The sequence below is a fragment of the Petromyzon marinus genome, unplaced genomic scaffold (assembly GCF_048934315.1).
Source record: "Petromyzon marinus isolate PM22_M1 ecotype Great Lakes invasive population unplaced genomic scaffold, UKy_Petmar_22M1.pri1.0 PM_G_Scaffold_20, whole genome shotgun sequence".
Taxonomy (NCBI): domain Eukaryota; kingdom Metazoa; phylum Chordata; class Hyperoartia; order Petromyzontiformes; family Petromyzontidae; genus Petromyzon; species Petromyzon marinus.
The window spans coordinates 1,233,539-1,294,486 of record NW_027422762.1 but is presented as its reverse complement, the minus strand read 5'-3'; the positions used below and the strand labels follow the sequence as shown (position 1 = coordinate 1,294,486).

Here is a 60,948-nt window from a genome sequence, read left to right as displayed (position 1 = left end):
GCAAACGCGGTCGACATCCCAGGCAGAGGTACAGGGGGGCGAGGCATTAGGGGTCGGTAGTCTGGACCTGACAGCAGCCGGGGGGGTAGCGGTGTGAGTGAAACGGGGGAGTCGGTGGGTAAAGCGGGGGACGGTAGCCCCCACAACACACACACACATAGTGTACACACACAGGTACACACACACAGGTACACACACACACAGGTACACACATACACAGGTACACACACAGGTACACACACACAGGTACACACACACAGGTACACACACACACAGGTACACACATACACAGGTACACACACAGGTACACACACAGGTACACACACACAGGTACACACACAGGTACACACACACACAGGCCCACACACAGGTAGACACACACACAGGTACACACACAGGTACACACACAGGCACACACACACAGGTACACACACAAACAGGTACACACACACAGGTACACACACACACACACGTACACATACAGGTGAGCATCACACCCACACACGATAGTCGATCATGTTCAATTCTCATGTAATACAAGTAGGAATCGATTCATTAAGATTCATTTTCGACCACTTAATTCTCATGTTATCCGAACAGAAATCGATTTAATTAGCTTAATCAACTGTATATCGATTCCCATGTTATCCCAATAAAAATCGACTCTATACATCCATTACTCTACAATAATCGATTCCTAATGTTATCCCATTAAGAATCGATGCGAGTATAGTTAATCGAACCGGGAATCGAATTTCTCTGCACGTGACTAAATATCGCTCCATGGCGATGCGTCAACTCGTCTCTAGACTTGGCCTACTCTTCCTCTTCCTTCTGCTCCTCCTCCACCTCGTCACGTGGTGCAGCAGCCACGGTGAGCCGGGCCGGTCGATACATCGGGTGCCAGGTTGTGGTGGACGTGGGGAGCGGTGGTGCAGTGGTTAGCGCACTGTGTGAGTGAGTGTGTGGGGAGCGGTGGTGCAGTGGTTAGCGCACTGTGTGAGTGAGTGGGAAGCGGTGGTGCAGTGGTTAGCGCACTGTGTGTGTGGGGAGCGGTGGTGCAGTGGTTAGTGCACTGTGTGTGTGTGGGGAGCGGTGGTGCAGTGGTTAGCGCACTGTGTGTGTGGGGAGCGGTGGTGCAGTGGTTAGCGCACTGTGTGAGTGAGTGTGGGGAGCGGTGGTGCAGTGGTTAGCGCACTGTGTGAGTGTGTGGGGAGCGGTGGTGCAGTGGTTAACGCGCTGTGTGTGTGTGGGGAGCGGTGGTGCAGTGGTTAGCGCACTGTGTGAGTGAGTGTGGGGAGCGGTGGTACAGTGGTTAGCGCACTGTGTGTGAGTGTGGGGAGCGGTGGTGCAGTGGTTAGCACACTGTGTTTGTGTGGGGAGCGGTGGTGCAGTGGTTAGCGCACTGTGTGTGAGTGTGGGGAGCGGTGGTGCAGTGGTTAGCGCACTGTGTTTGTGTGGGGAGCGGTGGTGCAGTGGTTAGCGCACTGTATGTGAGTGTGGGGAGCGGTGGTGCAGTGGTTAGCGCACTGTGAGTGTATGGGGAGCGGTGGTGCAGTGGTTAGCGCACTGTGTGTGAGTGTGGGGAGCGGTGGTGCAGTGGTTAGCGCACACTGAGTGCCGTTTGCCCATCTCCCCAGCCCCGGCTTCCCCACTGAATGTGCGCGTGGAGTCTCGAGACCTGCTGACACAACTCCGCTGGGAACCAGCTAACGTGAACCCCGCCACCAGCAGCGTCACCTACAGAGTGGAGAGCAAACGGTGAGATGCTCGCTCACTCACTCACCCACTCACTCACCCACTCACCCACTCACTCAGTCACTCACCCACTCACTCACTCACACACTCAACCACCCACTCACTCACTCACACACTCAACCACCCACTCACTCACTGACTCACCCACTCACTCACCCACCTACTCACTCACCCACTCACTCACTGACTCACTCACTCACCCAGCCACTCACTCACCAACTCACTCACTCATCCACCCACTCACTCACTGACTCACTCGCCCACTCACCCACTCACGCATCCACTTACTCACCCACTCTCTCACTCGCCCACTCTCTCACTCACTCACCCACCCACTCACTCACCCACTCCTCACTACCTCCTCCCCGTGTCTCTGTCTGTGCAGCTATGGACGAGCCCACTGGCGGACCGTCTGCGCTGCCACAACAGAGACTCGGTGCGATGTCTCCTCAGCTCTGCGGCATCCCGGTGACCGCTATCACCTGCGCGTCAGAGCCACCGTTTCATCGTCATCACCGGTGGCCTCACCAATCTCCTTGCCCTGGGTCATGGTTGAGGTCTTACCCTTGAAGACAAGTCAGTGGCTTTGTCTATGTGTGTGTGTGTGTGTCTGTGTGTGTGTGTCTGTGTGTTTGTGTGTGTCTGTGTGTCTGTCTCTGTCTGTGTGTATGTCTGTGTATTTGTCTGTGTGTCTGTCTCTGTATGTCTGTGTGTATGAGTCTCTCTGTGCGAGTGTCTCTGTGTGTATGTCTGTGTGTAAAGTGTCTGTATGTGAGTGTCTCTGTGTCTCTGTGTGTGTGTCTATGTCTCTGTGTGTGTCTGCCTGTGTGTATGTGTGTATGTGTCTGTGTGTGAGTGTCTCTGTGTGAGTGTGTCTCTGTGTGTGAGTGTCTCTGTGTGAGTGTCTCTGTGCGTGTCTCTGTGTGAGTGTCTCTGTGTGTGAATGTCTCTGTGTATTGTCTCTGTGGGAGAGTCTCTGTGTGTGTGTCTGTGTGTGTCTCTGTGTGTCTATGTGTGTCTCTATGTGTGAGTGTCTCTTTGTGTGTCTCTCTGTGTGTGTCTCTGTGTGTATGTGTCTGTGTGTGAGTGTCTCTGTGTGAGTGTGTCTCTGTGTGTCTGTGAGTGTCTCTGTGTGTGAGTGTCTCTTTGTGTGTCTCTATGTGTGTGTGTGTCTCTGTGTGAGTGTCTCTGTGTGAGTGTCTCTGTCTGTGTGTATGTGTGTCTGTGTGTGTGTGTCTCTGTGTGTGTCTGTGTGTGTGTCTGTGTGTATGTCTGTGTATTTGTCTGTGTGTCTGTCTCTGTATGTCTGTGTGTATGAGTCTCTCTGTGCGAGTGTCTCTGTGTGTGTCTGTCTGTGTGTCTGTGTGTGTGTGTCTGTGTGTGTGTGTCTGTGTGTGTGTGTCTGTGTGTGTGTCTGTGTGTCTGTCTCTGTATGTCTGTGTGTATGAGTCTCTCTGTGCGAGTGTCTCTGTGTGTGTATGTCTGTGTGTAGAGTGTCTGTATGTGAGTGTCTCTGTGTCTCTGTGTGTGTGTCTATGTCTCTGTGTGTGTCTGCCTGTGTGTATGTGTCTGTGTGTGAGTGTCTCTGTGTGAGTGTGTCTCTGTGTGTGAGTGTCTCTGTGTGAGTGTCTCTGTGCGTGTCTCTGTGTGAGTGTCTCTGTGTGTGAATGTCTCTGTGTATTGTCTCTGTGGGAGAGTCTCTTTGTGTGTATGTCTGTGTGTGTCTCTGTGTGTCTGTGTGTCTCTATGTGTGAGTGTCTCTTTGTGTGTCTCTCTGTGTGTGTCTCTGTGTGTATGTGTCTGTGTGTGAGTGTCTCTGTGTGAGTGTGTCTCTGTGTGTCTCTGTGTGTCTGTGAGTGTCTCTGTGTGTGAGTGTCTCTTTATGTGTCTCTATGTGTGTGTGTGTCTCTGTGTGAGTGTCTCTGTGTGAGTGTCTCTGTGTGTCTCTGTCTGTGTGTATGTGTGTCTGTGTGTGTGTGTCTGTGTGTGTGTGTCTGTGTGTGTGTCTGTGTGTCTCTGTCTCTGTGTGTGTATATGTCTGTGTGTAGAGTGTCTGTATGTGAGTGTCTCTGTGTCTCTGTGTGTGTGTCTATGTCTCTGTGTGTGTTTGCCTTTGTGTATGTGTGTCTGTGTGTGTCTCTGTGTGTCAGTGTCTCTGTGTGAGTGTCTCTGTGTGTGTGTGTCTCTGTCTGTGTGTGTCTCTGTGTGTCTCTGAGTGTCTCTGTGTGAGTGTCTCTGTGAGTGTCTCTGAGTGTCTCTGTGTGAGTGTCTCTCTGTGTGTCTCTGTGTGTCTCTGAGTGTCTCTGTGTGAGTGTCTCTGTGTGTCTCTGTGTGTCTCTGAGTGTCTCTGTGTGAGTGTCTCTGTGAGTGTCTCTGAGTGTCTCTGTGTGAGTGTCTCTCTGTGTGTCTCTGTGTGTCTCTGAGTGTCTCTGTGTGAGTGTCTCTGTGTGAGTGTCTCTGTGTGAGTGTCTCTGAGTGTCTCTGTGTGTCTCTGTGTGTGTCTCTGTGTGTCTCTGTGTGAGTGTCTCTGAATGTCTCTGAGTGTCTCTGTGTGTCTCTGAGTGTCTCTGTGTGAGTGAGACGTCATCTCCCCCCATCCCCCCCCGTGTCTCAGCTGTGCTCAGCGCTCCTACGGTCACCATGATGCTCCACAAGAACGCGACGGTGGAGGAGGAGGAGGGTGGTGATGGTGGTGAGGAGAAGGAGGAGTGTGGTAGTGAGGGTGAGGATGAGGTCTACAAAGATGACGACGATGGCTACGACGATGACGACTACGATGATGATGATGAGGGTGTTGGCGCCGACGGTGATGGGGCTGACGGCGATGGCGACGACGATGGGTACTATGACGACGATGACGACGAGGGAGAGCCGAAGGTGTGGGAGCTCTCCGTGGGGGTCTCCATGAGGAGTGGGTGGAGGAGGAGGATGGCGCAGTGTGACGTGCTGTACCACCTGCAGGCAGAGGTCTCCACACGGAGGGGCGTGACGAGCACGGTGAGAGTGGGTGGGTTGGTAGGTGAGTGGGTGGGTAGGTGAGTGAGTGGGTGGGTGGGTGGGTGAGTGGGTGATTGAGCTGCTGAGTGAGCGGGTGGGTGGGTGGGTGAGTGGGTGGGTGATTGAGCGGGTGAGCGGGTGGGTGGGTGAGTGGGTGAGTGGTTGAGTGGGTGAGTGGGTGGTTGAGTGGGTGAGTGGTGATGCTACTACTACTGATGATGATGATGATGCTCAGGTTAACACGTAGTTGGCGTACGCGACCAATATCCATAAGAGGTTTTTGGGTTAGGTCGCGTAAATATATAAATGTTGTGTCGTTAAAACCCGCCACCACCCGACACAGCCAACTAGTAAGGGTTGTCACGTAAACAGAACGTGCCAATTCGTCACTAGTGCAACACTAGTGTGTAGTGTATAGTGTAGTGTACTAGTACAGCACACCAGTTGTGTGTTGGAGAGCCAAGCCACAACATTTACAGTCTGAGTACGGTGACGTTTCGCCGGTAATTACAACAAGCTTCATCAGGCGACAGACAGATTTGTGAAGTCTTCCTGTTTCGTTCCTTATATAGAGGCCTAGATGTGGTGACCACCCTTCTGCGCTCTTGCACAATCATGGGTGGGGGGGGGGTGGAGTGATTACTGAGGCAAGGCACATGAGGCATGTGCATTATGCAAGCCCTTTGCACTTGTCTTTCCTGTCTATTGTGTTGAATAAAATAGCCCTACCAACAATAATCCCTGCTGAAGTACGCCGCCCTTTGTAGGCATGCATTTAACTAATGTATTATTTGATGATTCGCTTACACGCAGCACTAAGGCGGTAGCTATCCGAACGGTTAAAGTTATTTCGATTTGGTTCTATTGGGTAAAGTCACGTAGGTGAAAATAAAATAACAAAAAATCACAACGTTTCGGCCACAACACAAGCGGCCTTCAGCAGGTGAAAGGACGAGAGTATGGATCCTAGCAGTCACGAAAGCTTTAAATCTAGAATTATTTCGATTTCTTTCAATTTCGATAGATTCTCTAATTAGTCTTGGCCAGTAGGAGCTAGTTTTGCACAAAACTTCAACATCAATGGAGTGTGTCATTGTTGGCACGCGTGTTCTGCTACTGCTGACAGTTGTGTTTGGGAGAATTTAATGTTTCTCTGGTGTTCTTTTAGTCTCGTGCTGATCATTCGTCCTGTTTGCCCAACATAACATTTACCACACGTGCAGTTAATCCTGTACCACACCTTCTGTTGATAGCTTCGGTAATACATGTTTTGTAGCAGATATTAAATTCTGTATTTTATGTACCGTGCCAAATCTGACTCGGATGTTTTGTTTTCCCAAACATGTGGCGGGTTCATCAGCTACTCCCGCAATGTACGGTATTTTGATCGTTTTAATTACTTGGGCGGTTTCAATGCTCTTGTTATTTGATGTGGTTTTGGTATTCAATGCCCTCTTTATTTGTGCATCATCGTAACCGTTCATTTGCAGCGCTTCTTTAACATGTTCAATTTCACTTCTCAGACTGTCACCATCTGACACTTTCTTAGCTCGATGAATGAGCGACTTGACAAGAGCAGATTTCTGTTGCGGGGTGAAGGTTGTGACTCTGCATTCAGATAGGCGTCAGTACGAGTTTTATTTTGGTAAATACTGAGTGTTATTGTGTCACTTCTACCCCGTCTGAGCCGAATGTCCAGAAATGCCAACTCTTTGGTTGTTTGGGTAAAGAAATGTTGGAGTTCTGTCAGCCTCTGTCAGCTTCATGGTGAGACGATTTAGAAATGCGTTCAGTGTATCTTTGCTGTGTGCCCAGACCACCAATGTGTCATCCACATAACCAGGCACACTAAAGCCTTCTGCTTGCCACTGCCAGGAGCGCTTTGTTGGGTGCCGCTACCGCCACCCGGTGCCTCCGCCTGGCGGCAAGGATGAGTACTGCGTCCGCGTGAGAGTCGTAGCTCGCTACCCACGGTGGAAGACAGGGGAGTGGTCTCCACCGTCGTGTGTCTCCGTCCCTCCACCGCACAGCGCCGTAGGTGAGTGGGTGGGTGGGTGGGTGAGTGGCTGAGTGAGTGGGTGGATGAGTGGGTGGGTGGGTGGGTGAGTGGCTGAGTGAGTGGGCGAGTAAGTGAGTGAGTGGGTGGGTGAGTGGGTGGGTGAGTGGGTGGGTGAGTGATTGGGTGAGTAGTTGAGTGGGTCAGTGGGTGAGTGGGTGGGTAAGTGGTTGAGTGAGTGGGTGCGTGAGTGGTTGAGTGAGTGGGTGGGTGAGTGATTGGGTGGGCGAGTGATTGGGTGGGTGAGTGAGTGGGTGGGTGAGTGATTGGGTGAGTAGTTGAGTGAGTTGGTGCGTTAGTGGGTGGGTGAGTAGTTGACTGAGTGGGTGGGTAAGTGGTTGAGTGAGTGGGTGCGTGAGTGGTTGAGTGGGTAGGTGGGTGAGTGAGTGGGTGGGTGAGTCGGTGGGTGAGTGGGTGGGTTAGTGGTTGAGTGAGTGGGTGCGTGAGTGGTTGAGTGGGTAGGAGGGTGAGTGAGTGGGTGGGCGAGTGCCGCACCCGTTTAGCCCCCTCTATCCGGCCTAACAAAAGCTGTTTAGGCATGCGGTGGCTGGGCATGCGGGCTACATGACCCAGCCAACACAGCCTTGCCTGCCGGAGGAGCTCACCGATGGGACTTTGTCCAGATTTTTCTGGGATTTGTGAGCTCACACAATCCAGCCTGGTTAAACCCAGGATGGATTGTAGGCAGGCCAGCGTAAATGTTTCCAACCGGCGAAGATGTTCCATTAGGGGAGTCCACTTTTCGCAAGCGTAGAGAAGGGAGGGAATGACTGTGGCCGAGAAGACCTGAAGATTCGTGCAGAGTGACAGACCAGGTAGCTTCCACACAGCGTTACGCAACCGATGAATAGATAATGCCGCTCGACTGATTCAGAGTGAGACCTTTGCTGTCCAACCGGAGCCAGTCATGAGCACACTGCCCAGGTATGGGAAACTCTCCACTCTCTCCACAACTCAATCACCGATTGGGAGTTGTGGGAGTGGATTGTCCAATGGTACAAAATACCCAGGCAGGTGCTTAGTTTTGGTGGAACTGATGGTTAAGGCCCCACCTCTCAGTGGCAAGCTCCAGGTTTAGCAGCAGCGCCTCCAACTCCTCCTCTGAATGAGCAGCTATTACCAGATCATCGGCATACGCAACGTGGTTGAGCAATAGAGAGCCATCCCTCAACCCCACCTGGGCATCGATCAGCCTCCCATTTTATCTGTGTAATGGGTTCCGGAGACACTTCGGATAGGAAACTCCTTTATTACAACACAGCACTCCCACAGTCCTCCTGATACACTGCTACAGCCTAGGCACACGGCCTGCTCCTAGCGTGCCGTGACACTGCCTACGCCGTGGGCTCCTCCGCTGTGACCACCCTAGGGGAGGCTACCCTGACCCCACCCAGCCAAGGTGACCACCCTAGGGGAGGCGACCCCTGACCCCAGCCAGCCAAGGTGACCACCCTAAGGGAGGCGACCCCTGACCCCACCCAGCCAAGGTGCGGGTCCAGACTCTGGCTGCCTCGGACCTCACCCTTACAAGGGCGTGGGGCCGGGAGTCCCAGAGTCACACCACCGGCCCAGAGTCCCACCACTGGCCCAGAGTCCCACCACTGGCCCAGAGTCCCACCACCGGCCCAGAGTCCCACCACTGGCCCAGAGTCCCACCACTGGCCCAGAGTCCCACCACTGGCCCAGAGTTCCACCACCGGCGAAGAGTCCAACCACCACTGGCCCAGAGTCCCACCACTGGCCCAGAGTCCCACCACTGGCCCAGAGTCCCACCACCGGCCCAGAGTCCCACCACCACTGGCCCAGAGTCCCACCACCACCGGCCCAGAATCCCACCACTGACCCAGAGTCCCACCACTGGCCCAGAGTCCCACCACTGGCCCAGAGTCCCACCACTGGCCCAGAGTCCCACCACTGGCCCAGAGTCTCACCACAGTCCCAGAGTCCCACCACTGACCCAGAGTCCCACCACTGGCCCAGAGTCCCACCACTGGCCCAGAGTCCCACCACTGGCCCAGAGTCCCACCACTGGCCCAGAGTCTCACCACAGTCCCAGAGTCCCACCACTGACCCAGAGTCCCACCACTGGCCCAGAGTCCCACCACCGGCCAAGAGTCTAACCACCACTGGCCCAGAGTCCCACCACTGGCCCAGAGTCCCACCACTGGCCCAGAGTCCCACCACCAGCCCAGAGTCCCACCACCACTGGCCCAGAGTCCCACCACCACCGGCCCAGAGTCCCACCACTGACCCAGAGTCCCACCACTGGCCCAGAGTCCCACCAACGGCCCGCACGGCGTCCCGGCCCTTACAAGTGTTGAGGCGTAAATGACGACTCGGAGGAAGATCTTCATGTAGGGGCTTGCGCCAGTTGTTTTATTAAAGACTTCTCTTCACACACCACGACTCCGTGTACTGCACGCTCACTGCCTACACTCCACACCCCAGGGGAAGGGTACTGGGGAGGTCCCTAGCACACCCACAGGCTACCCTAGCCCGGTGCTAATCTCCCCCTACCCTGGGTCCCATCGCTCCCCCAGGGGAAGGGTACTGGGGAGGTCCCTAGCACACCCACAGGCTACTCTAGCCTGGTGCTAATTTCCCCCTACCCTGGGTCCCAACTCCCAACTTCACACGTTCCTGGCTCCCCGCCAACGACCTCGGAACACGTCACGGGGTCCCAGCCTAAATATCCCAGGGGGACATGACGTCACCGTCCCGGTCCCCTGTCCGTGCCGGAGGGCGAGCGCGACGTGACGTCACCAACTACCGCCTTGCACAAGGACGGCGGGGCGAGGGGGTCCAGGGTCCTATCAAGCTGCCGCCAGTCTTCGTTCTTCGGCTGCGCCTGGCTCCAGATCGGCTGGGGAGGTCCCCTCTGGTGCCTCCTGCCCACCGAGGGGTGGGGCTGTCTGGGGTCCTGAGCCCCCAGCAGCCCCTCCCCTCTTGGGCTGCCGCTGCAGCCCCTCCCCTGACGGTTCGATGCACCGCCGTCACATCTATGGCGCTACGTCTGTACCAGATGGAAATTCCTCTGGTCTGGTACGGCCATCGAAGGCTTCACGAACTGCGTGGTCGAAATAGATGTTAAATAATGTGGGAGCCAGAGGACATCCCTGTCACACCCCAAGGTGGACAGGGAATGGCTCCGACTCCCGGCCACGTAGTTTTACCCGGGCCCGCTCACCATCATGAAGGTCCTTAATGATCGTGAGCAGAGGGTCAGGGACTGCAAAAGCACGAAGAACAACCCAGAGCCCAGGCCTACTGATGGTATCATAGGCCTTGACTAGGTCAATAAAGCAGAGATGTAGGTCTTGTTGGAATTCCCTACACCTCTGCTGTAGCAGACGGACAGAAAATATGGCATCTGTGCAGGACCGCCCTTTCCTGAAACCACATTGGGGCTCCGCAAGCCTCTCCTCAGCATGCCTGGCAAGGCGGTGTTGAATAGACACACAGACAGACACACACAGACACACAGACAGATAGCCACACACAGACAACAACAACCGCCATTTGCCACTAAGTGGCGGTGACGTCACCAAGATGCTTGTGCCAGGACATGTGCACCTTGAGGCCACGTGGAGTGTCAAACGCCCGCTGGCAGGAGGTCACGGGGCAGACCCAGGTACCACGGGTCGACTGACTGAGATGACTGGCTAATGCACCACCTGTGCCCCCTACTGTGCCAACCTGCTGTGCTTTAGCCACCCGGCGCTCCGCTCGTTGTTGTGAGCGTCGCTCCTCCGCCCTCCGTTGTTGTTCGAGGGCGACTACCTCCAACTGCCCAGTAGCGTCCTTCACGAGCCTCCTCCACAGAGGCTGATCTTGACACCGCTGGTACCAGTCATCGGCAAGTCCACTCAGCTCCACGTCCTCCTGTACCACATCACTCCATCTCTTCTCCAGTCCATGCTGCGCCCGTTTAGCCCCCTCGATACGGCCGAACAAAAGCTGTTTCGGCATGCGGTGGCTGGGCATGCGGGCTACATGACTCAGCCAGCCCAGCATACAGACACACACACAGACAGACACACACACATACACAGAGAAGTGATTAGGACCAAAACGTCCTCCTCCTCACTAACCTCATCCAACAACACTGCTCAGCTTCCCACTCTGTCTGTGTCTCTCTGTCAGTCTCTCTCTGTTTCTCTGTCTGTATCTGTCTCTCTGTCTGTATCTGTCTCACTGTGTCTCTCTGTTTCCCCGTGTCTGCCTACCCATGTCTACCCGTATCTCCCCGTTATCTCCCCGCGTCTCACCGAATCTCCTCGTGTCCCCAATCCCGTAGCCATCACCACCACCACCGCCGCCACCACCACCACCACCGCCACCACCACCACCAATGCCACCACCACCACCGCCACCACCACCAATGCCACCACCACCGCCACCACCACCACCGCCGCCACCACCACCACCGCCGCCACCACCACCGCCGCCACCACCACCGCCGCCGCCACCACCGCCGCCACCGCCGCCACCACCACCACCGCCGCCACCACCACCATCACCACCACCCCATCCACCTCCCGCTCCTCCTCACCCTCGTCCACAGTGCCTACGGGAGACGAGGCGACGCTCCACGCCAGCAGCAGCACTATCTACCCCATCAGCTTGACGGTGGCCATGACGGTGCTGGTGCTGGCGGTGCTGGTGCTGTTCCCCTTGCTGGTGTGCGCCGTGCAGGGCAGACGGAACGCCGGCAAGCGTCCCGGTGAGCGGCGGTGGCGTTGCGGTGGCTACGTAGATGTTGACTGCCTCGCTTGGTACACGGGAGGGCGTGGGCTACTTCCCCGCCCCTGACACCCGTATATTTGGAGTTTGCGGTGTCTCCCTCATCATCATCATCGTCATCACGGTGGCTATGAGATGGTAACTACCTCGCCTGGATCATCTACATCATTAGACCTCCTTTGCCAGTACCAAAAAGGGGAAAAACCCTATTATTATTACCTCGCCTGGTACGCAGGAGGTCGTGGGTCCTATCCCGACCCTGACACTTCCTGTGTCTCTACGCGTTCAGAGCCATTTGGCTGCTGCTCCTTATTTGCCACCCGACAACGATGATGATGATGACGATGATGATGACGACGATGATAATGATGACGATGATGATGACGATGACAACGATGATGACGATGATGATGACGATAATGATGATGACGACGATAACGATGATGACGATAATGATGACGATGATGACGATAATGATGACGATGATGACGATAAGCCACTGAGTTGAGCTGTCACTTGTGGTAGCCGGTGTAGCTTCTACAAAACAAGTGACGTAGTAGCACAGCGGGGGGCTTACCTGGTAAGATACACAATATTTGTCTATATTTATTTTTATTGATTTGTTAACCTTTGCTATACCTGGCATGTGCCGACGGCGCGTGACATGTCAGCGTGACGAGTTTGCGTGACGTGTTTGCTGTTGTAACGTTCTGACCCCCGTACCCCCGACCGTACATTTGTGGATTCCGCCTCCTCCTGCTGCTACAACATGAACACAATATTCCCATTGTGTTCAAAGTCGAATTTGTTTTTGTGTTAAGTGGCGTCAATATATAAACGCTGTGTCGTAAAACCCGCCACCACCTGACGCAGCCAATTAGTCAGGTTTAGTGTCACGTAAACAAAACGTGCCAATTAGTTACGAGTTTATAGTGTAGTGTACAGTGTAGTGTATAGTGTAGTGGACAGTGCAGTGTACTGTCCAGTGTAGTGTACAGTGTAGTGTACAGTGTAGTATACTTGTTCAGTACTAACCGGTAGTGTGTTGTAGAGTAAACCCACGACAACGTTCACAATTCAAGTACCTGGTGACACCTCACCGGTAATTACAACAACCACAACCGGCATCATCAACATCATCATCGGGCCTGATGATGCTGCTGCTGCTGTTTCGAGTTCCGTGCCTCCTGAGTGTTTTCTCCCCACCCTGCGTGATATTCTCGTTCCCCGGCGAACGAGCGAGGGGGGAACGCCCCAGGCCTGGTCCCCAAGCCTGATATTGTCTCTGCCGAGTGCAGGTAGCCACCGCCGCTGTCGCCACCGCCACCACCGCCGACACCGCTGCCACCGCTGCCACCGCCGCCGCCACCGCCGCGGTGGAGCAGAAATCGGAACTTTAGGACCTCGTCCCCGCCCCCGGTTGACACCGCCGGATGAAAGCCGCTCCCCAAGTCGTCGCCACACCAATCACACCGCGCGGTGGTTAGGAGATGTCGACCACCTCGCCTGGCACGCGGGAGGTCGTGGGTTCCATCCTGACCCCTGACGATGCCTGCCGCCGCTGGATATTTCTGAGTTTGTCCCATAGACTCACCACACAGAGACCCATAGACTCACCACACAGAGACCCACAGACTCATCACACAGAGACCCACAGACTCACCACACAGAGACCCACAGACTCACCACACAGAGACCCACAGACTCATTACACAGAGACCCATAGACTCACCACACAGACCCAAAGACTCACCACACAGAGACTCATAGACTCACCACACATAGACACCCAGACTCACCACACAGAGACCCATAGACTCACCACACAGAGACCCACAGACTCACCACACAGAGACCCACAGACTCATCACACAGAGACCCATAGACTCACCACACAGAGACCCAAAGACTCACCACACAGAGACCCACAGACTCATCACACAGAGACCCATAGACTCACCACACAGAGACCCAAAGACTCACCAGACTCGCACAACTTTATCCATGGCCCGGTGGGTGGTGGTGGTGGTGAGGCTGTGTGCGTTGTTGGGGCGCGTGCACGATGCATCTTCCAGAACGATCCGAGAGAGTCGACAGAGAATCATCGTCCGTTCGACTTGCCCCCACCCAGGGGGGGGGGGGGGGGGTGGGGTGGGTGGGGGCGCTTTGCGCGTCACGGTTCTGTTTGACGTCGCCACGTGGCCCGGCGTTGGTTGTGGGTCACGTGGTCTGTCGTGGCAACGTCCCCTCTCTCCCTGCCTGCCTGCCCCCAGACTGAAGGGGGCATGGCAGCTGTTTCGTTGTTTGCTGGAGACATCGCGGTGGTGGTGGTGGTGACGATAATAAAGGTGGCGAGTTCACTTACCTGGGCTGGAACTCCTCCTCCTCTATACAGGTGGACGCGTGATGTTGTGCACGGGACTTGAACTATAAACGGAACGTTTTATTTTTGCCGGGTAAGGCCCTCATTGAGATGCGGCGTAGCTCTCTTTCAGAAGGCCCTGACCTGGCCGTTACAAATCATAGCTCTAGCAATTCGGTTTATTATCATCGTCGTCGTCATCATCACGTGGACCTTTAGAGCAGTTGACAAATACTCGACAACTCACGTTTCTCAAATGTGGAGGGGAAAACCAGAGGGCCCGGAAAAAAATCCACGCGACAAAAGGGACAGAGACAAAGTCTATACAGCAGCAGCAGCAGCGGGCATCAGGGTCGGCATGGAACCCACGACACCCAGACCCAGGGCTTGAATGCAGGGTGTCAGTGTCTCTGACACGGCCATTATGAACCCACTGAGAGACACCCAGACCCAGGGCTTGAACCCAGGGTCTCAGTGTCTCTGACACGGCCATTATGAACCCACTGAGAGAGAGAGACACCCAGACCCAGGGCTTGAACCCAGGGTGTCAGTGTCTCTGAGACGGCCATTATGAACCCACTGAGAGAGACACCCAGACCCAGGGCTTGAACCCAGGGTGTCAGTGTCTCTGACACGGCCATTATGAACCCACTGAGAGAGACACCCAGACCCAGGGCTTGAACCCAGGGTGTCAGTGTCTCTGACACGGCCATTATGAACCCACTGAGAGAGAGAGACACCCAGACCCAGGGCTTGAACCCAGGGTGTCAGTGTCTCTGACACGGCCATTATGAACCCACTGAGTGAGAGAGACACCCAGACCCAGGGCTTGAACCCAGGGTCTCAGTGCCTCTGACATTATGAACCCACTGAGAGAGAGAGACACCCAGACCCAGGGCTTGAACCCAGGGTGTCAGTGTCTCTGATACGGCCATTATGAACCCACTGAGAGAGACACCCAGACCCAGGGCTTGAACCCAGGGTCTCAGTGCCTCTGACATTATGAACCCACTGAGAGAGAGAGACACCCAGACCCAGGGCTTGAACCCAGGGTGTCAGTGTCTCTGATACGGCCATTATGAACCCACTGAGAGAGACACCCAGACCCAGGGCTTGAACCCAGGGTCTCAGTGCCTCTGACATTATGAACCCACTGAGAGAGAGACACCCAGACCCAGGGCTTGAACCCAGGGTGTCAGTGTCTCTGACATGGCCATTATGAACCCACTGAGAGAGAGACACCCAGACCCAGGGCTTGAACCCAGGGTGTCAGTGTCTCTGACACGGCCATTATGAACCCACTGAGAGAGAGAGACACCCAGACCCAGGGCTTGAACCCAGGGTGTCAGTGTCTCTGACATGGCCATTATGAACCCACTGACTGATGTATTTATTAGAGATGTTTACATCTCTCATCTATGAACTCCCAAAGTGAAAACACCAAAAACTCCCCAACAACAACAACAAACACAACAACAATGCTTTGTTTTAACCATCCCAACAAACACACGCCTGTCTCTGCGTGTGTCTATGTGTGTGTCTGTGTGTGTCTGTATCGGTGTGTGTGTGTCTCTGCGTGTGTCTGCATGTATCTGTGTTTATGTGTCTGTATCGGTGTCTGTCTCTGCATGTGTCTGTGTGTGTCTATATCTCTGCGTGTGTGTTTATGTGTCTCTGCGTGTGTGTCTGTGTCTCTGCATGTGTGTCTGTCTCTGCGCATGTGTGTCACTGTGTCTGTGTGACTGCCAAGTTGTCCTTATTTTCGTTGCCTTCTGATACGCCCAGCAGAGACACTTGCTGCACACACTCACCGGGTCGCAAAAAGACAAAGATCCCCCGTGTAGCCTTAACAGACCGTTGGGGCAAGTGCTGTTAGCGAGCACCTATGAAGGCCGGCATGGCACACGAAGGGGGTGGGTGGCCAACACAACGCCCAGCCGCCTTTGTCTCCCCAGTGGCGATGTTTACACACCGCACCAGGAACTCATTTGAGGCGGAGTCGACCTAGGGGAGGCCCTAGACCGGTTCAAATAATCGTCACCGATGTTGGATGCGAGTGGGAATCGAACTTGGGTCGTCAGGTTCGTGGTGCAGCGTAGCGCTAACTGCTACACTTCAGATCTCCAAACACAACCGCCATTCGCCACTAAGTGGCCGTGACGTTACCACGGCGATTGTGCCAGGCTGTGTGCACGTTAAGGCCACGTGAAGTGCCGAACGGAACTTACGGAGGGCGCCTGCCTCCAACTGCCCAGTAGCAGATTCCTACACGAGCCTCCTCCACAGAGACCGATTGAGACACTCAGCTCCAAATCCAACAGCACTCCGTCTCTTCTCGTAATGCCGGTCGACCGATTCTGAGCGAGACCTCTGCTGTCAAACCAGAGCCGGTCATGAGCACACTGCCCAGGTATGGAAAACTCTCCACTCTCTCAACATCTGCTTCATCAACAACGGGGGGTGGAGTGTTTGGTGGCACAAAATACACATGCAGGTTTTGATTTAAAGCTTTCGTGACTGCAAGGATTCCTCTTCTTTGGTTCTTTCGGTAAAGTCACGTAGAATGAGAACATAATAATAAATTGATAAAATAAAATAACACAATAAAATTCTCACGACGTTTCGGCCACAACACAAGCGGCCTTCATCAGGTGAAGGGACGAGACTGTCTGGAGGACAGCGCTGGAGCGAACACTGCCAAGCTCAGACCGTGACCTTTAAGCTGTGTGAGAAGAAACAGAGCGCCTTGACAAAGGAATTAGCATAGAATTTAGCATTGAAATAGCTGAGTGATTAGCTTGTGACTGGTCACAGAAATGGCTATGTTAAAGTCAAAGCATACACATCCACAGAGGCACCCCTTGACAAAGGAATTAGCATAGAATTTAGCATTGAAATAGCTGAGTGATTAGCTTGTGACTGGTCACAGAAATGGCTATGTTAAAGTCAAAGCATACACATTCAGAGAGGCACCTAGTACAAATCAAACAGGAGAATTTAGCATCGAAATAACTGAGGGATTAGCTTGTGACTGGTCATAGAAATAGTTATGTTAAAGCCTACACATCTACAGAGGCACCTAGTACAAATCAAACAGGAGAATTAAGCATTGAAATAACTGAGTGATTAGCTTGTGACTGGTCACAGAAATGGCTATGTTAAAGTCAAAGCCTACACATCTGAGCTATTAACAGTAACTGAGTATACACTACACTATATAATGAATGCTATATAGTAAACCAATAAAAAAACTAAAATATAAACTACCTCAATGTTATATTCTTAGTTTTTTTTCGGTAAAGTCACGTTGAAGAGAAACAACAAAATAACAATATATATAAAACAATAAAAAATTCTCACGACGTTTCGACCATAACTCAAACGGTCATCATCAGGTATGTTGGTTTGCATAAATGTATTTTTAAACGGCACATTTATTTATTTATAAAAAACGTTGGCGTCACGCGCAGTGATTTGGCAGTTTGCCCAGGACTAGTCCATCTATTTTTTTTTTTTAAGAGGAGGGGGGAGACGAATTTTTTTATAATGTATGCTGTCTGAAAGCCACTGTAAGCGTGAACAATCAATTAAGAACTGAAATGGTTTATCAAATCTTTCCAATGATTGCTAAGATAGAATCCATCTTCTCGGTTGAAATTGTCTCTGTGTTTGTATATGTGGATAGCCTCATGAACGAATCTCTCATGGAAGCCAGATGGCTTACAAAGAACCTCCGTCTTGGAAAAGTCAATGGCATGTGAGCCTACTGAATTAGAACAATGATCTGCTACGGCCGAGGTGTTGGTCCTACCGTGTTTAAGGTCTGCTTTATGTTCACGAATGCGGTCCGAGACATGGCGTTTGGTTTCTCCAATGTAACTACTACCACAGAGGCAACTTAGTTTGTAGACACCAGGGTATTGTATGTCCGGAATCACATCTTTTACAGACGGAACCAGATCACGGATTTTATGTAATGTGTTGAAACGGACCTGGATCTTGTGTTTATTCAAGATTTTGGAGATCTTTTTTGTGATCCCAGCAATGTAGGGTAAAGTGATGGTTTTGAAAGGCTCCTCAAGAGGGTTCTTCTTCATGGTTTGAGTGATAGCTTTGCGGATTGTATAGTCGGAGTAACCATTAGCCCTAAGAGCTTGGTGTACGTGCTTGAGTTCACTGCTTATGTGTTCCTGGTCGGATATGCATTGGGCTCTATGATACAGAGTCTTGATGAGAGAATTCTTCTGTGATGGATGGTGGTGGGAATCCGGTTTCAGATAAGCATCTGTATGGGTAGCTTTCCTGTAGACAGAGTGGCTCATTGAACCATCAGGTCTCTTTTTAATTAGGACATCCAAAAAAGGTATCTTGCCATCTATTTCGACTTCCATGGTAAATCTGATGGCTGGGTGTATGGAATTGATGTGGTCGAAGAATTGGTCTAGATCAGGCCGGCCATGTGGCCAGATGACAAAAGTGTCATCCACGTACCTCTTCCATAAGGTTGGGCGCAGAGTGGCAGTCTGGATGGCGTCAGTCTCAAATTTCTCCATGAAAATGTTAGCTATAACTGGAGAAAGGGGGGAGCCCATTGGGGTGCCCTCAGTTTGTTTGTAGAAAGTTCCATTCCAAGTGAAGTATGTATTGGTTAAACAGTGTCTCACCAGGGGGGGTACCTCAGTGTTTAGTCCTTGATGAACCAAGTCTTCAATGATTGCAATGGTGTCAGGTACAGGAACCTTGGTGAATAAGGAAACTACATCAAAACTGACAAGCAGGTCGTCTGGGGACAGGGAAATACCCTTGATTGTCGATACCAGGTGAGTAGCATTTTGTACCGCAGAGGTGGTCTTTCCAGTGAAAGGACGCAGGATTTCAGACAAAAAACGAGCTAGTTTGTAGGTGGGGGAGCTGATAGTAGAGACTATGGGACGAAGAGGTGTATCAACTTTATGTATTTTTGGTAAGCCGTATAATCTTGGTGGCCTGGCAGCAGAAGGTTTCAACGAAAACTGTTTAGATTGATCAATTAATGCGGTTGAATCAGAAATTATTTTGTTGGTTTGTGTGACGAGGCTGTTGGTGGGATCTCTTTTTATTTTTGTATAACTACCATCGTCGAGTAATTCTTTAATTTTGTTGTTGTATTCTATTTTATCCATGATGACAGTAGCATTGCCTTTGTCAGCTGAGAGGACTACAATATCATTCCTCTTTTTTAATTTATATAATTCAAAACACTCATCTTTGCTGAGGTTGCTAGCTGGCATCTTAGCGTTTTTGAGGGTTGCAGCGATTTCAGATCTTGCTACGTCTGCAGCGAATGTGACCCAGGCCCCTGAGAGCAACGTCTACTTGGGCAATTATATCATTAACTGGTATGTGTTTAGGTGTGACTGCAAAGTTTAGACCTTTAGCTAAAACGGATTTCAGACCATCGGAAATAGAACTGTTACTGCGATTAATTACGACTTTATTAACGTCTAACTTTTTGGTATGTGGGTCCGGTCTTTTGTTGAAGAGGAGGTTAAATTTGGAAATCAGGTTTTCCTTACATTTGGTCGACATAGTAGCAGCTGAAGAGGCAGTCATATTGTCTACATGTTCCCAATCCGATGTGGACATTATTGCCGTCAATGATAAGTGTGATTTGTAGAGTGTCTTGTCTAACTGATCTAGTTCTGTGCGTATAAGTCTGATTTTTTCTGAGATAAGAGCTAAGCTAGTTTTGAAAAGAATTCGTTTCACATTAGAAGAAGTTACAGCAGCAGAGGTCAGTGTAAATGCGATTGGTATTACCCCAGAGTCGCGGCATCTCTTCAGGAAGGTGAGAGACTCGATCAGCTGAGCTTTCTTATCCCGGAGTTTGTTGAAGGATCTTAAAGTTATTCAGTAGGCTCACATGCCATTGACTTTTCCAAGACGGAGGTTCTTTGTAAGCCATCTGGCCAACCAAACGCCATGTCTCGGACCGCATTCGTGAACATAAAGCAGACCTTAAACACGGTAGGACCAACACCTCGGCCGTAGCAGATCATTGTTCTAATTCAGTAGGCTCACATGCCATTGACTTTTCCAAAACGGAGGTTCTTTGTAAGCCATCTGGCTTCCATGAGAGATTCGTTCATGAGGCTATCCACATATACAAACACAGAGACAATTTCAACCGAGAAGATGGATTCTATCTTAGCAATCATTGGAAAGATTTGATAAACCATTTCAGTTCTTAATTGATTGTTTACGCTTACAGTGGCTTTCAGACAGCATACATTATAAAAAATTTCGTCTCCCCCCTCCTCTTTTAAAAAAAAAAATAGATGGACTAGTCCTGGGCAAACTGCCAAATCGCTACGCGTGAAGCCAACGTTTTTTATAAATAAATAAATGTGCCGTTTAAAAATAAATGTATGCAAACCAACATACCTGATGATGACCGTTTGAGTTATGGTCGAAACGTCGTGAGAATTTTTTATTGTTTTATATATATTGTTATTTTGTTGTTTCTCTTCAACGTGACTTTACCGAAAAAACTAAGAATATGAATTACTGCAGTCACGAAAGCTTTAAATCAAAATTTACCTCAATGTTATCAATAAACTCTATAGATTCTCCAATCAGCTAAGCTACCAACAATAAGTCGTTATATATCACAATGCTATATGGCGAAAAAATGGGTGGATTCTTACCCTCAAGTTTAGCACCACGCATAGCTACGAGCCCCGTTCAGACGGACGAGTTCATCCATGGTCGGAATGGAGGAGGGGGAGAGAGACAGCTGCGAGGCGCTGTTATACTCCATGTTGTAAACCATACCATTAACCGTGGTGTGAGAGGTATTAAGAGTCAATGCCAGCGAAAGAGCTGCGGTCTGAAGGTCATCATAAAATACAATTAATTAAGAACGGAAATGGTTTAAAACATCTTTCCAATGGTTACTAAGCCAGAATCCATCTTCTCGGTTGAAATTGTCTCTGTGCTTGTATATGTGAATGGCCTCATGAACGAATCTCTCATGGTAGCCGGTTGGTTTGCAAAGAACCTCCGTCTTGGAAAAGTCAATGTCATGTGAGCCCACTGAATTATAACAGTGATATGCCACGGCAGAGGAGTTCGTTCTACCGTGTTTGAAGTCTGCTTTATGTTCGTGGATGCGGTCAAAGATATGTCGTTTGGTTTCTCCAATGTAGCTACTACCACAGAGGCACTTTAGTTTGTAAACGCCCGGGTACTGTATGTCTGGAACAGCAACTTTTACAGATGGAACCAGATCATGGATTTTATGTACTGTGTTGAATCGGACCTGGATCTTGTGTTTATTCAGGATTTTGGAGATCTTTTTAGTGACCCCTGCAATGCAGGGTAAGGTGATGGTTTTGAGTGGCTCCACAAGAGGATCCTTCTTCATGACTGGAGTGATGGCTTTGCGGATTGTGTAGTCGGAGCAACCATTAGCCCTGCGAGCCTGGTGTACGTGCTTGAGTTCACTGGTAATGTGTTCCTGGACGGAAATGCATTGGGCTCTATGGTATAGAGTCTTGATGAGGGAGTTCTTCTGGGATGGATGGTGGTGGGAATCCGGTTTCAAGTAAGCATCTGTATTTACACTAACCTCTGCTGCTGCAACTTCTCTCAATGCAAAACGAATTCTAGCTAGAACTTGCTTCGCTCTTATCTCGGAAAAAATCAGACTTACACGCACCGAACTCGATCAGTTAGACAAGACACTCTACAAATCACACTTAACATTGACAGCAACAATGTCTACATCGGATTGGGAACATGTAGACAATATGACTACCTCTTCGGCTGCCACTATGTCGACCAAATGTAGGGACAATTTGATTTCCAAATTCAATCACCTCTCCAACAAAAAATCGGATCCACACACCGAAAAGATAGACGTCAACAAAGTCGTAATTAATCACAGTAACAGTTCCATTTCTGATGGTCTGAAATCCGTTTTAGCTAAAGGTTTAAACTTTGCTGTGACACCGAGACACATACCGGTTAATGATATGATTGTCCATGTTGACGTTGCACTCAAGGGCTTGAGTCACATCTCTGCAGACATAGCAAGATCTGAAATCGCTGCAACCCTCCAAAACGCTAAGTTGCCACCCAGCAACATCAGCAAAGATGAACGCTTTGAATTATCTCAATTAAAAAAGAGAGATGATATTGTCATCCTCTCAGCCGACAAGGGCAATGGCACTGTCATCATGGACAAAACAGCATATAACAACAAAATTCAAGAACCACTCAACGATGGCAGCTATGCAAAAATAAAGATATCCCACCAACAGCCTGGTTACCAAAACGAACAAAATCATCTCTGATTCAACAGCATTAATTGATCAGACCAAACAGTTCTCGTTGAAACCCTCTGCTGCCAGACCACGAAGATTATATGGCCTTCCAAAGATACACAAAGAAGATGCACCCCTTCGTCCCATCGTCTCTACTATCAACTCCCCCACCTATAAACTGCCACGTTTTCTTGCTGATATACTGCGACCTTTCACTGGAAAAAAACACCTCTGCGGTACTAAATGCTACTCACCTGGTATCGACAATCAAAGGCATTTCCCTGTCCCCAGACGACCTGCTTGTCAGTTTTGATGTGATGTCCTTGTTCACCAAAGTCTCGGTACCTGACACCATCGCTATCATTGAAGACCTGGTTCATCAAGGACTGCATACTGATGTACCCTCTCTGGTGAGACATTGCTTAACCAACACATACTTCACCTGGAATAGAACTTTCTACAAACAAACTGAGGGCACCCCAATGGGCTCCCCCCTATCTCCGGCTGTAGCCAACGTATTCATGGAAAAATTTGAAACTGACGCCATCCAGACTGCCACTCTACGCCCGATCTTATGGAAGAGGTACGTGGATGACACTTTTTTCATCTGGCCACATGGCCAGCCTGCTCTAGACCAATTCCGCGACCACATCAATTCCATACACCCAGCCATCAGATTTACCATGGAAGTCGAAAAAGATGGCAAACTACCCTTTTTGGATGTCTTAATTAAAAGGAGACATGATGGTTCAATGAGCCACTCTGTCTACAGGAAAGCTACCCATACAGATGCTTACTTGAAACCGGATTCTCACCACCATCCATCCCAGAAGAACTCCCTCATCAAGACTCTATGCGATTAATTACGACTTTGTTGACGTCTATCTTTTCGGTGTGTGGATCCGATTTTTGCTGGAGGTAATTGAATTTGCAAATCAAATTGTCCCTACATTTGGTCGACATAGTGGCAGCTGAAGAGGTAGTCATATTGTCTACATGTTCCCAATCCGATGTAGACATTGTTGCTGTCAATGTTAAGTGTGATTTGTAGAGTGTCTTGTCTAACTGATCGAGTTCGGTGCGTGTAAGTCTGATTTTTTCCGAGATAAGAGCGAAGCAAGTTCTAGCTAGAATTTGTTTTGCATTGAGAGAAGTTGCAGCAGCAGAGGTTAGTGTAAATACAGATGCTTACTTGAAACCGGATTCCCACTACCATCCATCCCAGAAGAACTCCCTCATCAAGACTCTATACCATAGAGCCCAATGCATTTCCGTCCAGGAACACATTACCAGTGAATTCAAGCACGCACACCAGACTCGCAGGGCTAATGGTTGCTCCGACTACACAATCCGCAAAGCCATCACTCCAGTCATGAAGAAGGATCCTCTTGTGGAGCCACTCAAAACCATCACCTTACCCTACATTGCAGTGGTCACTAAAAAGATCTCCAAAATCCTGAATAAACACAAGATCCAGGTCCGATTCAACACAGTACATAAAATCCGTGATCTGGTTCCATCTGTAAAAGATGCTGTTCCAGACATACAGTACCCGGGCGTTTACAAACTAAAGTGCCTCTGTGGTAGTAGCTACATTGGAGAAACCAAACGACATATCTCGGACCGCATCCGCGAACATAAAGCAGAATTGAAACACGGTAGAACGAACTCCTCTGCCGTGGCAGATCACTGTTATAATTCAGTGGGCTCACATGACATTGACTTTTCCAAGACGGAGGTTCTTTGCAAACCAACCGGCTACCATGAGAGATTCGTTCATGAAGCCATTCACATATACAAGCACAGAGACAATTTCAACCGAGAAGATGGATTCTGGCTTAGTAACCATTGGAAAGATGTTTTAAACCATTTCCGTTCTTAATTAATTGTATTTTACGATGACCTTCAGACCGCAGCTCTTTCGCTGGCATTGACTCTTAATACCTCTCACACCACGGTAAATGGTATGGTTTACAACATGGAGTATAACAGCGCCTCGCAGCTGTCTCTCTCCTCCTCCTCCGTTCCGACCATGGATGAACTCGTCCGTCTGAACGGGGCTCGTAGCTATCCGTGGTGCTAAAGTTGAGGGTAAGAATCCACCCATTTTTTCGCCATATAGCATTGTGATATATAACGACTTATTGTTGGTAGCTTAGCTGATTGGAGAATATATAGAGTTTATTGATAACATTGAGGTAATTTATATTTTAGTTTTTTATTGGTTTACTATGTAGTATTCATTATATAGTGTAGTGTATACCAAGTTACTGTTAATAGTTCAGATGTGTAGGCTTTGACTTTAACATAGCCATTTCTGTGACCAGTCACAAGCTAATCACTCAGTTATTTCAATGCTAAATTCTCCTGTTTGATTTGTACTAGGTGCATCTGTACATGTGTAGGCTTTGACTTTAACATAACTATTTCTTTGACCAGTCACAAGCTAATCCCTCAGTTATTTCAATACTAAATTCTCCTGTTTGATTTGCACTAGGTGCCTCTGTGAATGTGTATGCTTTGACTTTAACATAGCCATTTCTGTGACAACTCACAAGCTAATCACTCAGCTATTTCAATGCTAAATTCTATGCTAATTCCTTTGTCAAGGCACTCTGTTTCTTCTCACACAGCTTAAAGGTCGCGGTCTGAGCTTGGCTGTGTTCGCTCCAGCGCTGTCCTCCAGACAGTCTCGTCCCTTCACCTGATGAAGGCCGCTTGTGTTGTGGCCAAAACGTCATGAGAATTTTATTGCGTTATTTTATTTTATCAATTTATTATTTTGTTCTCATTCTACGTGACTTTACCGAAAGAACCAAAGAATGAACCCAGGCAGGTGCTTAGTTTTGGTGGGGCTGATGGTAATTCCTCCGGTACAGCCATTGAAGGTTTCACGAACTACGTGGCTGAAATAGATGTTAAATAATGTGGGAACCAGAGGACATCCCTGTCGCACCCCAAGGTGAATAGGGAATGGCTCTAACTCCCAGCCGCGTAGTTTTACCCGGGCCAGCCCACCATCATGAAGGTGCTTAATGATCGTGAGCAGAGAGTCCAATAGCACGAAGAACAAAGCCAGAGCCCAAGACAACTGATGCTGCCACCCCTCATGGTGGCAGGAGCCAGCGCCAGTCTACCGGACCTCCCAAATACGGCAGAGATGCAGGCAGTGCCGGGCCACCTTGCGATAGGGGAGTGGCAGCATCTCCTCCGCAGCGAATGTTCGAACATTCCACGTGGCCAGCCAGGAGATTGAATCTCTACCCTCGGGGTTCCTCCAGAAACAACGTAAAGCCACTACGTGTGGCCAAGTGGCATGTTCGAATGCTCACTGTGGAGGAGAGGCTGCCACTCCTCTATCGGGAGTTGGACCAGTACCACCTGGATTTCTGTGGCATTCAGGAGGTCCGGTGGACCGGCTCTGGCTCCTGCCACCATGAGGGGTGGACAGTCCTCTACTCGGGGCAGGAGACTGCCAAACAACAGGGTGTGGCTCTTCTTTTGAACAAAAGAATGAAGGGGGCGTGGGAGCGTGGGGGTGAGGTGTGGGAAGCTCTAAGCCCCAGGCTACTTTGGGCTCGCCTTCCCATCAACTGGAGGCGAGGAGTGGTGGTCGTTACTTATGCCCCCACCGAAGACGAACATCCGTGGAGGGAGGCTGCTAGATTTTTGTGCAGCCCATGGGCTTGTAATTACCAACACGCTGTTCCGGCATCGGCGCATCCACACAACATCATGGATGCATGCCGGGTCCAAGCAAGAACATCTGCTGGACTACATAGTGACGGACCAGCGAATGCGAGCCCATGTCCTTGACACCAGGACCTACCGTGGAGCTGATCTGGCCTCTGACCATCGACTAGTCATCTGTAAGATGCCCCTGCCATTCTTCCACTCCGGTGGTGGGTGTACACCCAGGACCCCATTCCAACATAAAGTGGCCTGGTCTCAATTATCTGATGAAAGTTGCAAGTGAGAATTTCATCATCGCTTGCGGCTGGGATTGGCATCGTCCCCGACTCCTCCTGATGTCGAGGGTAAATGGGCAAGGTTTAGGACTGTGACTCATGCAGCTGCAATGGCTGCTTTGGGTACACGGTCCAGACCTCCCCAGAGACCCTGGCTGACAGAGGAGGTGTTCAGGATGGTTGAGAAAAAGCGACAGGCCCACTGTCATCGGCTACAGAATCCCACGTCAGAGAATGAGGAGGCTTACCGCAGCCTTCGCTCGGAGGTTCGGAGAGCCGTGAGGCGCTGCAAGGATGGGTGGTGGTCGCGGGTTGCTGAGGAGATGGAGTCTGCCTCAGTGGCCCGTGATCACAAATCTCTATTTAACTCCATCAAAAAAGTAACCTGCAGTGCCACACCTATTACCATCATTAGGGGAAAAAACGGTGATCCAATCTCCGACCCCCAGGAACAGGTTCGCAGATTTGCTGAGCATTTCTGTGAGGTCCTGGGGGAGGGAAAATCCCACAGCCAGGAAAACATCGTGGCACAAGGTGAGGATGACCCTGCTGAGGCTGCGGTGCCTCAAATATTGGAAGAAGTCACCCCCTGTGAGTGGCTGGCTGAGGTGCCATCTGCTGAGGAAGTATTGAAGGCGATCCGGAGTCTGAAACCAGGAAAGGCAGCGGGCAGAGATGATCTCCCAAGCGAAATGCTGAGGGAGGGTGGCGTTTGTGCACATACTGCCCTATATGACATCATAACAACAGTCTGGACCACTGGACGGGTTCCGCAGGATTGGAAGGATGCCCTGGTGGTCCCCCTTTTTAAGAAGGGGGACCGCACAGACTGTAACAACTACAGGGGCATCTCACTCCTCAGTGTGCCGGGAAAGGTCCTGGCAAGGATTATTCAGCATCGCCTTGCCAGGCATGCTGAGGAGAGGCTTGCGGAGCCCCAATGCGGTTTCAGGAAAGGGCGGTCCTGCACGGATGCCAGATTTTCTGTCCGTCTGCTACAGCAGAGGTGTAGGGAATTCCAACAAGACCTACATCTCTGCTTTATTGACCTGGTCAAGGCCTATGATACCATCAGTAGGCCTGCGCTCTGGGTCGTTCTTCGTGCTTTTGGAGTACCTGACCCTCTGCTCACGATCATTAAGGACCTTAATGATGGTGAGCGGGCTCGGGTAAAACTACGTGGCCGGGAGTCAGAGCCATTCCCTGTACACCTTGGGGTGCGACAGGGATGTCCTCTGGCTCCCACATTATTTAACATCTATTTTGACCACGTAGTTCGTGAAGCCTTCAATAGCTGTACCGGGGGAATCTCCATATGGTACAGATATAATGGGAGGCTAATCGATGCCCGGGTGCGGTCAAGGGATGGCTCCCTATTGCTCAACCACGTTATGTATGCTGATGATTTGGTAATAGCTGCACAGTCAGAGGAGGAGTTGGAGACGCTGCTGCTGAGACTGGAACGTGCCACTAAGAGGTGGGGCCTTACCATCAGCCCCACCAAAACTAAGCACCTGCCTGGGTATTTTGTACCATCGGACACTCCATCCCCACAACTCCCAATCGATGATGGGGCAGTTGTGGAGAGAGTGGAGAGTTTCCCATACCTGGGCAGTGTGCTTATGACTGGCTCCAGTTTAACAGCAGAGGTCTCACTCCGAATCAGTCGAGCGGCAATATCTTTTCATCGGTTGCGTAACGCTGTGTGGAAGCTACCTGGTCTGTCGCTCCGCACTAAGCTTCAGGTCTTCTCGGCCACGGTCATTCCCTCCCTTCTCTACGCTTGCGAAACATGGACCCCTCTAATGGAACATCTTCGCCGGTTAGAAACATTTAGGCTGGCCTGCCTACGATCCATCCTGGGTTTAACCAGACTGGATTGTGTGAGGAGCTCACAAATCCTTGAAAGATCTGGGCAGGGTCCCATCGGTGAGCTCCTCCGGCAGGCAAGGCTGCGATGGCTGGGTCATGTAGCCCGCATGCCCAGCCACCGCATGCCAAAACAGCTTTTGTTTGGCCGGATTGAGGGGGCTAAGCGGGCGCGGCACAGGCTAGAGAAGAGATGGAGTGATGCGGTACAGGAGGACGTGGAGCTGAGTGGACTTGCCGATGACTGGTACCAGCGGTGTCAAGATCGGCCTCTGTGGAGGAGGTTCGTGAAGGATGCTACTGGGCAGTTGGAGGCAGTCGCCCTCCAACAACAACGGAGGACGGAGGAGCGACGCTCAGAACAACGAGCGGAGCGCCGGGTGGCTAAAGCACAGCAGGTTGGCACAGTAGGGGGCACAGGTGGTGCATCAGCCAGTCATCTCAGTCAGTCGACCCGTGGCACCTGGGTCTGCTCCGTGACCTCCTGCCAGCGGGCGTTCGACACTTCACGTGGCCTCAGGGTGCACATAGCCTGGCACAAGCGTCGTGGTGACGTCACCGCCACTTAGTGGCGAATGGCGGTTGTTGTTGTGTATGTATATATGTGTGTATGTATATATGTGCGTATGTATATATGTGTATGTATATGTATGTATATGTGTGTATGTATATTGTGTATGTGTTTATGTGTGTATGTATTTGTGTGTATGTATATGTGTGTATGTATATATGCGTATGTATATATGTGTGTATGTATATGTGTGTATGTATATATGTGTATGTATATGTGTGTATGTTTATATGTGTATGTATTTGTGTATGTGTTTATATGTGTGTATGTATATTGTGTATGTGTTTATGTGTGTATGTATTTGTGTATGTGTTTATGTGTGTGTATGTATATTGTGTATGTGTTTATGTGTGTATGTATTTGTGTTTGTGTTTATATGTGTGTATGTATATTGTGTATGTGTTTATGTGTGCATGTATTTGTGTATGTGTTTATATGTGTGCATGTATATTGTGTATGTGTGTATGTATTTGTGTATGTACCTGGTTCCAAGTGTGAGGGGGAGCCACGGCTGCCCCCCTCCCGTGTGGGAATGGCATCGGAGCAGGGGGTGGTGGTTATAAACCACCACACAAAGTCACCCTCCACCTCGTCCTTCTACTCAACCACCTTCCCCTCATCCTTCTCATCCACCGCCTCCTCATCCACATTCTCATCCACCTTCTCATCAACCTCCTCCTTCTCATCCACCTCCTCCTTTTCATCCACCGCCTCCTTCTCATCCATCTTCTCATCCACCTCCTCCTTCTCATCCACCTCCTCCTTTTCATCGCCCTCCCCCTCCATCACCACCACCTCCTCCTCCTCGCCCTTTATGGTGCCGCCACCGCCAGCGGCCACGGAAGCGCCCTGTCGCTCACGGGACAGCAGCGGCCGTGGGACGACGACGCCGCTGATGCTGCCGCCGCTCGACGTTGTCCGGTGACCACAGTGCAGCCCGGCACCACCGCCATCACCACCACCACCATCACCACCACCGCCAATCACCACCACCGCCAGGAGGATTCGCCTTGGTGAGGATGTTGTAGGCGAGCTGGCACGCCACCTCCCGTGCTCCCTCCACGCTTGAGCTCAGAAATTTGGGGAAGATGATGGCGCCTTCTCCCACCCCGGGAACCGACACCTTATAGAGGAGGCCCACGGGCATCCCGGGCTCCGAGTGAGCGTGCAGCTCGAAGATTGGGTAGCTGACGCCAGCGGTCCGGCACAGCATCCGCAGCCGCACCTCCCACGACAGCATGGCCGCCTCCGGCAGCGCCTCGAGAGCAATGGGCATGGGCCGCAGGTGGAAAAGGTACCCACCACAGCCGCGTGCGTGCCCCCCAGCCCTCAAATTGGCTGTGTGCGGCTTTGCCGGTGCCCGTGCACTCCGGCTGCAGCAGGTCTGGCACCGCCGCCTCCATCTCGTCCTCGTCTTCCATTGCCGCCGCCGCGGCCGCAGCCGCCGTGTCCCACTCCGCCTTGATGGTCCGGCCCCATGGCCGGAAGTTGATTCGAAGGAGCTTCTTCCGGGCCATGGCGGCTGCGCGATGGCTCCCGTACTCGATGAACGCGTAGCCTCGGTTGAGGGTTTTGTCCCAGCGACAAACGCTCATTTTGACGTCCACCACGCCCTTCGTGGCACCGCTCATCGCCATCATCACCTCCGCTCGCTTCTTGTCCATTGGCAGCCCCCCAATGAAGAGGCGGCGATTGTCCACGCTGATGCAGACTGCAATGCGGCGTCCGGGACGGATCTCTACCTTGTCGAGTTTCTTGATGGCATCCGTGGCTTGGGCGAGCGTCGCGTAGGTAGCGAACGCATAGCCGCGGGTCTCTCCGCTATAACCCATCATGAGGCGGAGCTGGTAGAGCTTCCCCACCGTCTCAAGCACGGGCACCAGCTCATCCTCGTAGAGGTCGTGCGGGATCCTCCCCAGAAACACCTCGCAGCCATGGGCGGGAGGGGGCCCCTGCCAGTCGGGCGGTGGTCCGAACTTCCTCTGTCCGTTCTCCTGCACAATGTTGTACCCCGTGCGCAACATGAGGTCCAGCAGGACCTTCATGCAGGCCATGCCGAGCACCGGTGGTTTGGCTACTACCGTGGTGCTGGGGCAGCGGCTTGGGGCCCGGTGGAGCCCTTGACACTCCGCGCGGTCGCCTCGTGCCGACAAAGCCACGGGGGGAATCAGCTCCTGAAAAGCCAAATCCCCGGCAGGAACTCGCTCGGCCCAAACCTACAGGCCAGCAGTGAAGAGAGGAAGAGAGAGAGAGTGGAGACGGATGGAGAAGGAGAGACGCGTTTGTTCGGTCCATGGGCCTAAATGTGACGTTAGCGTAGCCTGTGCAGTATGCATACAGCGCTTTTGTCAATCCACTCCTGGATCAAGCCCTCCCCCACATTGCACAGAGGAGACAAGAAACACAAACCCACACGGTTCCCGGCATGCGTTTGTTTGTCCTCGGAAATGTTCACCGAGCAATGATTTTGCGTTTCGAGCGGCGTTTGACTTCGCGCGGTGAACTTCGCCGTGATGACGTCACTGGGCACGACAGGAGAGGTCGGCACTGACTTTTAGCGCCGGTTTTTTACTCCCCATCCAATAGTCCATGAGACGCTTCAAAATGAGACCGTTTTGTCGGTATCAAAGTATGACAAAATAAGAATAGATTTGATCCTTTTTTGGCAACAAAACGGGTGTTTAGATGTTCAAACACCAAACAGAAACCTTCTTCAATGAATCTTAAGATCTGTTTTATTGCCAGAAAGGATACAACCTATTCTTATTTTTTCATAGCCCATGAGATGTCTCCTTTGTCGGTACCACGTGAGGTGGCCTACATTGAGCAGTTTCAATTTCTCTACGTGGCCAGTGATAAACAAATGCAATGAGTGAGACTATCAAGTAATTTACTTTCATTTTCCATCCAAATAAATGGGTACGACTGAAGTCTTGCTACCTTAGGTGGTACCGAGTTCTACTCTGGACCATGAGTGGGCCGTTTAATCAATTTTGGCCAGTTTTCAACATTGTTAGGTCCCTAACAGCAACAGAGCTGTTGTACTACAATTGTGTTCATATTGGATCATCTTTACAACAGAGCAAACATGCAGACAGATCTAATGCTTAATGCTTTCAAATCCTCATTGTTGAAATGTGAGTTTACTTGCAAATGGAATCACAGTCCCAAATCATGACCGCAGAATGGTTGGAGCGAGTTGTTGGGGAGGGTGGTGGGTCGGGGGTTGAATTGCCATCATCAAAGCAGCACACGCCCCACCTTATGAACCACACAGAGTAATTACGCGAGCCAGACGTTGTATAGAAATTATTATTGTTGTTAGTGTAGCATTCACCAAAACGATCCAGCATATGTTTTATTTGGTCACGCCATTCATATTCAGATATTCATTTTGCTTGTGTTTCAGAGTGGGCCGATTCATCTTTGATCTCATGAAGATGCGAAATCGTAAATAGGTTTTGATCAAGTTGCTAAAAGGATACAATTTTTAAACGGATATTTTAAATCAATGGAGTGCATGTTTTACAATTCACGCAGCTCAATAACGAAAGAAATAATATCGCATGGTTTTAATTAAGTAAAATATTTCATATATATAAGAATTTATAAATTTGTGTCATGAATTGGTGATGAATTTTGCTTTGACCATCTCTTAAATGACCGCAGTTATAATGAGCTGGGATATCATCATATTTCTCAAGTCGTCGATCACTCAACCAAATATATCGGTTTCATTACTCGACAAATTGGATAGCAATTAGTTTTTTTAAAAATTGTCCGCGTATGTGCCACTGGATGGGAGGTTATGGGCGCGGCATAATCTGTTGTATCATGCTGGGCGTGGCTTGTAGGGGGTTTCCTACCTTCGGGAAGCGTGATGCTGAAATGGTCGCTGTTTTTTAATCAAATCTAGATTTAAAACTCATTTCTTTAGAACTGCTTTTCGTATTCTTAGCTCTTTCGGTAAAGTCACGTTGAAGGGAAACAATAAAATAATAAAATATATATAAAACAATAAAAATTCTCACGACATTTCGACCATAACGCAAACGGTCATCATCAGGTGTGAAAAACCAACGACCGTTGCATATCAGCTCCTAGCTATATTTTATTATTTTATTGTTTCCCTTCAACGTGACTTTACCGAAAGAGCTAAGAATATGAATTACTGCAGTCACGGAAGCTTTAAATCAAAATTTAACTGCTTTTTGTGTTTAGTCTTTTGTCCTTCCCCCACACCTCTGATTGGCACGGTTAACTACCGTACAGCGTGAAAGAAGTTCAACAACATACATGCACACAAAAGTTATAAGTTTAGTCAATTCACTTAATCGACTAATCATATCAGCTCCTAGCTATATTGCACTCTTTGTAGGTGAGTAGGTCGGTAGCTGCGCTACTGTTGTGACATTGTCTACACGATTAACTCTGCCGTGGCGAATAGCGCGAGTGGTGTGTGTGTGTGTGATAATTATACATGACGACAGTGGTGTAGCTTGTACAGAATAAGTTAACACGATTTTTAATTTAGAGAGCATCTACATGCAACCGAATCTCACGACGCTATACCACAACAGACGCGTGCACCTAACCGGTAACAACGAGGCGTGATATTTGTCCGGTATTTTAAGAGAGAGACGGCCATAGGCAGAGAAGAGGAGGAAATATATTTAGCTTGGACGTGGACAGATGGTTGAGGGAAGTAAGTTCCAGATCTTGGAGGCAGCAAGAGGAGAAGGCGAAGCAAAAGACGAATCGAGGGTTGACCTCTACACAAGGAGAAGGTCAACTCGCTGCTTCGATCAGAAAGCTTCGGCTCCTGCGGCGCAGAGCGCACGGAGGCAGTGCCTGGTGTAAGAGGGGAGATGAGGCTTGCACGTTGGAACCGGCAACAGTTGAATCCACATTCAGAGACGTTCGATTCGATATTGTGCACAGTCTCACGTGTACAGGATACATTACGTGAGAGCCCGGAGTGCAGCGGAGGGGGGTGAGGCTGATTCATTCGGCCTCAGAGGAACGCCGTGAGCCTCAACCGGTCCGTCATCAGCCTCAGCCGTGGTCTATCCGCTGCGGGGTGAAGGGCACCCCCCTCGTTAGTCGCTCTCGGTACTGCCAGGGCCACGTTACACTTCACTCCTGCGTCACGAAGCGATCCCGTAGCTCCGTCTCTACACGGGCTGGGCCAGACGTGGGAAAAGGACGGCCCGTTGGGCTTCTTAATCCGGCCTGCCGAACTTGTCCATATATTATTATTGTTGTTGTTGTTAAATTAAATTTTACCTTTCTCCTGTAATGCCCCCGTTTCCCAGATTAGACGGCGCACATTGACCGGGAGTGTGGACATTGTTTTGGGCGCAGGCCTCAGACGTTTCGTGATGTTTGATCAGTCACGTTACGACACGTTTTTGTGTCGTTCACGTTCGTGCAATTTGTTAAATTGACTTGCAAATAAACGCTTTGCTACCTGTTAAAGGCCAAATACTTTCATGTAATGATTTTTGACACCGTCATTTATATTTAGTTCACGCAAACGCTCCATCCACCACCATCACCACCAACATCACCACCACCATCACCACCACCGGCATCACCACCACCAACAACATCACCACTACCAACATCACCACCACCACCAACATCACCACCACAAACATCACCATCACCACCAACATCACCACCACCAACATCACCACCACCAACATCACCACCACCACCAAGAGCACCATCACCACCACCAACATCACCATCACCACCACCAAACTCACCACCACCACCAACATCACCACCACTAACATCCGCACCACCACCAACATCACCACCACCACCAACATCACCACCAACATCACCACCATCACCACCACCACCACCAACATCACCACCAACATCACCACCACCACCACGAACATCACCACCACCACCAACACCACCACCACAACCACCAACATCACCACCACCATCACCACCACCAACATTACCACCAACATCCCCACCACCACCAACATCACCACCACCAACATCACCACCAACATCACCACCACCACCAACATCACCACCCCCAACATCACCACCACCACCAACATCACCACTACCAACATCACCACCACCAACATCACCACCACCAACATCACCACCACCATCACCACTACCACCAACATCACCACCAACATCACCACCATCACCACCACCACCATCACCAACATCACCACCACCATCACTACCACCATCACCACCACCAACATCACCACCACCACCAACATCACCATCACTAACAACATCACCACCACCAACATCACCACCACCACCAACATCACCACCACCACCAACATCACCACCACCAACACCACCACCAACATCACCACCACCAACATCACCACCACCACCAACATCACCACCACCATCACCACCACCACCAACATCACCACCACCAACATCACCACCATCACCAACACCACCACCAACATCACCACCACCAACATCACCACCACCACCAACAACACCACCACTACCAACATCACTACCACCATCACCACCACCACCAACATCACCATCACCAACAACAACACCACCACCACCAACAGCACCACCAACATCACCACCACCACCAACACCACCACCACCATCAAAGACAAACTATAGAGTTCCCCCCCCCACCACCGTACGAGCCCTGGAACGAGACCCTTGGGGGGCGAGCCGCTGTTCAGTCTCCAGCAGCAGCAGCAGCAGCCGCCGTGTGGCGCACGATGGGGTGACCAAGCGCCTGAGCGCGCGGCCGCCTTTGTCTCCCCAGCGAGCCCCAGGCGGCCAACATCGCCACCCTGGGCCGGGTGAGCAATCTAGCCGAGACCGGCGACACTCCCGGGGACCAGGCCTCACTACGGCACTTACCGGCGCAAAGCTCCTGTAGGTGTCTGGGGGAGGGGGTCTTGATGAGGTTACACACGAAACTGTTTCCTAGTGCGCTGGTGGAAGAGGAGGTCGCTTATGTCCGACGTTCCGTGTCACTGCCACGGACGGGTGACTTGCGCGCGTGCCTGTGAACACGTCAAAGGCCTTAGCTTGACGCTTTCAGAAAACGTAGCGCGGATAGGCGATCACGTGGGGCGAGCGAGGCTCAGATTCCGTAGAACTGATAAGCAATGCCCGTAGAATCAGCACTGCCCATAGACTCATCACTGCCCATTCGCTAGGAGAAAACCCCAATAAGCTGAAATAGAAACCGAATAAACTTAGAGAGAAACCCGCAAAACGTAAAAAGCTATTGAATGCATGGCTGTGTGTGCTGCTTTGCATTGTCGTAGCTACGTATGCAGTCTGCAAGTTTTTTTTAATGTGGGCACGTGCAAATATTGTCTGGGTACATGAAAATATTTCTTTGAAAATGTGTCCTAGATAGTATATTTGTAAGTGTGTGGGTTAATAAAAGTAGAATTGAAACATTAGCACAATGTAGATTTGTATATTGTAGGGTAGAAATGTCTTTATGATCTAATATTGGTTTAATACAATTTATATTTTTAATTAGAATACTTTGCAATGCAATAGACTAAATATAATGCTTGTGTTTTTAAAGAAAATAATATATATTCTTAGCTCTTTCGGTAAAGTCATGTTGAATTACTGCAGTCACGAAAGCTTCAAATCAGAAAATAATATATTTACCAGGATTAAAGTTGAGCGAAATATGTAATAAAATCTGAGGCTTGGAGAATTGCATGCTGGGAATTAAATTGAGACATTGGGAACGTTGGTAATGATCAGGAAAATGCCCTAACAAAACAGGGAAGTCTGAAATATGTTGGCGTGTAATTCATCAAATTAAATCCAAAGAGGAGGGAAAGAAGGATCCCAAGCATGCGACACTCAGAACCAAAAGTGGTAGAGACTCGGCCGAGAGAGTGGAGAGAGAGAGAGAGGAAGAGACTTTTCAGGACTTTATTTCCACTAAAAAAGTAACAAAAAAACATTACGGGAAAAAAACACCTAAATTCAAAATCAATAAAACATCAAACTCTTAACAACGGTATGTGCATGAAATACAAATGGCACCGGGATAGAGGCTGTGGAAACGAGGCGGTGCACGGACATCTCCGTGTGCAGCAAAGTTGTTCAAGGGTTTTTCAATTTTATAAAGAATCAAATGTTTTGACATCAGAATGCGATGTGCACAATATATATTTTTCTCCCCTACATTTTCAAAACGAAATGGCGTTGACATGTCAAACACCTGAATTCGTTATTTCTTCAAGGATTCTGTTGTCGTAGCTACGTATGCAGTCTGCAAGTTTTTTATGTGGCCACGTGCAAATATTGTCTGGGTACATGAAAATATTTCTTTGAAAATGTGTCCTAGACACTATATTTGTAAGTTAATAAAAGTAGAATTGAAAAATTAGCACAATGTAGATTTGTATATTGTAGGTTAGAAATATATTTATCATAGCGATGATCTAATATTGGTTTAATACAATTTATATTTTTACTTAGAAGACTTTAGCCATGCAATAGACTAAATATAATGCTTGTGTTTTTAAAGAAAATAATATATTTACCAGGATTAAAGTTGTGCGAAATATGTTAGTAAATCTGAGGCTGGGAGAATTGCATGCTGGGAATTAAATTGAGACAGAAAGGGGTTAATGCATGCCTTGCAGAGCAGGCGCACGTTACAGAGATTATTGACAAAACAGAATGCGATGTGAACAATATATATTTTTCTCCGCTACATTTTCAAAACGAAATGGCGTCGACATGTCAAACACCTGAATTCGTTTTTTTCTTCAAGGATTCTGTTGTCGGTTTTCATTAAAGTGCAATGACAGGGTGACACCTGCTGACATCACAGGGTGACACCTGCTGACATCACAGGGTGACACCTGCTGACATCACAGGGTGACACCTGCTGACATCACAGGGTGACACCTGCTGACATCACAGGGTGACACCTGCTGACATCACAGGGTGACACCTGCTGACATCACAGGGTGACACCTGCTGACATGACAGGGTGACACCCGCTGGCCTGGCAAGGGCTTCACGGGTACGGCCACAGAGGTAACAACCAATCAGGGAAGGAGGCGCATCTGGGGCAAAGGCAACAGGTGGGGCTAGCCGAGTTACTCCGGTAACCTTTGCGAAAGGTTCCACGAGAGGGTGTGGCCGGAGGCGGGGCCTAGCCACGCCTCTGGCCACATTCTCAGAGGATTCGCCTTGCTGAGGATGTTGTAGGCGAGCTGACATGCCACCTCCCGTGCTCCCTCCTCGCTGGAGCTCAGAAATTCGGGGAAGATGTCGGCGCCTTCTCCCACCCCGGGAATCGACATCTTATAGAGGAGGCCCGCGGGTATCCCGGGCTCCGAGTGAGCGTGCAGCTCGAAGATTGGGTAGCTGATGCCGGCGGTCCGGCACAGCATCCGCAGCCGCACCTCCCACGACAGCATGGCCGCCTCCGGCAGCGCCTCGAGAGCTACGGGCATGGGCCGCAGCTGGTGAGGTACCCACCACAGCCACGTGCGTGCCCCCCAGCCCTCAAACAGGCTGTGTGCGGCTTTGCCGGTGCCCGTGCACTCCGGCTGCAGCAGGTCTGGCACGGCCGCCTCCATCTCCACCGCCGGGGCCGGAGCCACCCGTTCCGGGATGGCCCAGTCCACCTTGATGGTCCGGCCCCATAGCTGCAAGTTGATTCGAAGGAGCTTCTTCCTGGCCATGGCGGCCGCGTGATGGCTCCCGTACTCGATGAACGCGTAGCCTCGGTTGAGGGTTTTGTCCCAGCAACAGACGCTCATCGTGACATCCACCACGCCCTCCGTGGCACCGCTCATCGCCATCATCACCTCCGCTCGCTTCTTGTCCTCTGGCAGCCCCCCAATGAAGAGGTGGCGATTGTCCACGCTGAAGCGGACTCCAATGCGGCGTCCGGGACGGATCTCGAACTTGTTGAGTTTCTTGACGGCATCCGTGGCTTCGGCGCGCGTGGCGTAGGTAGCGAACGCATAGCCGTGGTTCTCTCCGCTATGCTCCATCATGAGGTGGAGCTGGTAGAGATTCCCCACCGTCTCCAGCACGGGCACCAGCTCATCCTCGTAGAGGTCGCGCGGGATCCCAGCCAGAAACACCTCACAGCCACGGGCGGGAGGGGGCCCCTGCCAGTCGGGCGGCGGTCCGAACTTCCTCTGTCCGTTCTCCTGGACGATGTTGTACCCCGTGCGCAACGTGAGGTCCAGCAGGACGTTCATGCAGGCCATGCCGAGCACCGGTGGTTTGGCTACTACGGTGGTGCTGGGGCAGCGGCTTGGGGCCCGGTGGAGCCCTTGTCACTCCGCGCGGTCGCCTCGTGCCGACAAAATCACGGGGGGAATCAGCTCCTGAAAAGCCAAATCCCCGGCAGGAACTCGCTCGGCCCAAACCTACAGGCCAGCAGTGAAGAGAGGAAGAGAGAGAGTGGAGACGGATGGAGAAAGAGAGACGCGTTTGTTCGGTCCATGGGCCTAAATGTGACGTTAGCGTAGCCTGTGCAGTATGCATACAGCGCTTTGTCAATCCACTGCTGGATGAAGCCCTCCCCCACATTGCGCAGAGGAGACAGGAAACACAAACTCACACGGTTCCCGGCATGCGTTTGTTTGTCCTCGGAAATGTTCACCGAGCGATGATTTTGCGTTTCGAACGGCGCTCACGAGGCAGCGTTTGACTTCGCGCGGTGAACTTCGCCCGTGATGACGTCACTGGGCACGACAGGAGAGGTCGGCACTGACTTTTAGCGCTGTTTTTTTTCTCACCATCCAATAGTCCATGAGACGCTTCAAAATGAGACCGTTTTGCTGGTATCAAAGTATGACAAAATAAGAATAGATTTGATCCTTTTTAGGCAATAAAACGGGTGTTTAGATGTTCAAACACCAAACAGAAACCTTCTTCAATGAATCTTAAGATCTGCTTTATTGCCAGAAAGGATACAACCTATTCTTATTTTTTCATAGCCCATGAGATGTCTCCTTTGTCGGTACCACGTGAGGTGGCCTAAATTGAGCAGTTTCAATTTCTCTACGTGGCCAGTGATAAACAAATGCAATGAGTGAGACTATCAAGTAATTTACTTTCATTTTCCATCCAAATAAATGGGTACGACTGAAGTTTTGCTACCTTAGGTGGTACCGAGTTCTGCTCTGGACCATGAGTGGGCCGTGTAATCAATTGTGGCCAGTTTTCAACAGTGTAAGGTCCCTACCATCAACAGAGCTGTTGTACTACAATTGTGTTCATATTGGATCATCTTTACAACAGAGCAGACATGCAGACAGAGCTAATGCTTTCTAACCCTCATTGTTGAAATGTGAGTTTACTTGCAAATGGAATCACAGTCCCAAATCATGACCGCAGAATGGTTGGAGTGAGTTGTTGGGGAGGGTGGTGGGTCAGGGGTTGAATTGCCATCATCAAAGCAGCACACGCCCCCCACCTTATGAACCACACAGAGTAATCACGCGAGCCAGACGTTGTATAGAAATGAGTATTGTTGTTAGTGTAGCGTTCACCAAAACGATCCAGGATATGTTTTATTTGGTCACGCCATTCATATTCACATATTCATTTTGCTTGTGTTTCAGAGTGGGCCAATTCATCTTTGATCTCATGAAGATGCCAAATCACAAATAGGTTTTGATCAAGTTGTTAAAAGGATACAATTTTTAAATGGATATTTGAAATCAATGGAGTGCATGTTTTACAATTCACGCAGCTCAACGACGAAATAAATAATACCGCATGGTTTTAATTAAGTAAAATATTTTATATATATCAGAATTTATAAATTTGTGTCATGAATTAGGGTGATGAATTTTGCTTTGACCATCTCTTAAATAACCGCATTTATAATTAGAGCTGGGGTATCATCATATTTCTTAAGTCGTTGATCACTCAACCAAATATATCGGTTTCATTACTCGACAAATTGGATAACAATTAGTTTTTTAAAAATTTGTCCGCATATGTGCCACTGGATGGGAGGTTATAGGTGCGGCATAATCAGTTGTATTATGCTGGGCGTGGCTTGTAGGGGGTTTCCTACCTTCGGGAAGCGTGACGCTGAAATGGTCGCTGTTTATTAATCCACCCGAGTTACTGCCAACGCATTCCTCTGGTTAAGGAACATTCACGCAAACTGGTTTCATTACTCGACAAATTGGATAACAATTAGTTTTTTAAAAATTTGTCCGCATATGTGCCACTGGATGGGAGGTTATAGGTGCGGCATAATCAGTTGTATTATGCTGGGAGTGGCTTGTAGGGGGTTTCCTACCTTCGGGAAGCGTGACGCTGAAATGGTCGCTGTTTATTAATCCACCCGAGTTACTGCCAACGCATTCCTCTGGTTAAGGAACATTCACGCAAACTGCGGTCATCCTCGCAGTGCCTTTTGGCTCAGCCACCGAACAAAGACGGTCACTGTATCGCACGCTGTCAGATGTGTTTCTGCAGCCGCCTGGAATACTTTTTTATTGCCATATTAGGAAGCCACTGGAGCTATGCACATTGACATCTAGATTTAAAACTCATTTCTTTAGAACTGCTTTTAGTGTTCTTAGCTCTTTCGGTAAAGTCACGTTGAAGGGAAACAATAAAATAATAAAATATGTAAAAAACAATAAAAATTCTCACGACGTTTTGACCATAACACAAACGGTCATCATGATTTTTATTGTTTTATGTATATTTTATTATTTTATTGTTTCCCTTCAACGTGACTTTACCGAAAGAGCTAAGAATATGAATTACTGCAGTCACGAAAGCTTTAAATCAAAATTTAACTGCTTTGTGTTTAGTCTTTCGTCCTTCCCCCACATCTCTGATTGGCACGGTTAACTACCGTACAGCGTGAAAGAAGTTCAACAACATACATGCACACAAAAGTAATAAGTTTAGTCAATTCACTTAATTGACTAATCATATCAGCTCCTAGCTATATTGCACTCTTTGTAGGTGAGTAGGTCGGTAGCTGCGCTGCTGTTGTGACATTGCCTACACGATTAACTCTGAGGTGGCGAATAGCGCGAGTGGTGTGTGTGTGATAATTATACATGACAGTGGTGTAGCTTGTACAGAATAAGTTGACACGATTTTTAATTTAGAGAGCATCTACATGCAACCGAATCTCACGACGCTATACCACAACAGACGCGTGCACCTAACCGGTAACAACGAGGCGTGATATTTGTCCGGTATTTTAAGAGAGAGACGGCCATAGGCAGAAAAGAGGAAATGTATTTAGCTTGGACGTGGACAGATCGTTGAGGGAAGTAAGTTCCAGATCTTGGAGGCAGCAAGAGGAGAAGGCGATACTCTTTGGTTCTATTCGGTAAAGTCACGTAAAAAAACAACACAAAAAATAAAAAAATCACGTTTCGGCCACAACACAAATGGCCTTCATCAGGTGAAGGGACCGTGCTGTCATGAGGACAGCGTTGGAGTGAAAACAGCCAATGTGTGTTATTGTGATTATATGCTACGTTAGTAATCCGTTAATTAGTATGTGTTTCCCCAATAAGGAATTGTAATATGTATGATTTAATAATACGCTTCCAAGCCGCACTAAGCCTGTAGCTGTCCGAGCGATTAAAGTTATTTCTATTCCTCTCAATTTCAATGGATTTTCTAATTAGTCTTTGCCAGTAATAATTAGTTTTACACAACACTTCAACGTTATCAAAATCAATTGAGTGTCCTTGTTGACAAGCATGTTCTGCCACTGCCGACAGTTGTGTTTGAGATAATTTTATATTTCTTTGATGTTCTTTTAGTCTTATGCTGATGTTACGTCCCGTCTGTCTAATATAGCATCTGCCACATAAACAATTAATCCGATATACACCTTCTGTTGATAATTTAGGTAATGCGTCTTTAGTGCAAGATACTAGTTTTTGAATTTTGTGTACTGTACCAAATCTTACTGTAATGTTTTGCTTTTGCAAAACACGAGCTAATTTTCAGTTACTCCTGAGATATATGGAATTTTTATTGTTTTAACAATCTGGTCGCTTTCAGCAGTATTGCTTTGCGATCGTGATTTGGCATTCAGTGCTCTGTTAATTTGAGCATTATTGTAGCCATTCTGTCGTAGTGCGTCTTTAACGTGTTTAATCTCTCTCACTAGACTCTGACCATCTGACACTGTTTTAGCCCGATGTATGAGCGTCTTGATAAGAGAAGATTTCTGAGCTGGATGATGATGTGATTCTGCATTCAGATAGGCATCAGTGTGCGTTTGCTTTCTGTAAACGCTGTGTGTTATTTTACCGTTTAGGCCATGTCCAAGCGTCTTATAACGAGATCAAACCGGTCCGAGATTACGCCAACCTTGCTAATCGAAGGTGGGATATCTCAACACGTGTGTGTGTGCATACATCAAGGCCGTAGCCATGGAGAAAAAAAATAATCTAAATTTTAAAACGAATTTCCTGCTTAAAAATATTTTTTAAAAATTCACTAACACGAGTGTGGATCTAAACGCGATTCCGTAGTTTCGATTCATTCCCCGACTCGTTCCATCAGAATCGATATTCACCTTCACCGTAAAAAAATTAGATTCTCTCCATTCTAAGAACGCATTGACAAACGATTCATAGAATCGATCATCGATGCCTACCGCCCTCTTTGTTGAACAGCGGCTAAATCGTATTGAGCTATAATTAGGAATCGAATCGGCTATGATGCGATCTGCGCGGCTTAGCCAATAGGAGCGCACGTTGCTCGGAGGCACCGTCCAATCGGAGGAGGCGATGGTTTGGGGTGGCTGGGTGCCACTTGGACCAATCAGGAGGGCTTCAGGTTGTTCCTTCCACCCTCAACACGAGGTGCACCTAGCCTGGCACCGGCTTCACTGCTACACGGATACATCACTACAGCAGGTGTACCTAGCCTGGCACCGGCTTCACTGCTACACTGCTACATCACTAAAGCAGGTGCACCTAGCCTGGCACCGGCTTCACTGCTACACGGATACATCACTACAGCAGGTGCACCTAGCCTGGCACCGGCTTCACTGCTACACGTATACATCACTAGTGTATAGTAATGTGTAGTGTATAGTAATGTATAGTGTGTAGTGTATAGTAATGTGTAGTGTAGTGTATAGTAATGGATAGTGTATAGTAATGTATAGTGTAGTGTGTAGTGTATAGTAATGTATAGTGTAGTGTATAGTGTATGGTAATGTGTAGTGTATAGTAATGTATAGTGTAGTGTATAGTAATGTATAGTGTAGTGTATGGTAATGTGTAGTGTATAGTAATGTATAGTGTAGTGTGTAGTGTATAGTGTATAGTAATGTATAGTGTAGTGTGTAGTGTATAGTAATGTATAGTGTAGTGTGTAGTGTATAGTAATGAATAGTGTAGTGTGTAGTGTATGGTAATGTATAGTGTAGTGTATAGTAATGTATAGTGTAGTGTATAGTGTTGTGTGTAGTGTATAGTAATGTATAGTAATGGATAGTGTATAGTAATTTATAGTGTATAGTAATGTATAGTGTAGTGTGTAGTGTATAGTAATGTGTAGTGTATAGTAATGCACATTGTAGTGTGTAGTGTATATTAATGTATAGTGTAGTGTATAGTAATGTATAGTGTAGTGTGTAGTGTATAGTAATGTATAGTGTAGTGTGTAGTGTATATTAATGTAAAGTGTAATGTATAGTAATGTGTAGTGTATAGTAATGTATAGTAATGGATAGTGTATAGTAATGTATAGTGTGTAGTGTATATTAATGTATAGTGTAGTGTACAGTAATGTGTAGTGTATAGTAATGTATAGTGTACTGTGTAGTGTATAGTAATGTATAGTGTAGTGCGTAGTGTATAGTAATGTATAGTGTAGTGTGTAGTGTATAGTAATGTGTAGTGTATAGTAATGTATAGTGTAGTGTGTAATGTATGGTAATGTGTAGTGTATAGTAATGTATAGTGTAGTGTGTAGTGTATAGTAATGTATAGTAATGGATAGTGTATAGTAATGTATAGTGTGTAGTGTATATTAATGTATAGTGTAGTGTGTAGTGTACAGTAATATGTAGTGTATAGTAATGTATAGTGTACTGTGTAGTGTATAGTAATGTATAGTGTAGTGTGTAGTGTATAGTAATGTGTAGTGTATAGTAATGCATAGTGTAGTGTATATTAATGTATAGTGTAGTGTGTAGTGTATAGTAATGTATAGTGTAGTGTGTAGTGTATAGTAATGTATAGTGTAGTGTATAGTGTAGTGTGCCTGCCGCTGTATATTTGGAGTTTGCGTGTCTCTCTCATCACCACGGTGGCTAGGAGATGTTAACTACCTCCTCTGGTATGCAGGAGGTCGTGGGTTGGACCCCGACGCCTGCTGCTGCTGCTGTATATTTGCGCGTCTCTCTCCCCATGGTCGCGTGGATTTTTCTAATCCACATTTAGAATCAACATCGATGACCCGTTTAGAGTATTTGACTGCCGCTATAAATGTCCACGTGATGATGATGATGACGACGCTTCGCCACTCAGTTGAGCTGTCGTCTGTGATGGTCGGGTCGCTTCTGAAAAAGTGATACACAGCAGCTCAGTTGGCTGTACACAGGCGGCACCCTGGTGCCACCTGGTGTGCCACCAGTGTGCCACCAGTGTGCCACCCGGGTGCTGCCCAGTGTGCCACCAGTATGCCACCCTGGTACCACCAGTGTCCCACCCTGGTACCACCCAGTGTGCCACCTGGGTGCTGCCCAGTGTGCCACCCGGGTGCTGCTGCAGCACTGGACGGTGCGCTCCGCGATTGGTTTGTTATTTTCTCTGTTCAATGGTGGTGGGTATTTTTACATTTTATTTTTAACAACCTTGGACCTTATTGCTTTTATATATTTGTAGTCACCAAATCATGGGGGTTTTGATAACAAAAAGGGATATGCACCGGGGGGCGTCCCATGCCTATCCCCAGAGTCACACGAGGACACACTGCACAGCAATAACAAACAACTCCTCTAATGCCCGATGTTGTGGATTCAATCTTCAACACACTGGTGGGCTAAAGTAGTGAACTATTTTGTCTTTTGTCAACGTGACACTTTTTTTCTGATTGGCCGTGTCGGGTGGTGGAGGGTTATAAAACCCACCCATCATCCACTCACCCACTCACCCACTTACACACCCACCCACTCACTCACCTACTCACTCAGCCACTCACCCACCCACTCACTCACCCACTCACTCACCCACTCACTCACTCACCCACTCACTCAGCCACTCACCCACTCACTCAGCCACCCATCCACCCGTTCACTCAGCCACCCCACCCACTCACTCACCCACCCACTCACTTACCTACTCACTCACCCACTCACTCAACCACTCACTCACTCAACCACTCACTCACTCAACCACCCACTCACTCACCCATCATCCACTCACCCACCCACTCAATCATCCACTCATCCACGCAGCCACCCACTCACTCACCCACTCACACAGCCACCCACCCATCATCCACTCACCCACTCACTCACCCACCCACTTACACACCCACCCACTCACCCATCCACCCACTTACTCACCCACCCACTCACCCACCCACCCACTCACCCACCCATTCACTCACCCACCCACTCAGTCACTCACCCACCCACCCACTCGCCCACCCATCCACCCACTCAACCACCCACCCAGTCACTCACCCACCTAGTCACTCACCCACCCACTCAGTCACTCACTCACCCACTCACTCACACCCACTCACTCACCCACTCACCCACTCACTCACTCACTCACCCACTCACTCAATCACTCACCCACTCACTCACCCACTCACTCACACCCACTCACTCACCCACTCACTCACTCACCCACTCACTCAATCACTCACCCACTCAATCACCCACTCACTCACCCACTCACTCACTCACCCACTCACTCACCCACTCACTCATTCACCCACTCACTCACACTCACTCACCCACTCACTCACTCACGCTCACTCACCCACTCACTCACCCACTCACTCATTCACCCACTCACTCATGCTCACTCACCCACTCACTCACCCACCCCCTCACCCACTCACTCGCCCACCCACCGACCTCCACTCAGTGTGGACACTCACAACCTCTCCCAAGGCACCTGGCCCGTGTGGAGAAGTAGGCTAAGTTTACCCACTAAGAGGGCCTCTCTTAAGAGTCCCTCTGCTTGAGCAAATAACGTGGTGATGCTGCGCTGTCAGTGGTGGACAAATAGCAAAACGACTCACCACCGCACGAGTCAATAATACTGATTTTTCATGGTAAAAACAATGCACGTTGTGATTGAAGCTTCCGGTCAAAGTCTCCTCCGCCAGCCGTGAGTGGTCTGAGCAAGCAATTGCAGGGGCTGCGCCTTTACACACACACAGATCCCCCGTGTAGCCCTGACAGACTACCGGGGGTATTGTTAGCGAGCGCCTATTAAGGCCGACACGGCACACCGTGGCCAACGCCACGCGCCCGTCCGCCTATGTCTCCCCAGTCGCGACGTTTACTACGCACAGGCACCCAGGGTGCTCATTTGAGGCCGAGTCGACCTAGGGGAGTCCCAGGACCGGTTCAGAATAATCGTCACTGACGGTGTTGTCCGTGAGCGGGAATCGAACTCGGGTGGCTGGGGTCGTGGGGTGACTCGCTGACCACCGCTCCTCCCCCCCACCCACCCACTCACGCGCACGCGCGCGCATTTCGCACGAGGCGGCCACCGATTGGTCCCCCCAAGAGGGGGCCGTCCTCAAGGCCACTCCCCCACCCCCCCACGTGGTCCTGTAGACCACGTGACACCTCGAGGGCCTTCACTCCGTCAGTAGCACTCGACAACGCTGGTAAGCACCACAACACTTTTATACATTTATTATTAACTTTTATTTATTATTAACTTGTATTTATTATTAACTTATACTTATTATTAACTTTTATACTTTTATTATTAACTTATATTTATTATTAACTTGTATACATTTATTATTAACTTATACTTATTATTTACTTTTATTTATTATTAACTTGTATTTATTATTAACTTATATTTATTATTAACTTGTATTTATTATTAGCTTTTATTTATGATTAACTTTTATTTATTATTAACTTTTATTTATTATTAACTTATATACATTATTAACTTTTATACATTTAAAATGAACTCTACATCACCGACATCGATTAAACAACACTCGGTGATTGGTGACTGCGGCTGCCTTAGAGAGCCCGAGGTGTTATCGTCGATTGTTTAACAAAATCTTTATAATAATTAAGGTCTTAAATGTTAAAAGTTACAAGTATAATGAACGTCTTGCGAGCTTTTAGACGTTAACTTTGCTGTTGGGGGTTTTCCCGCTTTTTTTGCGCTGGAAAATCAAATGGAGCGTAACAAGATGTGGTTATTAACAATAATTATTACAGTACTACTAATACTGTATTCATCGCTTCTTTTATCGATCCAAATCGGAATGACATCGACGCGACCGAGTTGGAAGATGGCTTTAGAGCGTTTTGGTGAGGAAAGTGCGATGTTGTTATGATGTAATAGTCGATAACGCCTTGTTAATAATAACAACAACGTACAGTGGTACCTCGGTACGCGTCGTTAAATCGTTCCAGAAGGTAGGGGGACTTATACCCAAAATGACAAACACCAAACAAAATTTTTCCCCATAAGAAATAAAGGGAATGGAAATAATCCGTTCCAGAGTGTAAGAAATTATATATTTATATGGCATATTATACATTAGTGGAGTTGTATAATATAATGTAGACTCTACTTTTGATTTAAAGCTTTCGTGACTGCAGTAATTCATATTCTTAGCTCTTTCGGTAAAGTCACGTTGAAGGGCAACAATAAAATATATATAAAACAATATATAAAATATATATAAAACAATATATTTTCTATATATTTTATTGTTTCCCTTCAACGTGACTTTACCGAAAGAGCTAAGAATATAGACTCTACTTATTACTAAAATGCATACATACATTAAAATAAATGCATAAATTGAAATAAAAATAAAATTTAACGTCACTTTACCTCGCTGAGAGGAGTTGATAGCCTACGAGGATGGTGGTGAGGAAGGGGAGCAGGAGGAGATGTTATTCTTTGGAAGGAGATTCCCCTTCCATTAAAACTTCAGCAAGCTGAAATTCTGAGTTTTTTTCTCTTTTCTGTCTTTTTTCTTGACTTGGACCTGGTTGAGGCTTACCAGGTTTGAGTTTCACTAAAAACCTGCCCATTGACGTTTGTTTTTGCCTTCTTCTAAGAACGTTCCTGAAGTGTGACATTGTCTGGTCATTCCACACAATACTCTTACGGCCTTGTCAGAGCTTTATTGGGGTGGTATTTTTCTTGCAAAACTTTGCGCTTCCATGCATTTTGCACACGTTTCTTTAATAAGTGAAGTGGGGGCTTCCCTCTATCTCCTCCTCCTCCTCGCCTGAAGAGAGTGCCTCCATCTTCACCTGGTGTTCCTCCCTCTCAAGCTGCCGCAGCTCCTCGGTGGGTACAGCTCTTCCTTGTGCTCCTCCACTAACTCCTCCACATCATCATCACCATTGACCTCCAGACCCATGGACCTGCCCAGAGAGACAATATACTCCACAATAGGCACAGCCTCAAAGCCCTCAAAGTCCCTTTCAGTTACGGCTTCTGGCCACAAATTCCTCCAGGCAGAGTTCATGGTCTTACTTCCTGCCAGGTGTTTGTGTATAAGAGTTAAACATATTATGAGCTCTTTCGGTAAAGTCACGTTGAAGGGAAACAATAAAATAATAAAATATATATAAAACAATAAAAAAAATTCTCACGACGTTTCGACCATAACGCAAACGGTCAAAATCAGGTGTGAAAACCAACGGCAAGAAACATTTTAAAGAAGTGGCGGTTCGCATTTACTTATTTTTAAACGGTGTATTTTTTTATTTACGTGTTTTGGTCGAAATGTCGTGAGAATTTTTATTGCTTTATATATATTTTATTGTTTCCCTTTAACGTGACTTTACCGAAAGAGCTAAGAATATGGATTACTGCAGTCACGCAAGCTTTAAATCAAAAAGAGTTATACAGTGCACAATATTAAAATGCTCTTTTCCAGAACTCTCTGAGGGTCAATTCTGGGTCAGAGGTCACTTCAAAGCACCTCTGAAAGAGTGCTTTGGTATACAGTTTCTTTAAAATGTGAAACGACCTGCTGGTCCATGGGCTGAATGAGAGGAGTCATATTAGGGGGCACAAACTTCACAGTGATGAAGTCGAACTGCCGGCAGCACGCCGTCCTGCAAGCTTGGAGGGTGTGCAGGAGCATTGTCCTGAAGGAGGAGGAGGAGGGCCTTTAGAGGCAGTTGTTGCTTCTCTAAATATATTTTTTTACACTTGGCCCAAACACAACATTGAACCACTCACTGAAAAATTGTCTCGTCACCCAAGCCTTTGAGTGTGACCTCCACGTGACTGGTAACTGGGTTTTTTGTACATTATGTTTTTTTTAAAACCCTCGGGTTCTCCCGAGTGGATGATTAGTAGAGGCTTGAGTTTAAAATCCCCACTTTGCATTGCCACACAACGAGAGTTAGCCTGTCATTCGTTGGCTTGTGCCCTGCCAACGCCATCTCCTCTTGTGTGATATAGGTCCTGTTTGGCATTTTCTTCCGAAACAGGCCTGGCTCGTCACAATTAAAAACTTGTTGGGAAACAAAACCCTCAGCCTCTACAAACTCCCCAAACTCGGTAACGAATTCCTTTGCAGCGTCTTTGTTGGCACTGGCCGCCCTCCCCAATGCCTCACGACACTATGTATGCCAGTCCTCTTCTTGAAATAATCAAACCAGCAATGGCTGGCTTTAAACGCTTCACTAAAATCTTCACTCGTTCCTGGCACGTCTTTTAAAAGATCGGCATGCAACATTTTTGCCTTCTCCCAATTGTAGCCTCTGAAACGCTATCGCCGGCTAAAGTTTTTCGTTCAGCCATATTAATGACAATGTTTCTACTTGCTCTGATGTCTGTGATCTTTGTGTTTGATATAAATTTCACCCCCTTTTGCAACGTTAGCTGATTCGATGGCTTCGTTTTGTTTTCTTCACAATCGTCTAAATTGTTGCTCTCGGCATATACGCGATGCCACCGCAAGATCAGTGTCGCGCACGCCGCTGTCATACTTTTTTCTACGATCTCTTTTTTCACGTTGACAGTGATCCTCGCCATTTTCTTCGCAGCTTGGCTTTCCTCACGAACCTTCTTGAATGAATTGGCAAAAAAATTATTGTTAAAATGACAAAAAACACCACGTGGAAATTCACGGAGAGTTGTAGCAAAAGGGTTGCGCACTGAACGAGATCTACTGGACAGGCAGACTGAGGAGCGGCGCTTTGTTTCAGTCGTGAACGGGGTCTACTGTACGCGGTGACTCATCCCGACCCATACAAGTTGCAGCAAGCGCGTCGTAAGCAAGACGTCGTATCCCAAGCAAGACGTCGTATCACAAGACATTTTTTTCTCTCGTCAAATACACGACACGTGGACCAAATTCAACATATTCCAAAGCGGTCGTACACCGCGGTGCCACTGTAAATGCGTTTTGGTGAGGAGAGTACGATGTTGCTGTGATGTAACAGTCGATAACGCTGGTGTTGTTGACGAGGTACAAGAAGCAATGGTCGCCGCCTCAGAGCTGAATGTGAACGTCCATTTCAATGCTATAAAATACTGTGAATTATTAAGGTCTAAAATATGAAGCGCGGTGGAAGGATGGTGTCTGATCGACTTATTGCAGGTTAGAGATGTTAACCTATTTGTATTGTATAATGTCATTGTAGTGGTGTGTGCATTGTCTTAATCAATAATCTAATGGTGTGAAATGCATTGTGTTTTAATACGCAACATACATAGGGTTCACGGCGGGAGGAGAAGGGGACGGTGGTGGTGTACCAGCTACACCAGCGGCAGCAAGAACGCGCCGGCCACGCCATGTTGCCGCTGTGTCTAGCGGTGCTCCTTCTGGCCTCCGTCGCGGTCCGAGGTAACAACCACCGTGAACGCCGACCAGTCCAGTTCGCTTATTGGTTAGAGCCCTGTGAGCCATGCGGCTCTTGAATCGGGTTGCAACCGCAACGAAACAAAAACGTAAATAAGAAACCGCAGCGGCAGCATCCAGCAAGCGTCACCGTGACGGTAATCGTCATTGACGCCGTTGTTCGGCATCGTCTTGTCTAGCATCGTCGTCATCGTCATCCGTAGACGCGTCAGCACCGCCATCGTTTAATCCGTAGTTGTGGCAGCAGGTTTCTGACATCGCGGTTATCAGCAGAGTTCATCATTTGGAGAGGCTAATAGGGTGGCTGGAATCGCCAGTGTTCTGTGCATTGAACAAATTAACAGCCCAGGGCCTGCGCTTGAGCAATGGCGAGCTACAGGAGAATGCCACACGTATCGGAGCATTCATAGCTCGGGGTGAGCAGCTCTATCATGGGATACCTTTTCACCAGTATCAAAGTATTAAATATAACAATAGGTTTGACCCTTTTGACCGAGAAAACAGATGTTATTATATTTTTATTTAAAGCTTTCGTGACTGCAGGGATTCATATTCTTGGTTCTTTCGGGTAAAGTCACCACGTAGAAGGGAAACAAAATAATAACAATATAAAACAATAAAATTCCCTTCTATGTGACTTTAGCGAAATGACCAAGAAAACATGTTATTATGTTCAAATACCAAATAGATAACTATCAAGGAATCAATTACTGCATCAACTAGACGTACTTGTGGTGAACATGCAAATAGACATGCTCTGATAAAAAAAAAATATATAGTGCATTGTACTCTTTGTTTTTTTCGGTAAAGTCACGTAGGTAAAAAAAATCTATAAACTAAATGAAAACAACTGAATTAAACAACAAAATTAAATGATTTAATTTAGTTGTTTTCATTTATTTTATTGATTGTTTTACCCACGTGACTTTCCCGAAAAAACCAAAGAGTATGAATCCTCGCAGTCACGAAAGCTTCAAATCTGGAACTAGCGCATTGTCTTTGTGCTGTTGTTGGCGTTCCCTGGTCTGACAATGGTGAGGCTAGGCCATTAAGAACACGGCTGTCTCTGGTGTAGACCAATCGCTTTCTCAAAGACAATGCATATAACATTATAGTTCCGTTACTTTTTTTATTTAAAGCTTTCGTGACTGCAGGGATTCATATTCTTGGTTCTTTTGGTAAAGTCACCGCGTAGAAGGGAAACAATAGAATAATAAAAATATAAAACAATAAAATTATCACGACGTTTCGACTGCAACACAAGAAGCAATCATCAGGTGTGAAAAACCACGGCAAGCAATGTTTTTATTATTTCATTGTTTCCCTTCTACGTGGTGACTTTACCGAAAGAACCAAGAATATGAACCAAGAATACAGTTGCGTTATTATTATTAAAGCACTGCATATATTATCAGAGGTTGTTTGCATGGTCACCACACGTACCGTATGTGTGGTCATTTGCAGACTTGGTTCCCTGCAAAAGGTGTCTATTTGGCGTCGGAACATCTTAACACAACTCCTCTTTGATTGCCAGAGAAAGGGTAAAAACCAGTTCTTATTTCGATTTGAAGCTTTCGTGACTGCAAGGATTCATATTCTTTGGTTCTTTCGGTAAAGTCACCACGTAGAATGAGAATGAAATAATAAAATAACACAAAATTCTCACGACATTTCGGCCACAACGCAAGCGGCCATCTTCAGGTGAAAGGTACAGAACTGTCGGGACGACAGAGCTTGAATGAACGACGTTAAGATTCGTAGCGACTTTTAAGCTGGTTGGGAGAAGTGAGGCACCTCAGCTATTTGATATGTAAACCCCTTTATCAAGGTGCCTCACTTTAAAAGTTGCTACGAATCTTAACATCGTTCACTGAAGCTCTGTCGTCCCGACAGTTCTGTACCTTTCACCTGAAGACGGCCGCTTGCGTTGTGGCCGAAACGTCGTGAGAATTTTATTGTGTTATTTTATTATTTTATTCTCATTCTACGTGGTGGTGACTTTACCGAAAGTACCAAAGAAGATGAAGCAGTTCTTATTTTTATCATAGTGGCAATCGTTAATCGACCCCGGAGGGCGATGGACGCAACTCAACGCCTCCGACCGAGAGCCGCTCACGTTGACCCCCCCGAGCCACGCAGTCGTTTGCGTATAGCGGTCGCTGCCCTGCAAGTTCTCGCTTGTTTAAACAAAAACAAAAATCTGAAACAAAATCTGAAAATCCGCTCCGCATCGCACCGCGAAATACGTTTGTCCACGCGGCATTCGATCTGTCTGCGTGAGGGCACGGTGTGGGAGCAGGCGCCCGCGCACAGAATGGCTTTCCCAAGTCTGAGTTGTGCAATTCCCAGTTAGAGATAATAAAAAAACACGTCCCAACATTGACCTCCACGGGTAAAGACAAGCCTCTCAAGTTTGGAGCTCTCCAGGTGCCACAGTGGCTAGGAGATGTCGACTACCTCGCCTGGTCTACAGGAGGTCGTGGGTTAGATCATGTCCCTGAGAGATGTTAACTACCTCGCCTGGTATACAGGAGGTCGTGGGTTAGATCATGTCCCTGAGATATGTCAACTGCCTCGCCTGGTCTACAGGAGGGCGTGGGTTAGATCATGTCCCTGAGAGATGTCAACTACCTCGCCTGGTCTACAGGAGGGCGTGGGTTAGATCGTGTCCCTGAGAGATGTTAACTACCTCGCTTGGTCTACAGGAGGTCGTGGGTTCGATCCTGACCCTGAGAGATGTCAACTACCTCGCCTTGTCTACAGGAGGTCGTGGGTTAGATCATGTCCCTGAGAGATGTTAACTACCTCGCCTGGTCTACAGGAGGTCGTGGGTTCGATCCTGACCCTGACGATGCCTGCTGCTGCTGTATATTTGGAGTTTGTGTCTCTCTCTCATCATCATGGTGGCTAGGAGATGTTAACTACCTCGCCAGGTCTACAGGAGGTCGTGGGTTCGATCCCGACCTTGACGCCTGCTGCTGCTGTATATTTGGAGTTTGCGTCTGTCTCTCACCGTTGTCCCGTGGATTTTTCTCCCAGTCCTCCAGTTTCTTCCTCCACATTTATAAACAACATCACGCATTCAGAGTTTCTTGGCTGCTATACATTTCCACACAATGACAAGTCATTAAGTTGGGCTATCACTTGTGGCCAGGTCGCTTCTGACAAAGAGCCACATAGCTCAGTGGGGCCTTACCTTGATTAATAAGAAAAATAGTTTAGTTTTTATCGTGTATGTTTTATGGAATTTCCGATCTTGCTGCAATTGCAATCTGCTGGATGACATGCTCCGGTATTTTCTTATTAAAACCTGATAAGTACAAGTTAACGACAACATCCCTGCCCAATCATTTCAGAATCAGGGATCTTGATTTATCCTGGAGGAATTCGCTGAGCTATGAAGCTTATTTTTTTTTGTTTAACTCAGGTGCCCCCCCCTCCCCAGGATTCTGTCGCACAAGGGGAATTACCCGAGTTAAAGGGCAGCTCAGCAAGAACAGCGGCAAGACGAGCGTGAGCAGCGGCCTCTGCGTTCGACATCTGTGATGGGCGTGAACCGGTCTCTCTCCTCATAATAATTCATAATAAAGGTTGTTTTTGGGTTAGATTGCGTTTTCTTTGGTTCTTTCGGTAAAGTCACGTAGAATGAGAATAAAATAATAAATTGATAAAATAAAATAACACAATAATATTCTACGTGACTTTACCGAAAGAACCAAAGAAGATGAATCATTGCAGTCACGAAAGCTTTAAATCGAAATTTAGATTGCGTTATTTATAAATGTGCCGTAACCCTCCACCACCCGACACGGGCAATTAGCAAAAAAAAAAGTGTCACGTTGACAAAAGACAAATAGTTCACTACTTTAGCCCCCCCGGTGTGTTGAAGAGTGAATCCACAACATTTACAGTGTGAGTAGTACTGTGACGTTTCGCTGGTAATTGCATCCAGCATCACCGGGCAATTCGCCAGAATGGTGAAGCCCTCGCTTGCTCCCGGTCTTAAATAGAGCAGCAGCAGGGTGACGTCATCATTTAACTCATATCAGGTGCAGTGATTAGAGGCGGAGGGGGGGGGGGATTGTAATTATATAATCGATTGGTAATCAGTCAATGGTTATGATTAGTAATGAGTTGTAGATTAGTAATTAGTTGTAATGTGTGTTGTTGTGATTATATGCTAGGTTAGTAATCCGTTAATTAGTATGTGTTTCCCCTATAAGGAATTGTAATATGTATTATTTAATAATACTCAAACTGTAAATGTTGTGGATTCACTCTTCAACACACCGGTGTGGGGCTAAAGTAGTGAACTATTTGTCTTTTGTTAACGTGACACTTTATTTTTTGCTGATTGGCCGTGTCGGGTGGTGGAGGGTTACGACACATTTATAAATAACGCGATCTAACCCAAAAACCATTATTATGAATAATATTGGTCGCGAAAGCCTACTACGTGTTAAACTCTCTCTCTCCTCTCTTCCCGTGCAGATGTAACGTTCGCAGCAAAGCTCCGGCTCTCCCTGCAGGAGAGGCTGGACGTGACGGAGGGGGTGAGCTTGACCATCAACTGCTCTTTCTCACCGCCGCCGACCGACCCGAATCACGTCATCGTCAAGTGGTCCGTGTTGCCCGCGTTCTACTCGAAGAACACGCCCATCGGCGGCGTCATCCAGGTGACGGGTGGACCTCATCCCGGCTCTAACTTTGAACGACTTGACTCCCCCGTCCGTGTCGCCGCTGGCATTGACACGCCGCGGTTTCTGTTTAACCGGCGGCGCGTTATTTGCGCGTGTTTGTTTTGCTCCGGAGGAGTGACGGTGTCACTCAGTGACCCAGCTAACGTCTCATCGAGTGCCACTTTTTTTGTTTTAAATAAGGATCTTGTTTTAAGAAGTTTGCCTAATTTCGTAATTGAACGGCTTCCTATTGAATGAAACTGGCACACCCAAGGGGTAAAGCCCCACGTGCACAAGGAAAGAGCGTGCGATGTTCCAAACAAATAAAGTGGACTCTTTGATTATCCACACTAACAGATCGGGAAGACGGCCGTGGATAATTCAAAGTCACGGATAATCCATAACTTTAACCAGTTTCTGTGGATCTCTATGCCAGAAACCACCAATATAAGTTATACATTACTAGACTTAAGGCTTTCGTGACTTCACGAGTTCATATTCTTTGGGTCTTTCGGTAAAATTTCGATTTAAAGTTTTTGTGACTGCAGGGATTCATCTTCTTGGTTCTTTCGGTAAAGTCACCACGTAGAAGGGAAACAATAAAATTATAAAAAGAAAACAATAATGTTATTATGTTTTATTATTTTATTATTTCCCTTCTTTCGGCAAAGTCACGTAGATAGGTTCATTTTCTTTGAACCTATCTGCGTGACTTTTACCGGAAGACCCAAAGAATATTTACATGTCACTGACGAGACGCGCATGCCGAGTGATAACACTTTACTGCCCCTGCCCAGCAGAAGGCTCCGCCCACTTAAGCGGATGACGACGGGGCCACAGCCAATCGGGCATCAATCAAATCGCGGCCGAATTCGTACGCTGCAGGAATTAAACAATAAAAAAGTCGTACATCGCGAAACTTCGCCGCCTCCTCCGCACCGGAGTTTGGGAACGCTGCGCGAGCCGCCGGGAGCCGCTGTGGGACGCTCGGGAGACACGGGCCGGAGACGGGCGGGCGGGCGGGCGGGCGGCAACACCGGATCGCGGCCTTTCCTTTTTTCTCGTCCGCAGATCTACAACTCGGGCGTCGACGTCGTCGGGGTGGCCGCGCTCGTGGGCGACGTGGCGAAGGGCGACTGCTCCGTGAGGCTCCGGCGCGTCTCCGCGGGCCTCGGCCCCGTGATTGGGTGCATGGTGGTCTGCGGGCGGTGCAACACGGAGGACGTTGCAGTGGCACGGGAGGCGACGCTGAACGTGACGGTCGCAGGTGAACGGAGCGAGCGGCGTTTTGGGGGGACCGTCCGATCACGAAGGGCCGCTTGGCAAAAGATGGGTGGGTGTGGGTTGGTTTTATTCTAGATTTGAAGGGGACTCCAAAAACCTCAACGGTAACTCCACCCAACCCCGGTCAATTAAAATCCAAAGGGGCATCCTCTTAAAAAAATCCGTCCCCAATAAACAAGGCACCGCCAGTGAACTTGAAACCAACGCCGGGACCATCCTTTCAACATCACCAATCCATATCGACGCCTTAATCTGGCTCACAATGCCTAAACTCCCGCCATTAGACACTTTTTTTTCCAAATGTTTTTTGCTGTGGTTTTCACACCTGATGATGATTGCTCGCGTTGCGGTCAAAACGTCGTGATTTTTTGGTATTTTATTTTTACCTACGTGACTTTACCGAATAGAACCAAAGAGTGTGGGTTGGTTTTATATATCTACGGGAACATTTTTGGCGGTCTCACGATGATGACGAAAAGAAGAGGCTGCTTTTTTTACCCCTTTCCGTTCGTCACGTCCTGAAGATGTTGCAGACGCCACTGCCGCCGTCTGTTGAGCTTGGGACTCTCGGTCCAAATTAGGCGACCGGACACACGGGTACCCGGTTTGTTCGTATCTCTGAAAGTTCCTAGTAGGACGTTCGTAAGTAGAGGAGTCCCTGTGATCAATTATTATAATAATATAAATTATCTTCTTTGGTTCTTTTGGTAAAGTCACACAGATTGACAATAAAATAATAAATTGATCAAATAAAATAACACAATAATATTTTATTCTCATTCTACGTGGTGACTTTACCGAAAGAACCAAAGAAGATGAATCCTTGCAGCCACGAAAGCTTTAAATCGAAATATAAATTATATTTGTAAATTCTGATATCGCGTTTAGCATCTATACACGCTAGCATAATGACTCCCCCCACCGCCCCCCTTTAACGAGGATTCCTTTAGCGCTCACTTTTCCCAGGGGGCCGCACCTCGAGCACTGAGGGAGGCCTGCCTGCAGTGTGCCGGTGGCGTGCGCGCGAGGGGAGAATTCTCGTGTAGCACGATTCACGCGGGCCCGAGGGATGAAGCCGGTGTCATCCCGTGCGACGGCCCGAGCGGGGAGCAGCGGCGTTGGCGGTTAGCGCTACGCTGCTGCTGCTACGAATCTGGCGGCCCGAGTTCGATTCCCGTTCGCGGCCAACGCCGGTGACGGTGATTTGATCCGGCGTCGGCTTGAAACGAGTTTCCGGTGCGGTTTGCAAACTTCGCCGCTGGGGAGACAAAGGCGAGCCGGGCAAGCGTGGTGCTGGACACCCACCCGCCTGGTTGTAGTGTGCCAGCTTTCATAGCCGCTGCTCGCTAGCGGCACTTGACCTAACCGTCTGTCGAGGCTACGCCTTTGATACCCTTGAGCGTCCTGCGTGATAACGTCGCACGTTTTGGTGCACATCGGTCGACCCCACGGCGCCTGCTGCTGGGTCTGTCCCCGTGACCTACCGCCAGTCTTAAAGTGCGCCGAGCCTGGCGACAAGCGCCGTGTTGTTGTTGTCGACGCCCTTAGAAGAGAGCGTGCGGGGTTAGAGTGATAACGGTGAAGATGCCCCCCCCCTCCCCCCGGTGAGCCGTGTCCAGGCAGTGCCACGTTTTAGCGATTGATCCTCCTGCCTGCCTTGCCGCAGGCGAAGTTTCAAGTTTTTTTTTTCATTTCATTTTATCGGGCGCGGCCCTGCGAGCCGTGCGGCTCTCAGGTCGGGTGCAGCAACAACAGCAGCGAACGAACAAAACGCGAAGCCGCGTTGAGCCGGTGGCGCCGCGTGCCGGTCTCACCGAGCCCCTTCTCCGTCGCCGCCCCGGTTCTCTGTCAGCCCCGCGGCGGCACGGTGGCGACGCCGCCTCCGACCCCACAGCGACCGCGCCGCTCCCCTCGCCCACGAAGGGGACGTGGCTGGTGGCGGCGGTGGTAGAGGCGGTGGCGGTGGCGACGTTGACAGCGCTGGGCTTGGTGGCCGGGGCTGCTGCCTTCGTCGCCGCGTTCGTAAATAATAATAACACGAGGACACACACACAGAGAGAGAGAAAGCACACTTAATCAAACAAACTGAGTACAGTTACGAAATGTAATGCAATGCAACACAGAGAGTCGGTCAACACACAAATAACGCATAGCCTGGTTGATTACTTTCTTACAAAGATTGCTCAACTAAGCAAGAGAATTGAAGCAAACGCGATCAGGCGAGGGCAGGAGGCAAGAGCCCACGTGGCTAGGCCCCGCGCTGTAAAGTTCCAACCTGGACATCGCTTCCATGCTCGCTGATACTCAATTGACATCCCTACGAGAGAGATAGCGAGGCTCTACCTCGGTAAACAACAACAACAACCACCACAACCACAACAACAACAACCACCACCACCACAACCGCGATGAGAATTTCTCACCTCGGATTTCAGTTCACGCGCGAAGCTTCAGCTTCCTGTTTCCTTGTGACGTCACGCAGCAGCAGGTGGCTTGACGTCGCTTCCGGGCTACGCGCAGTGCAGTCACCGCGCGTAGCTTTGCCCAAATAAGGATTGGCACCGGAACAGAAATCGGCAGCGGCCGAACGGAGGTGACGTCACGCTCAACAGAGAGCGGTGGTCGCGGGGTGGGCGCCATACGTCACTAGCAAGGCCCACCGCCCCCTGGCGTTTGACGCCGATGAGGGTCACGCTGAGCGGTGACGTTAGAGAGCAGGGGTCAGAGTTCAAGTTTGTTGACAGAAGGGGAGCGGCAGTGACGTGGTGAGCACTGCGCTCCCGACCAGCCGAGTTCCATTCCCGCTCGTGGCCAACACCGCCAGTGACGATTTTCTGAACCGGTCCTGAGCCTCCCCTACGTCGACTCAGCCTCAAACGAGTACCCGGTGCGGTGTGTAAACATCGCCACTAGGGAGACAAAAATGCAAAAATGCATTTCAAATGTAGTCTCTTAAATTACGTCCTTGCTATGAAGCAGATCAACAGACACGACATCTTTCATTTATCGATCTCTCCACGAAACAAAGGAATGTTTTACACAAACTATAACTAGCACAGCCTTCTGAGAGTGCATTATTGATTCAGTGCAAGCCACCTGTGGACCCTTATTGGTGCACAGCGTCTCAAAAGCAGCCGGGCTGCTTCAACCGATAGTTTCGGACATCCAGACGTTAATCAGTAAAGAGCATTTCTAGACCTAGTTAGACAAAATCTACGTCAACACGTAATACAAAATTATAATTCATGTTGTAGAGAATGTATCTCCTCTACGTGTAACTTTTGAGTGGTATGCCTT

At 48.7% G+C, this 60,948-nt stretch overlaps 1 protein-coding gene and 1 pseudogene across 4 annotated transcripts; one reads left to right on the top strand and one right to left on the bottom strand.

The window, feature by feature from the left end:
- The first annotated feature begins 730 nt into the window (after positions 1 to 730).
- On the top strand, positions 731 to 13,918 carry LOC142912398 (uncharacterized). 4 transcript variants are annotated; one of them, XM_076060569.1, is made up of 8 exons: positions 731 to 874; positions 1,641 to 1,761; positions 2,144 to 2,226; positions 4,373 to 4,755; positions 6,116 to 6,133; positions 6,631 to 6,793; positions 11,109 to 11,534; positions 12,853 to 13,918. In XM_076060569.1, exons 1-8 carry the CDS (start codon positions 784 to 786, stop codon positions 13,098 to 13,100), a joined length of 1,533 nt encoding a protein of 510 aa, XP_075916684.1. In that variant the 5' UTR covers positions 731 to 783; the 3' UTR covers positions 13,101 to 13,918. The 4 variants fall into 4 exon arrangements, with proteins under 4 accessions (XP_075916684.1, XP_075916682.1, XP_075916685.1 ...); XM_076060567.1 differs by having other exon boundaries at positions 732 to 874; positions 2,144 to 2,334; XM_076060570.1 differs by having other exon boundaries at positions 735 to 874; positions 2,144 to 2,334; positions 11,376 to 11,534.
- Positions 13,919 to 37,640: 23,722 nt separating this feature from the next.
- LOC142912445 (putative RNA-binding protein 46 pseudogene) lies at positions 37,641 to 43,150 on the bottom strand (annotated as a pseudogene).
- Between the last annotated feature and the right edge of the window lie 17,798 nt (positions 43,151 to 60,948).

What these genes read in the sequence shown, in the direction of transcription:
- LOC142912398 (XM_076060567.1), top strand. Translation starts at nt 784, where the DNA reads ATGGCGATGCGTCAACTCGTCTCTAGACTTGGCCTACTCTTCCTCTTC. An exon ending in TCCACCGCACAGCGCCGTAG is followed by an intron (nt 6,794 to 11,108) that starts GTGAGTGGGTGG and finishes CCAATCCCGTAG; the next exon opens with CCATCACCACCACCACCGCC. An exon ending in GAACGCCGGCAAGCGTCCCG is followed by an intron (nt 11,535 to 12,852) that starts GTGAGCGGCGGT and finishes TGCCGAGTGCAG; the next exon opens with GTAGCCACCGCCGCTGTCGC.